The sequence below is a fragment of the Schistosoma haematobium genome, chromosome 2 (genome assembly GCF_000699445.3).
Source record: "Schistosoma haematobium chromosome 2, whole genome shotgun sequence".
Lineage (NCBI taxonomy): Eukaryota > Metazoa > Platyhelminthes > Trematoda > Strigeidida > Schistosomatidae > Schistosoma > Schistosoma haematobium.
Window position 1 is genome coordinate 26,794,191 of NC_067197.1, and position 72,089 is coordinate 26,866,279.

Genomic DNA, 72,089 nt, shown 5'->3' on the forward strand with positions numbered 1-72,089 from the left:
GCAAATAATGCACGACGAGGAATTCTCTGGGACGACATTCTTAGAACATGTCCAAGCCACCGAAGTCGGTGTTTCAAGATGGTGACATCGATTGAACTATCATCTCTGTGCCCGAACACGCGATGCCGAACCTCTGCATTACTGACATGGTGTTGCCACTGGATGTCAGCAATCCTTCAGAGACAACGATGAACAAACACAGAGAGTCGTCTAACATACTCAACTCGGAGAGGCCAGGTTTCACAAGCATAGAGCATAACTGCTCTCACCGACGCGTTGTAGATCCGACAATGTGCGGCCAGACCAGCGACACAGAGGCTTGAAAGAAGGCCCAGATTGGCATAAGCCGCTCTGGCTTTCACTATTCGTGCATTGATCTCATTACTCACGCCACAACCAGCGCAAATACAGCCACCCAGATACACGAACTTCTCGACTACTTCTGTCTGCTCGCTGTTCAGGGTGAGTGCAGGATCAAGGTCTTGCCAGTCTTGTAAAATTACTTTGCACTTAGAAGGTGCAAAGCACATATCATACCTACGGACACTAATTTCCAACTGATTAAGTGCGGATTGCATGGCTTGAGCATTATCGCACAGTAAGACAATATCATCCGCATACTCAATGTTGAGAAGTCTTTCTCCAGGCAACAGATCCACACCACCATTACTTACATTCATCAGAGCTGTTTCCAGAATGTCATCGATGGCAAAGTTGAAGAGGAATGGTGAGATTGGGCAACCCTGCCTAACCCCACTGCTTGAAAGGAACAATGGAGAGAGGTGGTTGTATGCCCTCACTCTTCTGAGGTGTTTGTATGTAGGGTTTCCAAGATGTTATTAAACTTCTCAGGCACATCCTCCTTCAATAGACAATCACAGTGAGCAGTCCTGTTCAACGACTCGTAGGCGGACCTAATGGAATGAAATACTACGATTGTTGACCTGTTTAAGTGTGACAGTGTACTAACATTTGGCGGAGGATGAAGACATGGTCAATACTTCCTCGACCAGGACGAAAACCAGTCTACTCCTCACAAGTCAATTTTTTTTGGGTTTTGAACAATCTCCGAAGTATGACGAAAGCCAACAGTTTGGATGCATTCGGAAGTAGACTTATCTCCCAATAGTTGTTACAAAAACAACGTGAAGCCTTTTTAAAGATAGAGACAATTATCGACGCATTCCTCGATGTTGGAACACTAACTGCTAAACCTTTGTAAACAACGTCGTCAATTCCTTATTCAAAAAGTCACCACCATCTTTAAAAAGAGCCGCAGGTAAGCCATCTGGGCCAGGTGATTTGTAACGCTTCAAGAGTTGGAGTTCCTTGCGGACTTCCTCCTCGTTTGGTGGATCAGTCGTCACCGGCCATGGAGGGCAGGACAGTCTGACCGATGTTGCCGGAGCAGCAGGCCAGTTGAACTGCTCTTCGAAAAATTCTGCCCATCGTCCAAGACATCGATGGATGTTAGTGATTGGCATCCCATCATCCTCGCAGATTGTTTCACTCACACCAGACTTCTTGCTGCCAGTGGCTCGGATGAGCTGGAAGAGCTTCTGGTAGTTACCAGATGCAGCTGCTGCTTCCAGCTCATTAGCACGCATCGACCACCAGGCTTCTTGGTCCTTACGCAAGCTTTGCACAATTTCCTTACGTAACATCCTTCGTTTATGGTCAAACTCACGGTCACCCGGAGTAGACCGACGGGCTTCAATGAGTTGTAAGGAACCTGAAGAAACCCAGTGCTTATAAGCAGGACGTTTCGCAAACCCACAACTGACTGTACTCGCCATTTTCATGGTGTCATGCAATTGCAACCAATGCCCATCTATACTTTTCGGTGGAATGGTAGCTGGCCTAGAAACTAGCTCGGTTCGATACTTATTAGCAACAGAAGTTGCAACCAACTTGCTGACATCAATCCGTTGGTGGCGGTCACTTCGTTGGCCACTGAAAAGTAAGGCAAGATTGGCGCAGACCAAGGCATGGTCAGAGTCCAGATAGGTACTCCAAAAGGAGCGGCAGTCTTGTACACAACCACGCCAGCGGTAGCTGATCGCGATGTGATCAATCTGAGTCCAGGCTTGAGATGCAGAGGGAGGACGCCAGGTGGCACATCGGTGATGACTGTGCCGAAAGTTAATGCTAACCAGAAACAGGTTGTGGTCTGTGCACAGTTGCAGTAGACGGTCCCCGTTATCTGACCTGCGACGAACGAGTCCCCATCGGCCACCTAAACGACTCTCTTCTGCGCCTAGACGCCCGACCTGAGCATTCAAGTCTCCGGCTAGTACTACAATATCTGTCGAACGCACTTTCTGGAGAAGAACAGATAACTGGTGGTAAAACTCATCCTTGATTGCATCCGGGCTGCAATCTGTCGGGGCATAGGCGGAGATGACGAAAAGACATCGTTTCTCACGCCGATTTCTTCTCACTTTGATGGAACTTTCTAATCTAACAGCACATCACCGATTGTTAATGGGGATCCAATCGATTAGTGCTGCCTCAGCTCTAGCGCTTAGTGCGACACCAACGCCAGCAAGACCAGACGAAGATGCCACAGGGTCCCCGGATAAGTGCATGTAAAACAAGCTTTTTGAAGTGACAGATGGAGATCGAATTTGTAGTACTACACCAGGGTCTTGAATACGGGTCTCGGATAGACAGCAGACATCGATATGAAGACTTTCCAAAGACATAGCCAGCCCTATCTGTTGTCCGACCTGCATAAGCGTGCGAACGTTGAAGGCAGCCAGTTTGAATGGCGCACGTGGTTTCAGAAAAACTGCTTCAGTACTCATATTCGGTGGTAACATACAATTTTCAACCGGACAGTGACTCAAGAACGTTTAGATAGAGTCGAATTTCCACCAGAGACGAGCTGCTATATAAACCGAAAAAATAAGTATAGACAGAGTAGGAATAAAAGGGGGTGAATAATGATGTAGTAAATAATAACAATAATAATGATGATAATAATAGTAATGATAATAATTTGAATCATTTGACTGTTTTTCGAAGCGAGAAAGGTAGTTTCCACAGATATAGAGAGTTCATCATTTGTGTGTGGGCTGTGATACTGTCCGGGTGCCCAAACCGAAGCAGGTGGTTATCTTGGGGGGCCACACCCCGAGCCTTTGACCTAAAGGTCTAACCCATAAGGCAGTGGAGCATCGTAAGGAGATGCAGTCCCATGGTATCCGGTGACCAACGATTGGTTCATACGCCATTTGTTCCCGCAGGATCCTGGAGCCCATGTGCTCCATTGGTTTGGAATTTGGTTAAAGCGCCAGACATTCGCTTTTTTCGTCCTCTCATTTTCGTAAACAACACCCCCGCCACGAGAAGGCAATGAGTAGGACTTCCCTGGCAGAGGCTGCATACGCGTGGCCATGTGAGAGTATTTCGAGAGGGAGGGCGGACCCACCCCGCTCTCAGCCGTACCAGGGCATTTGGGGGAGGTCATCTGAAAGTAATGATCTCAAAGTAATGACAACTTACGTGATGATGCATGGTCTCAACGTCAAGCGACCATCGGGATTTTTACAGTCGACAATATCTGTCAGAATAAGATCATCCTTGTAAATAAACAGTGGCTTGTTCAGCAGCCATTCACTAGGTTTGACAAATACTTACTTTCTTCCATGGTCTTGAACGACGACGAACTGTTTGAAAGGATGCTACAAATCAATGCGAGGGTGTTAAGAAATTTTAAAACACAACATGAAAAGACTCTGTAATATTCGTAGTTTCATTCGCCGGCGAAACTATGATATATGGACAAACCAATCAAATTTACGATGACTGGTCATGGATTTCGACACAAAATTCATTTATTTATTTGGCTAAAGGGCGTTTTGGCATTTTGATTGATGTTATTACGAAATGAAAACCCTAAACCAAACTCCTTACCATAACCATCAGTCGCAAATCATAATGCGTACTCACACAGGCTCATAAAACGCATTTAGCCCTGGTTAGTAAGTGAACATTCCTAAGGTTGCTTTAGTGCCGCTTAAGGCTCGTCCATAAGTCATAGTTTTACTCATCAGCTCAATTGCAGACTGGAATTAAACTCAATTCCGGTTCGTAATTTTGGCAGTTTACTTATCGACTATTCAGAATGAGGCGGGACTTATCAGTTACACCATCTTTTGTAATTAATGGATTTCCTCTGTTTTTGTATAGATGCATAATTTTTATTTTGCTACGTGAAATTCTTCAACTTATGTACTAATCTAGGTGTTTGTGCTAATTTTTTTATTCCGTTTCTTTTTCTCGATTTTTGCTGCTACTGAAGTCAGTGTGTCCGTTTAGGCAAACTCGCTTGTTTTAAGATAAAATATTGGTCCGTTTTGTTTTGAGTATTGTATTGTAGATTTTGGAAGCCAGGGTCAGTTTTTTATAATAAAGAAAAATGTTGCTCCCTCGTGGGGTTCTCTAACTGTTCATTCCTAACTGTCATTTATGATGTTGTCGAGAGCACTGAAAGAAAACAATCCGTGGTTTGTTATTTTCTTCAGTATTGTGGATAACCCTACTCCATCGCTCTATTTCAGAAAGTTTTTTATTGAAAATATGCCATAAAACGTTATTGGGTGAGTTGTACACATTATGTTGAGCATGAATGAAAGCGTAACATTGGAAAGCCAGAAATTCACTACTAGAATGTAGTATGTGTCTGTTGTTTTGGCCATAAAAAAAGCCAGAGGGCCGTGGTCTGGAAGTAAAAGGATAAATGACTGTCATTGGGCTCACTTTCTTAAAAATCAAAATTGACTGGTTGCGAAGCCGTGTTTCGTATGCGCTATGATCCCAACCGGTACATTATAGCTTCACCTAAGATGATCCATAGCCATTCTTGCGATGAAAAACACCTGTCAGGTGGTGCATGGTTCAGGAGATCAAACAATGAAGAGTTTCAAGCTATTCTGCCCACGATAAAAAATGGGAGTGATCCTAAGCAGACTATCAAGTATGTCAAACACAATTTTGGAAAGATTATAATAGTTCAATGTGTGAATAATTTGAAGTATAAAATCGGTAAACGTACGTAAGGAAAACCAATCATTGATAATCCAATATATGTAAATAGGTGTCTACATTAAGGTGGAAAACTTCCAGAACTATTTATTTCGGGGATCTATTTACCTATACAAATGGTTAATTTTGTCCATAGCTCTTTCAGTGGATAGCTTTGATAGGGGACTTTACTTACATATATTCACTCATAGATCATTATCTCCCCCTTGGAACAGCTGTGTCCAATGCATGTTTCATAAATTACCAAGGCTGTCATTACCACGTGTAGGTAAGCGCTTCTTATCTCTCTTATTATCAACCCCTTTCCCCTCTTATTCTCTTTATTCCGTCATCTTACACATTACTAACTAACTCTTGTATTTATTCACTAGTCAATCGTCTTCTCTTAGCGCTCGAGTTGTCATTTTATTATTTTTACATTCCAACCCATCAGCATCCTGCCTGATGATGTGATACCTGTTGGTATCCAGAATCCCTGGTGACTAAGACAAATAAATTCACCTAACTACAAGATATACAGATTCACGAATAACTACCAGACTGACTAGAACTAGTGTTGTAAAGTGGCCTGTGGGCATAACTAAATGCAAGGAACTGCACTGAAATAACGAGAAATGATTTCAAACAAGCCAATCGGCTTGGACAAGCCCATGAAAAAGATATTTGATTTAAATGAGAACAAAAGGCAGAGGGAAGTAATAGGTTTTGAATGGCTGTAGCAGTAGATAAAACTTAGTTGAAATATTTTTAGTGATCTCATAAGGTTTTCTAAATGCCATAGGTAATCGGAGTTTGACGTCTCTGTACGTAACACCTTTATAACCGAAGTATGCTAACCCAGTCAAATAAAAAATCAAAGATGGAGTAGTTCGAAGGTATGTTTGGAAGGTTATCGATATATCAAGAAGCGTCTTGTCTAAGCTGGCCAACAAGTGAAAGTGAAGGTGTACTAACTTATCATCTGGTGCGAATTCATGACCAAGAGAATCCCAAGTTAGGTGTGTACAGTTAAATTAATATGGTCAGCATTAATGTCGAAGACTTCCAGAACTATTTATTTCGGAGATCTATTTACCGCTACATGTACATAATAAGGCTGTCCTAAAGTGATTCGAGTAGTGTTATGTAACCATTCATTCGTTTGGTCCATCATGTTCGGACAAAACACCATGACGTCAAGAAACTACTCAAATGCTTTGAAACAAGTGAATAACAGAAGAAAACAAGAAGTAAGAATTGAGACGATAGAAATTTATTCATATGTTTGTCATCCTCACAAACCGCAAGTTAGGTGAAGATTGATCACAGACGTCTTTATGGTAATATCGCCCTTTAGCTTTCATAGTTGTAACCTGAAATAAAATTTAGAGTATCTCATGATTTGCGGAATTTCAGCTCTCGAAATGATTTCATTTTGCATAAACACCAAAACCAGAGAAAAAACACAGAACAAGGTAGGCCGGCCGCCATTGCTTACAAAGATGGGAAAAGTAATAACTCTAGCTTCATTCTGATTGGTCGCTAAGTAGACGACCGAAATTACGAACTGAAGTTTAGTTTATTAAAGTCTTCACTGTTTTAAACTATCCTTGTTTGGAATCAAAAACTTAAAATGACCTAAAAACGCCTTTTGAAATTGTCGTTCACGTGCATATCCCTATTTTTGTAATATATCAATATAATCTCAAAGGTTATTGTTTTACCATGAAGATATTTTATATTAGCCAGAACTCGACGACGCAAATTTTCGAACGTTCAAGGTCGTATCTCGTAACAATTAGATAGAAGCAGCTTGTGATTTGCAAACTACTGAATAATAGATTGTCTGCATCTGCACTTTGAGTTTGATAACCGCAATTAGACGGGCGCTCATTAGGCGAAGAGTCTGTACCCACCTAGTTATACACTCTAACGCAAATCAAGGCATCTGATCGAGTTCCACCTAATGATGTCCAATGTACCGATCTCGGTAGGAAGTGGATACTCTTCTTTGGTTAGCTTTCAGTCGAGTGAAATTATTTGTAGACTGGATTTATCTTTCTTTTTAACATAATTGTGGGCACTGGCGTTTTGACACTTCCAGCCGCGTTTCAGGAAGCAGGATGGTTGATCTCTGTATGTGTTGTAGTTATTCTGTGCTTTTTGAGGTAAGTTGCATACTTTCTATTCTCTCAGCTTTTTAACTTTCACATTTGTCATTGAAGCGTTATCTATAACCAATGCATTACTCAAATCTAAATATCTACGTGTTCGCAAGTTTTTATCGCGTTTAAAAGCTTACTTTACTTTAGGAGGGTGAAGAGCATGAAGATAATAAAAGTCTAGTTGGTAGAATGTCTGGTGGTACGTCATCAGCTCTTTTATATGTTCTTTTCCAAAGGTACAACTAGAATTGTCCCAAGTGACTTCGAAATTACGGAGAAATACGAGCTTGTTAGGGTTTTCTCTTCTTGTAATACTTCTTTTCAGGGTCAAATGTCGCTCTTTTATTTTGGAAAAGTGGGGAACGTTTTGATGTACATCAACATTTGTGCGTATTTATATGGTGACCTGACCATTTACTCTTCAGCAGTTCCAAAGTCGTTACGCAATGTTATCTGGTTAGTCAGAATTTTATAATATTCACCTTACAGTCATTCAAATTTGCCGCATCTTTTTCTTATCATTTTTGAGTTAGCTATCTATTCTTGTATTTTTCACTTGGCCAAATTTTGTCTGAAACTAGTTTATAAGAGTTTGCGTTTTCGAATAAATTGTTTATTCTGAGTTACTTGAACATTTCCTTAGTTTTATTTTCTTTGTAAAGCAATTATTATCCTTGACGAGTGCCCCTGCGGCTTGTGAACCTACATTAAGATTAACTTTACATAAGCTTTCAACTAACCTGTTTCTTGGTAGCATTACCTTTCAGCTTTCTGTTACTTTAGCAACTGACCTTCACAAAAGCATGATTATATCAAATTGTCTAGCATTCTCACTACCCTATTCATTTTAGGTTGACAACATCATGGGCTGACTCACACTATTAACGTTGTATACACATTCTTTATCAACACCCTTTACCCGAAAGATGGTGTTATCAAATATTCCTAACCTTTTCAATGGTTAAGAATTACAGGATTTATCTATCGTCAACAGCTAAATTGTTTATTGATTGGTATAAAAAATTTCAACTCTGGCATTCGTATGAAAAATAATACTTCGGAGTGTGCTCGAAAATACTAAATAGATGAATGTGTATATGGCAACAATAAATTGATTTATTTGTGATAAAAAAGTGTTTGTTCTTTGCCTTGAAAGAGACTAATAATTTTTTAACATATTTTAGTTCTTTTAATAACTCACGGGATTCTTTGTCGGATTCAAATCTTTGTTGGGAATCGTCATCTCTCACTCGCTTAGACGTGTATAGGATATTAGTTGTAAGTTATTATTTTGGTCGGTAATATTTGTCATATAATACTCATTGTTATCGGTTGTATACGATATGTCAGTTCATATTATAATTAATACAATCCCGATCACATCGTTTACAATGTCTTATTGAAAAATATCAATTTACTAGCATATGCTCTTAACTTTCTTCGTCATTACTCATTTTACGTCATAGTTGCATAGGGTTTTATAGTGAATTTGTCAATCAAACAAGTGTATTATACGAAGGTGGTGTTAGAAAAATAATTATTCTTTGGCCTAAATTATTATTTTGTAAAGTCCTACTTTTATTTATTTTAACATAAACATTGGTACAAGGGGGCACCAGATACGTATGCGCCACACAATAACAATGAAGTTGTGAAAAGATGGATAGTGTAAAGTGCGTATGATAAAAAAAATCGAACAGAGATTAGTGTATGAGAGTGAGATGGTAATAATGAAAAAAACAATTAAGTTGGCAAAAATATTAACAGAAAGAATTCTTTCAGATAAAGAAGTTACGTTCACTTTTCTGAATAAAGTAAAAGAAAGTTACAACAGGACCGCCACTGATTTATATTCTAAATCATGTCTGATAAGGTCTCTAGCCATTGTGTTGTACCATCTCTGGGACCCTAACCAGAGAGTCATGAAGGACCAATAGAAGTCAGTCCTGTACAGCTTTCTTTCATACCACGACTCCACTTTATCCAACCAGTCCCAGCTTCGGTAAATCATGCGCGTTGTGGAATCCTTTGAGATGACATTCGCAGGGCATGTTAAAGCCACCGAAGTCGATGTTTCAAGATGGTGACACCAACTGAATTAGCGTCTCTGTAGCCAAGTTTACTAAATTATTTTACTTTAATTATCTATGTAGTAGAGCATGAATTATGTAGAGAAATTTTTGTAGCTTAATTTGAACAATACACCGGACAGGAATTCCTTTGAAAATATTTTTCGTCACCTAAAATCAAACGACAGAATTATTAAAAACCAAAGACCATTGGTCAACTGTTTTGTGTTGGTTTGGGACTTATCGAAAGGGCTCACTTGCGGCCTTAAGAAAGATCACCATCGTTCTCCAGTCTGTCATAATCACTTGATGAAACTTGACTGAAGTTTTCAGAAAACTACTTGGAAAAATGTTTCATTAAATTTCTTGACTTTTTGAAACGAACTATCTTTAAGTCTATGCACAATAAATGCATAGCAGTTTCAAATTAGCTGTATAGTCAGTTTGTGAAGCAATCTTCATAAGGAATCAAAGGTTATGATCAAAAAAGGGTAATGAATGAAAAGGTTCAATTTGAAACCATGATTATTGTAAATAGTTTGCGCATTTTATGTTACTCAGTTATTCCTGGGAGTTCTCAACCTTAAGGAAAAACAGGGTAATTATAGAAATTCTATTTTTCGTGCAGCAAATGGATTTGGTAAAAGAGTAAAACTATCTTTTTAAGTAGATAACTACTCACAACATTTACATAGTATTACAGAAAAAGGATACGTTTCTAAGTTACGAAATTCATCTGTGAATCCGTTTACATCGTTAACTAAAATATTGAGGAGGGATGGTAAGTTTAAAACATAATAATGGGTATCTGTTGTCTAGCTCCTTTTTCAGTAGTAAATTTATTTAACAAATAGTTATTATTCAATCTCGTTTTCTCACCCATATATTCGGCCAGAAAGTTATTTTTGTATCTATTTCCGTTAACTTGTTTACTTCTAGTATTTGGCATATAATTAGTATCTTAAAAGCAAATAAGGTTAGTACAAATACTGAAACGTATCTTCCTTGTATGAACATTATATGGTAATTGGTTGTTTAACGGTTTAAATGGCTCCTTTTCTCGCTTTTATAGTAAAATGTTCGTGAAAAGCCTAGTAAAGAGCAACAATTCTTTCAATCTGTTTTTTACTTCATTTAACCGGGTCGTAGCGTAAATACTCTTGTTTTCATTGAAAGAGCGTTGGCGAATAAATGTGTACCAGATTAATGAACTATCATGTCTCCTGTTAAATTCCTATTTTTACTCAGTCTTAATCTGTTTTATTTCCGTTTTCCTCTGGATGAACCTATGTTCGCTCGGTTGCTGACATTTGCAATTTAATCGTTATACCTTCTACATTCCTTAATCTGTGCTAAAAAATGTTTCTCAGCAGGCTGATTACCGAAATGCATGACTTTTATTGAGTTGCTACTCAAGAAATAGGTGGGGAAAGGAAAATAATTAACTAGTCAAAAGAAGATACAGTGAAATCAGTTGCGTCATTTGATGTATGTTGTTTGTGATTTGTGGTTACTGATTTCTAGCACTCAAAAATGTTTATTAATAAATTTTAAATCTTGTGTTACACCACTCAAAGCAACGGTCAATGAATTTATAGTTATAGATTGATCACCGTTAGTCTGTTTAACAGGGTGGTCGAATGTTGAGCTGAACGTTTAACATATTGAACTAATTAATAACACGAAGTTCAGAGAAGGGATATTTTTTCAACGAATTTATTATCAAAGCTGTACAATCGTATATACATATAGAGATTTTTTTGGTAAAGTACTAGTTCCATGAGGAAATGTGAACACAAATAACCAAGATGACGTAATAGAAAGATTGTAATACTAGATTGCGTAATATGAATAATAACAATAGACTTAGTAAGTTAGTAACAAATTATAACGTGAATGTAGTAAGATAACTAAAATGTTTTTGTTACAATAATTAAAGGTCACAGAGGTGTAAATAAATAAATAAAGTGATATGATGGGTACTTATGAATAAAATAATGAGAATATGAGACATAAGTAAAGGGAAAATGCAATAATAACAATAATTAAGGCCAAGGTAACGATAACGTGCTTCTGTTGTGCGCATAGTTCTGGCTTGAGCTCATGGATGATAAGACCTTCGGCTATTTCTAGGAGTTGGATACGAAGAAATCTAGGTAGATTTGAGAGAATCGTATATACAACCTTAAAATCAAATTGTGGATCCGTAAAATGATTACAGTCGATTAGGTGTTCATGTGTAGACCATATTGCCATCAGTCATCGTTGTCGCTCATTTTTGAATTGGGTGACGAGAAAACCAAAAGTAGGAATAGCCAGTTGACCAACTTCTATGGCTGGGTTCCTTCGAGCAGAAAGAGAAATCTCATTCACTCTTTATGTCATCGAATACATTGGATATGTAATACGAAATGCATTGACGAGGAACTCGATTTTTCCAGGAAAACTCTAACGGAAAATGGCTGTCCAGACCGATTCGTAGATAAGAATATAAAAAGAATTCTGGTTGTTCCGTTCTAAAGAAAAACCTCTATACGAGTTTGGAAAGGTGACCGAACTTCTGATGTAATCAAAAATCGTTTAACGACAGTGATTAAAAGAACATTCAATGCGGCAAAACTGCGAATAACTTTCAGTAGCAGGAACTTATTTCCTATATCCATAAAGGATAAGCTTCCTTCTCTGGTCACTTCATTGTGCATCTACTAGTCCATCTGCTCTTGTGGAGCAAGGTACATTAGCCGTAGCCAGCGATCGCTTTCAAGTCACATACATGAACATTTCCCAGTTTGGTTCTACAAGGGCGAGAGGAAAACAGTTAGGAGTTCTATACATGAACACCTAATCGACTGTAATCATTTTATAAATATAGCCTTTTGAACTTGAGCTAGAGTTGAGGGACCTACTTCAATGTTCCATTCAGGCTGTCTGGGGATGGAGGGTAGTTGTAGAGTAGCTAGAGCCCAGCTGAACCGTTCTCTAAAATGTTCCGCCCATCGTTCTAAACGTCTGAACTGGGAGCAGATAAGTGTCGTCTTTTTCCGAGATAGTCTTACTTACAATTGACTTATTAATTCCAGTTTCTTTCGTTAGTCTGAAGAGCTGTCTTGTGTTACCTACAGCCGCCGCCTTCTCCATCTGTTTTGCTTTCGTTGCCCACCACTGCTCACAGTCATTCCTTAAACTTCTGCTTACTCTAGATCGGATTTGTTTTCGCTCTTCATCGCGTTCAGAGCCTGATGGGAAGTTTACGAGAACCCATCAGTGCAATAAACTTAGGAGAAATTCATCGGTGTATTGTAATCCTTTGGTCTAAATCACTAACAAATGTCACCACCGTTTCCACAGCTATTTGTATATCATCCCAAGCAACATATGGGTGAGGCTCATTTTCAGAACTACCTAAGTGTGACCTCAGTTGTTCCTGAAACCTACTTTTGGTTTTCTCGTCACCCAATTCAAAAATGAGCGACAACGATGACTGATGGCAATATGGTCTACACATGAACACTTAATCGACTGTAATCATTTTACGGATCCACAATTTGATTTTAAGGTTGTATATACGATTCTCTCAAATCTACCTAGATTTCTTCGTATCCAACTCCTAGAAATAGCCGAAGGTCTTATCATCCATGAGCTCAAGCCAGAACTATGCGCACAACAGAAGCACGTTATCGTTACCTTGGCCTTAATTATTGTTATTATTGCATTTTCCCTTTACTTATGTCTCATATTCTCATTATTTTATTCATAAGTACCCATCATATCACTTTATTTATTTATTTACACCTCTGTGACCTTTAATTATTGTAACAAAAACATTTTAGTTATCTTACTACATTCACGTTATAATTTGTTACTAACTTACTAAGTCTATTGTTATTATTCATATTACGCAATCTAGTATTACAATCTTTCTATTACGTCATCTTGGTTATTTGTGTTCACATTTCCTCATGGAACTAGTACTTTACCAAAAAAATCTCTATATGTATATACGATTGTACAGCTTTGATAATAAATTCGTTGAAAAAAGATCCCTTCTCTGAACTTTATTTTTTTATTTTTAAATGGGAATTATCTGTCAGTTAATCGCTTGTTATGAGTCTCCTAGCCATCTTAGTCGGCACATCTTTACAACTGCATTTATAGATCTGATTTCTCCGCCGAAGAGTTTACACACCAACCCAAATTACCTCACGCGTAAGGACATTGTTACGATTATATGGATGGTCAAATGCTTGTAATTCGCACGGCTCTTGCGCTTTAAATTGCTGTTTCACAACCATATAAATCATCAAATGTTTCCTGAATTACGGTGTATTCATGTTAAACAGTGTTCCGAATATATCCTAGTTTCAAGCCAAACAATTATTGGATAAGTTACGTTATCCTACGATAAATATAATAGCATGTTTACATAATGTTAGGGCAACTGTCCCCAATTTGTCGTACTTATTTTTCTCATAGGTTTGTTTTGGTGCATGTGTTTGCCCATTCTTGTTCTTCAATGTAATCCGTTCTCGATGGCTTCAACTACTGACCGTTTGTCTACGATGGATTGGTTTTATTTTGATGTTGAGTTTTTCAATTGAAAGAGCTATTATTCTGCACAAAAACTTTACAGTTGCAACGTTTCACCATAATGTTAGTATGTATTGGAATCCTTCAATCTATTCATTACTTATAAAATCTGAACCAGTTCCAAAACCGCCAGCCTTTCAACCTCAAAATATACCAAGTTTATTCGGAGTTTGTGTGTACGTATTTATGTGTCATCATTCTATACCTGGTATTGTAACTCCTGTTAGAGATAAGAGTAAAATACTATGTAGAATATTTATACCTGTCTTCATTACAGTTCTATCGTTTAACCTCTTATTATCTACTACAGCTATAATCGCATTTAATCATATTGAAGATATTTACACATTGAATTTTCTACCGAACAATGAATTTATCGACATATCACAAATTCCTTATACATTAGCTTTGATAATAGGTTATTTTTTATGTTTATTTCCTGTGTTTGCGTTGACTTCATCTTTTCCAATAGTTGGAACTAGTTTACTTGGGAACATTTTTTCTTTATGTAACTTCTTCTCTGCATTCGGAAGTGATAGAGCTCAAAACATTTTGAAGTACACATTACCATTTGTCGTACTACTGCCACCATTAGGGATTGCATTAATAACTAATAATGTTGGATATTTAACTGGTTTTACCGGGGCAATTTTTGGTTCAGGTATACAGTATATAATACCAGCGCTGTTAGTATTTAAAGCACGTCGATACTTTACACACTGTGTTCCTCTGAAAGAATCTTATCTTGAAACAACAACAGATCTACAGCAAAGTGATGATACGACATCGGCAACTGTTGGTGAACAAATGATACAACCAAATTCCAGCAATAATAATACGGAGAATGAGAATATCATGTATGGTTCAACAAATGACATAACAACACCACATTCTGTTTCAATTATAGGAAAATGTTCCAACCATCATTTATTGTCTATTTCTATGCATGCATCACCATTTCAGAACTTTTTCTGGATAATAATAGCTTTAATTTGGGCTTTATTTTGTACTATCATTGTCCTCATTGACAAAATACACCATCTTTGAACGCAACGTTTCTTAGGATTTCATTTTTTCTGAAAAATCTAAACATGTTTTATCCCTCTTTATCAGGACCTCTTTGTTGATTATGGTTACTTCTACTGAATCACAATAGTGATTTTATATTTTTAATCAACACTAAGCTGATTAAACTATATATATATTACACACGTAACCATGTGTTCCAATGTTGTCTAGTCGTAATATTTTTATTTCTTAACTATTATTAATTCGACCGCATACGATTAGTTGATTGACCACTTATAAGTAATTTCAATTCAAACAACGTGAAAGTTGATACCATTGTAGAGAAAATTTTAAAAAATGTATACTTTCTATATGACGTGAGAGTAACTGATTTCTCAACGAATGTATATCAGATAGAACTAGCCAGGATGAAAATTTCTTCACTGAAAGTACATACTTCTTTATCGAACACATACTATTCTTCTTAGCAAACCTACCAGTTTATGAATTCCCAAATCCGAATAAATGATTATGAATAAACAAACCTACTTATAACACAGTTTCACACTAATATGTGAGCGGAGATATAGTAAAACCAATGAGACAAGCATGTGATCATAACCTGGATTCAACCGTAAATTAAATAAAAAGTACTAGTTGGAAAAAACATATGTTCATGAATATTTACATAAAACAGAAAACCGCAAAAATTAAGTGAGGACAGATGCACGACAAAAAATTATACACCATACAAAAATAAGTGAAAGGTGATATGTACACTGAATGTGTAGGTTTGGGTTTACAATTATGTGATAAGAAATACTAAGGATTCATTAACCCTTAAAGTACAAAAAAATTTCAGTTACGCCTCTAGCGAACTTACTAATTACATTGTTTTTGCTGAAAAGATGAATCTACGACACAGTGGTCATGACTGAAGACATGTTCTGTCGACTTTCGAGCAACACTAAAGAGTTCCACTGTTTAAACTTAGTGTTGTATTCAGCTGTCATATGAATAGAGTGTACAATACTAGTTTGTTTCATCTCAATAAAAAGTAAGTTTAATCACGTTATTCTAATAACCCACTAATTACCAGACGACTTAAGCAGATATTTTTAAACCAGTGCGGAATCCGAGATCACTCCAATTAATTACGTTGATTTCTGAGGTACTATTAAACAACTTACTCTTTTCAAAAATTTCATTCAATTTAACAAATCCATTTTATGTAAGTGTACTTTTGTGGTATATATGAAGAATAGGAGAAATTTATTGAAATTTATGCTGAGAATTTCATACTGTACTAAATATATGGTAATGAACAAAATGGTGATTATACTTATTTAAAAATGGCAATTTAATATACAGAAGTGAACATTGTAGCTGTCTTCTGAGTAGGATTTAAAACCTATCTATATTATATTACTGACATTCAGACGGCTGGTCATCGAGTTAGTCTGGTGCAAGTTTACCAGATGTAGAGTATGTACCTTTTCATGAGATACACCTTTTTGGTGTTTTAAAGGTAACATCTGTGTTTACGAGGATTTTAAGGCTAATACTGACAGCCATAAGTAGTGTTGTAGATGCACTGTGCAGATACAAAGTATGTTTGGTTTGAATTGTTTGAACTTCTTACCTAATTAACCAGTGTAGGATATAACTTGTGTAATGAAATATTGATATATTGTTCCATTCCTTAACAACGTGAATAAATAACTCAAGCTTTTTGTTGAGAATATTTCGACGATAGTGAAGGAGACGTTTGAACATGAAGGTTTGGTAACCGTTCAGCTAAAGTGACAAAAAGCCGAAGTTTTATATAAACTAGGGGCAAGAATGTCTGAAATATCTTATCTTAAACGTTAAAAACATAGGCTTTCGAGATAACCAATTAATAATCTTAACTGGAAGATATTTTGAAGGGTCCTAAAAAGCTGTCTACCCACATATCCTACTATGACGTAACCAAGGTTAGTTAGCAGATTAAAAATCTATGAAACGGGACTGTGCATAGAAGTGTGCGCGTGTTGTTACTCAGAATGAAAATAAAAACAAGTACCGAGGTGCCTAACTGAATACGGTACTACTGAAATTCTTCACCTTAGCTACAAACTTTCTGTATCTTCCTGAAGTGTAAAGTGGGTAGACTACTGTCTATTAATTTCATACTACAAAATGAACAATCACCATTGTAATTTAGAACAACATATATAAGCAAACAATATTGTTTTCGATTAGATTCTCATCAGGCTTTACTCTAATATACAGGGTGTGAAGAAAAATAAGCGGAAAGTATGGAAAATAATAATAAATAAACTCATTTATTAAGGCCAAGGGAGATATGAGGGTGTGACAAGTTTCTTATGAACACAAAGATTTTTTTCTCAGATATACGTTTCACGGTCCAATTATCTGAACACCTCTTATTAAGAATGTTATTAGTGTCTATGCTTTTCTAATCATTGACCCATTTCCGATTACTCAGTCAGTTAGTCAACGACGTAGAACTTCGTACGTACGTACATCAGTTCGAGTTGCCACACCATATTAGCACAGAGATACAATTGTCGATTCAAATCCCGTAGTGATAGAGGTAGTAAAAGTATAAGCAGTAATCAGAAACATTAGGGTTTGAAGATGTTATTCAAGTAGTATAATCCAGTGAAATAAATTTATAAAAAAGGGACATGAAGAATTCAGATTAGAATTTGGGAGAACACAAAGAGTGGATGCACTTGCGCCATTACAAACGATTTCGAACCATGTCATTCAACGTCTCTAACCATCGGTTGTTATCATCTCGCGGATCCCAACCAGGTAGTCTACACCTACCAACATGGCTCAGTCCACTTGTCAGTGACTTCATGGATTAGTGCCATGTTTTGGTCTGGTCGCTCTTAGCTTTCTTCCAACCTACTTCTACACCAGAAAACATCGCACGTCGGGGCAGTCGTTGGTTGGGCATACGTAACACATGTCCCAGGCATCTCAACTGATGAAGTTTCACTACTTCATCAATGGATTTGCCATCCTTACCTAGTGCCCGTTTCCTAACAACTGCATTACTTACTTGGTGGTCCCAGGATATACGGGCAATGTTTCGAAGACACCTATGGTCAAATACTAGTAACCTACGAATATCCTCTACTCTTAGCGGTCATGTTTCACAGCCATAAAGTGAGACTGAACAAACTACTGCGCAGTAAACCCGTTCTTTTGTTGGTAGAGAGATATCTCACATACGCTATGAATGACGCGAGTTGGCAAAAGCTAGTCGAGCCTTCTGTGTCCGTGCTGAGATTTCGTCACACACCAGACCACAAGGGCTGATGAGACTTTCAAGATAAGTAGGGTGGTCGACACGCTCAACTACTTCACTCCTTCAGGTGTCGATGCAACTGAATCCTGAAGCAACATTATGCATTTCGAGGGGGAGGATCGCATCCCGAACATGTTTGCATTGTTGCTTGCGGTGGTCAGAAGACTCTGCATTTTGTCAGCTTCTTCACCAAATAAAACTATGTCATCGGCATATTCTAAGTCAACAAGTGAATCTCCTGGTAAAAGTTCAACCCTTGGAAATTTAGATGAGGTAAGTGTTATGTCAGATTTCACTACGAGACTGTAATTTCGTGTTCGAATACACTCGGTTGTACCCACTGGTGTTCTCGTTCACTACAGTACTAAATATTGTGGAATTGAACGGCATCGTCGTTACATGCAAGGTTATTTATAGAGTTATAACTTTGTGTCACCATCTACTGTTAAATGAGTTCACTTGTGCAGAGCAAATAAAGAATAGTTAGATAGTGAAACCGCACAAATATCGACCATATATATCTATATAAATCATATAAACAGAATATATACAAAGATCGTTTAGCCAAAACAAAGGTCATTTGTTACTGAAGATATAAGTTTACATTTCGAATTTTCTTCTATACATTTAGGAGCATCATTAACATACAAATATACTGTACTGCCATCAGGTACAGTAAGAGCACATGCAGAAAATAAACTCATAGTTAATTTATGTGGCCAGTCATATATATACAAAAAAACTTTATATTTATGAATTTTATTAAAAAACGAGGTAATGAAGCTTTGAAGTGCTGAGCTTAGATTTCGACTTTCGTATAACTGATTTAAAAGAGACGAAGTAATCATTGGATTTTCTGACAGATTCAAAGTATGAAGGTAAGGAAGAGTATCAGGTATCATACTTAACAATGCTGTTGTTACAGGCACTTGGATGTTATGTGACATAAAAACTGAAGATAAGTCCAACTCCTCGAGGTGCGGACAAGTCTGCTTAAGAAAGGCTGACATCTTTTCAAAACGCATGTTCAGTGGACAGGATGCTGGAGGACCAAGAAATAAACGATAACACTTCGATACATTTAGATATTTCAGAGTTTTTGAAGCATTTAAACCAATCAGTGCCGATAAGTGTACGTCATATAGCCAGCTACTATCAGATAACTTGAGATACTTTAACGAAAATCTTGGAACACTGGGCAGAGATTCAGGATCAACTAACCTAAAAACAGAACAACTCCGAAATTATTCACTATAAAAGTAGCACCCAGGTTTGTTTTCAGATATAAATTTGGTGTCTCTGGGGTAATATCCTAGATTTAGTTTTACATACTTAATTACACGGCAAAAAATAAGGTGAGTATAGATGGAGATCAGTTTAAAATGCTAATTATAACAGATCGGTAACTATCGGACTGATTCGATGGTGTGGGTACTTCACTTACAAGGATTTTACTGCTGAATGGCCATGACACATATGGTTTATTTTAAATTTTGTTCAGACAACTCAGTTTAGTCTTTTTGAGTTGTTCTACATAAAAGCAAAGATCAAGCTGATCAGCTAGCGTTTTGCATAGTCAAGCACGAACCGGGATGTTAGTAATTGGATACAAGCATGCGTGAAATATCGAAAAGTCAGAATTCATCATCATACTAGTTTCGCAGTAGGTTCTTTCTAGATTCAAACACATACACATCAACATTGTGGGACCAATGCTGGTTACAAATGGTTCTAACCATACTTTTTCCCGCATCGATAGGTTCACACGATGACCTGTAGCGGTGTTGATAAAGGACACATCACCCAAGACGGTAGCCTGAACGCTAATTGAGAGTTGGACTTCTCAACGGAGTGTCAGCAAATATTATTGGAATATCGCCTTCCCCAGCAGCTCACAGAACTTCTTGAAATTAAACATGTCCGCACGGCATTCTACCATCCGATAGGTAATGGTATGATAGAACGGCTACACATTTAGCTAAGAGCCTCTCTTACGGCTGCGATTGACAACAATAACCGGACCAGTAAGCTTCCTCTAGTCATCTTGGGCTTAAGAGCAAAAATTAAATGAGATATCGGATGTTGTCCAGCGGAATTGGTTTATGGAACTATTCTATTTCTACCCGGAGGATTTTTCCACTTTAAGTAAGTTTCCTGACTGATATAACCATACATGCGCAAAGCCTAAAGAAGTGGTTCAAAAATAGCGCTTCCGAAGCAACGTCAACGATGGGTATACATACCAGAACAACTGGGTAACGGGATCCACGGGACTCACATGTTAATTTGTATACTTTGATATTCTCTGTATCATAGTTATAATGTCTGATTTAACATTTTCTTGTGAACACAGACACTATTGCATCTTTGTTTGCATGGGGGAGTTATTATGGCACTTCACTTACAATTGAGTCTGTAGGCGTTTAATTTCGTCAAGCCCTTCACTTAATTTATTTAACAGATAGTGTCATTAGAACAGTGACAATTTGTCAATATCTTTTATTATTACCATTTCTGTACGAGCATGTGTTACAAACTAGACATATATTCTTCTTGATAGCTGAATGTTAGTCAAATAAATAAAAATCTACAGAAATCCAAGAACACTTTGTGTAACCAATAATTTGAAGATTACATTACTCATGATAAAAATACTAAACAAATCAACTCACCTGTTTTTAGCAACAGTCTCAATTAATTCAAGTTTTTCAAGATAATCAGAAAATAATCTGATAAAATTTTGAAAGTTATGAATACTTCCACCCCGAATCAATACATGAGTCAAAACACCACAAATTTTAAACACTGGTGCCAATCCTGCTTCAATGTTTTTGGATCTCGGATTAACTTTGGGGCAATTCAGTCATGACAAAAAGATACCTACACTCAATTTTAACGCTACAAGTTTGTCGTCCAACCAGTTTCTGTTTTGAAAAATGACGCAAATCTTTCGGTTCTACCTCATAATTGCGGAAGTCTAAGTGTTTCCACAAGTATGAACTTCGAGATAATACGTGTAACTTTTTGTTAACTCTGAAAATACGTTGGAATGTAAAACTTACCTTGAAATACATTTTATCAGGTCAATTTGTGGTAAATAAGTAAAAACTCGAAGGATTAATTCATCAGGGAGATCATAAAAAGTGGCTGGAGATAGAATGCTGAAAACAAAACGCAATATAATGACGATTTACTAGTAGTAATGCATTAAAAAATTGCCCACTAGAAGTGATACAGTAAAAGTATCCACATAATTCAAGTGATATCCGCTCATAATAAAAAAAGGTTGATTTCATACAACAGTATGTATTAGATCCTTGAGCCACTATACTTAAATGATGTCGCTGACTTCAAAAGATGTGATAAATCTATTGTAAACACATTTAAAACAAATTAATGGGATATTTCACTCGTATTATAAAGCACGAATCGACCTAGTCGAGGCATTGTTGTACTTACATTCATAGGGTAGTATAGTAGTTATTATTAATGTACCCAGCAAAGACTCATTTTAATCCTTATAAGGATTAAAATTAGCGATGACTATCCAGACAAACCAAAAAGGGGAAATAAACGGGTAAACGCTTTGGTGGCGAAAGGGGAAAACGCGCCAGAATGTCGCCTTTTTCGCCTGTCCGGGGGAAATAATGCGGATTTTCCCCTTTTTCGCCGTTTTGTCGACAAATTACCGACTTATCGCCTAAATATCCGCCGAATTGTTGCATTTTCGCCCAAATAACCGCAGAACTTTCGAATTTTCACCTAAATAACCGCCGAATTGTTGCATTTCCGCCTAAATATCCGCCGAATTGTTGCATTTCCGCCTAAATATCCGCCGAATTGTTGCATTTTCACCTAAATATCCGCCGAATTGCCTACTTTTCGCCTAAATACACACATAACCCCCTATTTTCCATCCGTTGACAGAACTCCAAAGGTCTCCTATGTTCGCCTTTATTTCCAACAACAGACCAAAATATTTCTGCAATGCAGTGGAAAAGCGGTACATTTTCGAAAAATTTTATTTAAAAGGAAAAGCGTATTATTGTACAACACTAGAGCCGAAGCTTAAGCATCGATTGTTTTGCATATCCAATGCAATTGCTAATTCATTTTTATTTGAAATTATCTGCAAAAGAAGGAACAGGTGATGTTTTATTTATAAGGAATGTGCATTTAACCAAAAGTTAACTGACACTCAAACACACATTCTCAACACTTCAACAGTTTCCCATGTAAGTAAAAGAGTAAGCTGTTTGAAAAAATAACGTTTATTGAAATCTAGGTAAAACATCAAAACAATTGCACGGACTATTCCCTTAGGCCACGTTCGTTCGGCTATTGAGAATTGAGGTAGTCGTCCTGTGAATTCTGATTTTTAAAAAAAAGTCACAACCATATCTCAATGACATGCTTTGGCACAGCCAAATACTTGAAGCTGAACTTACGGTTACGTTCGTTAGTATTGTTGACTGTAACTATAGAGCCGTAGGGAGGTTATCACTTTAAATTAGTACATACCTGGTCTTGTTTTCTTCTATTACGCTTTATCATCATGTCTCGGATATCGTGAAAGTAACCTTGTGTCGCGATGTCATAGAGCTTACCAAGGTCTTTTTCGTTGACAGAGGATGACAGAAAGCGATGAGTTAAGGCACCTGAAGTTTAAGTAATAGATATAGGTTACTTCGTATGCAGCCGTAAAACGTGCATTTCTGTAGTGCTCGTTTTGAAGAGGTGCCAAGTAACGTGAATTCACTGGCAACCTCCGGTGTCAACAGATGCGACAGAACAAAACGCATCGACGTTTTTGGATCGTCACTTGATAACCTAGTGACCATTGCCATCTGCAATAGTAACAAATTATTAAATTCATGTTAATGACTTACAAATCTGTCCCTGGTTTCTTTCTGCGACAAACCAGTATCCAGCATCTGTAGTTCCTCTTCAGATGACAAAGGGAACTGCTGACTCAACAGTCCGCAATCAAATTGATGCGGTCTTTCGCGCTCATTAGACTTTGAAAGCAATTGCTTTACATTAATACTCAAATCCGAAATGGCTGTTGACATATTCTGCAACGTTTGATTGAAGTCATTCATGGTTGACGAAATGTTTTGCACCATTGCATGCAACCTATCTAACCTGAAAAAGTCCACTTGATGATGCAGGTGACTTACTGGTCTGCTGAAGCACCATGGACACGCTTTGATGCCGATGTAGACGGGAATGTCTCTAATTGCGTCGAACTAATTTTTGAACATGTAAGTAGTCATGAAACTTACTTAGCAATAGGCGAAACTAATTTGTCAAACAACCTGAATTTGGAGTATTGAACATGACTATTGCCAGCCTGCATTTCAGCAACAACCATGTCTACTGAATTGTAAAGATATTCTTGTTTACGCTTCATGGCAGCTCTAGGAAATGTTAGTAAGATTATTGTACATACCTCTTGTGCTTCTCAGTGTTATGTGGCAGAGTGTTTTCATCCGTTGAAGTGTTTTCCCGGTGAGATTGCAGTATTTGTATGGGAAGTAACAGATCATTAGCAGACTGCAGAGAATCTATAGTGAATTATACTTTCTGTGTATGTAACTTACCTAATTCGTGAATAACTTTACATTTCATAAGTGACCAATTTTCATTCGGTTGGTCGCACTTCTGAAGGTGTATATCGACCAGCTCGTTCGGAAAAGCGCAAAGTTCCTTGCCTACTATCCACTCCTTGAATGCTATCATCAGTTGTTTTTTGCTGAGGACGTCAACAATGACGTACTTCTTGTTAGCGGGCTGAAAATAACATAAGACCTAATTAAATTATTTGTCGTCATTTATTAAACACTAGTGAAACAAAATGCATTTACAGCCAAGTATGCAGCAATGGGATTAGAACTAGATAATTCCTACAATTTATGGCCATACATTTACAATCTATGTCCTTAACCGAGATCCATGTGTGTTCATGGCTAACTACGGAGCACCTAAAGATTCCAATATCAGTAGATGGGAAAGGATCTTCAAAGTAATTGCGTGGGTCAGTGAAAGTCCTAAATTTTAGTAGTCCATCCTCCTTTATATCAGTGACTAAACCTGGCAGTGGGGTTTACTACTACTACATTATCAGGCTGACATGAAGTTATTTCACTGTTGTTAAACATAATTACTTGTTTAGTGCAGACATCATTAGCGCCTATTGGGGTAGTATTTGTTAAACCACTAATTTGAAGCCTATCGCTTAAGGACATTCTCTCAGCATAACGCTGTGCTGCTTGCTTAGCTACTGCAAACCCACTACGCACGGAATCCTTAACTTGTCTCATATAAGACTCGAATGGAAAGGCTGAAAAACTGTCTAAAGGTCCATGTGCACGAACGTCGTCATGGTGGTGCTGTAACGAATGCACATTGTAAACTAAGTTTTCACACCCATAACACCATTCGTATTCATTCAGGAAGTTTAGTAAATCTATTTTGGCGGTTTCTACAACACTTTTATGTAATTTTGGATGTGCAAGCAGATACATGGATAACGCTAAACGCCGGAAATTAAGATAAAAAGGTTGTGGCAATGTTTTTTCAAGAATCACCGGGCCTAAATACAGAAGCAACAACCTACATTCAGAAGCTTTCCATGCCGATACAAAGTCTAGTGTACGGCATTTACGGGGAAAGTCAGAAGGAGTACTTGCCACACAACCAGATATTAAATTATTTATGTCCCGAATTGCACATGAGTTAAAGTTCCGCAGTCTTCGGCGTGCTAAATCTATCCATAAATTAGCTAGTTTCTTGGTAACACCAAGGTACACCATGTGCATAGGATCTAGAGGAAAAGTTATAATCATATTAATAGAAAGCGTTTCCATTATAGAATGTCCTTGATGGTGAATAGATTGAGTCTGACGACGGAAGGTGTCGTCTGTTCTTACAGTATATACCCCATTTGGAAAGGTCGTCTTACCCTCCAGTCGTCTCCCAAGAACAGTACACCTATCGCAACCTGCCTTACCGTCATGATTCGCCGTGTACCTAACAGAGGAACGAGCAGATGCGTCACATATAACAGCCGCCAACCGAATAGCTATGCATTTATTAAACTTGACACTAAAAAGACCAACGTCAGTCATTTCTTTTATTTCAGAAATTGTGTCCGCAGAAAATTCGTTGAATTCTGCCGGTTTACTATTCCCTCCGTAGATCCCTATCATGAACACGTCACTAAACCTAGGGGCAATGATCCGTCCTAGTATAGGCCATAACTGTTGATTGGAGCTTCTAGACATAGAAAGTCCATCTATATTGACATATAAATTTAAAGAGTCAGAATCAAATGTACACAACCAAAGCTCAACGTATCTTAGCAGATTGGTTTTCAATCCTAGATGGTAGTAAACCCCACTGCCAGGTTTAGTCACTGATATAAAGGAGGATGGACTACTAAAATTTAGGACTTTCACTGACCCACGCAATTACTTTGAAGATCCTTTCCCATCTACTGATATTGGAATCTTTAGGTGCTCCGTAGTTAGCCATGAACACACATGGATCTCGGTTAAGGACATAGATTGTAAATGTATGGCCATAAATTGTAGGAATTATCTAGTTCTAATCCCATTGCTGCATACTTGGCTGTAAATGCATTTTGTTTCACTAGTGTTTAATAAATGACGACAAATAATTTAATTAGGTCTTATGTTATTTTCAGCCCGCTAACAAGAAGTACGTCATTGTTGACGTCCTCAGCAAAAAACAACTGATGATAGCATTCAAGGAGTGGATAGTAGGCAAGGAACTTTGCGCTTTTCCGAACGAGCTGGTCGATATACACCTTCAGAAGTGCGACCAACCGAATGAAAATTGGTCACTTATGAAATGTAAAGTTATTCACGAATTAGGTAAGTTACATACACAGAAAGTATAATTCACTATAGATTCTCTGCAGTCTGCTAATGATCTGTTACTTCCCATACAAATACTGCAATCTCACCGGGAAAACACTTCAACGGATGAAAACACTCTGCCACATAACACTGAGAAGCACAAGAGGTATGTACAATAATCTTACTAACATTTCCTAGAGCTGCCATGAAGCGTAAACAAGAATATCTTTACAATTCAGTAGACATGGTTGTTGCTGAAATGCAGGCTGGCAATAGTCATGTTCAATACCCCAAATTCAGGTTGTTTGACAAATTAGTTTCGCCTATTGCTAAGTAAGTTTCATGACTACTTACATGTTCAAAAATTAGTTCGACGCAATTAGAGACATTCCCGTCTACATCGGCATCAAAGCGTGTCCATGGTGCTTCAGCAGACCAGTAAGTCACCTGCATCATCAAGTGGACTTTTTCAGGTTAGATAGGTTGCATGCAATGGTGCAAAACATTTCGTCAACCATGAATGACTTCAATCAAACGTTGCAGAATATGTCAACAGCCATTTCGGATTTGAGTATTAATGTAAAGCAATTGCTTTCAAAGTCTAATGAGCGCGAAAGACCGCATCAATTTGATTGCGGACTGTTGAGTCAGCAGTTCCCTTTGTCATCTGAAGAGGAACTACAGATGCTGGATACTGGTTTGTCGCAGAAAGAAACCAGGGACAGATTTGTAAGTCATTAACATGAATTTAATAATTTGTTACTATTGCAGATGGCAATGGTCACTAGGTTATCAAGTGACGATCCAAAAACGTCGATGCGTTTTGTTCTGTCGCATCTGTTGACACCGGAGGTTGCCAGTGAATTCACGTTACTTGGCACCTCTTCAAAACGAGCACTACAGAAATGCACGTTTTACGGCTGCATACGAAGTAACCTATATCTATTACTTAAACTTCAGGTGCCTTAACTCATCGCTTTCTGTCATCCTCTGTCAACGAAAAAGACCTTGGTAAGCTCTATGACATCGCGACACAAGGTTACTTTCACGATATCCGAGACATGATGATAAAGCGTAATAGAAGAAAACAAGACCAGGTATGTACTAATTTAAAGTGATAACCTCCCTACGGCTCTATAGTTACAGTCAACAATACTAACGAACGTAACCGTAAGTTCAGCTTCAAGTATTTGGCTGTGCCAAAGCATGTCATTGAGATATGGTTGTGACTTTTTTTTTAAAATCAGAATTCACAGGACGACTACCTCAATTCTCAATAGCCGAACGAACGTGGCCTAAGGGAATAGTCCGTGCAATTGTTTTGATGTTTTACCTAGATTTCAATAAACGTTATTTTTTCAAACAGCTTGCTCTTTTACTTACATGGGAAACTGTTGAAGTGTTGAGAATGTGTGTTTGAGTGTCAGTTAACTTTTGGTTAAATGCACATTCCTTATAAATAAAACATCACCTGTTCCTTCTTTTGCAGATAATTTCAAATAAAAATGAATTAGCAATTGCATTGGATATGCAAAACAATCGATGCTTAAGCTTCGGCTCTAGTGTTGTACAATAATACGCTTTTCCTTTTAAATAAAATTTTTCGAAAATGTACCGCTTTTCCACTGCATTGCAGAAATATTTTGGTCTGTTGTTGGAAATAAAGGCGAACATAGGAGACCTTTGGAGTTCTGTCAACGGATGGAAAATAGGGGGTTATGTGTGTATTTAGGCGAAAAGTAGGCAATTCGGCGGATATTTAGGTGAAAATGCGAAAATTCAGCGGTTATGAAGGTGGAAATGCGACAATTCGGCGGTTATTTAGGTGAAAATTCGAAAATTCTGCGGTTATTTAGGCGAAAATGCGACAATATGGCGGATATTTAGGCGATAAGTCGGTAATTTGTCGACAAAACGGCGAAAAAGGGGAAAATCCGCATTATTTTCCCCGGACAGGCGAAAAAGGCGACATTCTGGCGCGTTTTCCCCTTTCGCCACCAAAGCATTTACCCCTTTATTTCCCGTTTTTGGTTTGTCTGGAATATCCTGGTTTATTTAAAAATAAAGGCGAAAAATACGTTAACACAGATTAGAGCACTTTAGTGAAAAGCATCTGGGAGGTTTAAAACTAGGTGAAGTCCAATGGAACTATGCATACTCTGTATTCATCAAAATGACTGTATAAACCGTGACCCTTAAGGTAGAAATATGAGTTGAAAAGTAGGTTCCAATGTTCAATTTGTTAGTCACCCGAAAGTTTCATTACCTATTAACACACTAGAATGGTTGTTTCGTGTTTTAAGAGGACGAACATCCTGTCACTGTATATTTTTTACTTATGTGAAGAATAAACGAGTCTGAGTGTCTTGAACAACTGTCGTCCGTTGAGGAATTTTATAAAAATATGAGCTTGGAAATCATTCAAAATGTAGCGGTATTAATTTATCTTGTTATCCACTTGCTAAGAACAAAGCACGTTGGTACTGATTATCATATTCTTTATACCTACCTTTGTTGATTATATAAGTAATGAACTTAAAGACGCCACAGATACTCACGATTTGACAACGCTTTTATCCGTGACACCTATATGGACAAAAGGCCTCGGCCCAGTCAAAACATCAATCAGAAATGAAGGCGTTGACGGGTGAATTTCGAAAACGCTTATATGCCCATGAGCGTTTGATCAAACTGGATAATTGTTTTGTGATACGTAGCACGCCTATTCACTCCTGATCTCGAGAGGAGGCGTGACTGAGCACCTTCAGCCAGGTGTGTCCAGTGATACTGTAGAACTTCGGCCTACTACGATATTATTACTGCTCTAATAATAGACCTAATCCTTAAATGGTAGATTTGTCATGATGTAACTGCCTAATATATAAGATCTTACGTGGGTGTCACATCATTATCTACACTGACTCATCGTATCATAACAATTACCAAAATGTGATGAAGAACACATTCAGACTGAAGAAAGAACAATTTATTTAATGTGAGTAAAAGATATAAGGTAACATTCGACAGGCACCACGACTGCAAGGTGGAGCCATGCCATCCGATCTACTCGATTTAATCCAATCCATTGTTCCCACCTTCCTCATCGTTGGTTTTTTTCTCCTTTTTTGAGGATTGTGTGGTTAGGGTCCAATGCCACCACAAAACTAATGAGGTCAGTGTCACTGTGAAAGGCCTGCAGAGCCATTTCTTCAGGATTTACTTAGCACTACGGCCCACTCTCTAAATGTGGTAATGATTACCCTAGGATATGGCAAGCCAGGTGTTCAACCTTCATAAGCAAACACTATAATGATAGCTTGCTATGTCCAGCCGCATCCTGTTGAATTACTTTGCTATAAAGTGCCATGCAGTTTCGATTCGTCATCGGCATTTAATCCTTTCTAGTCGTCCAGGAAAAGAAAAAGATAAAAATTTGAGTGCAGGTAGAAAAAACCCGCACTTGCAAAAAGAAGGAAAAAAAAAGCAAAAACCGGGCATATATGAGTATAAATACCATGCGGCTACCGGTAAGTTGTCTCAGAAATATGATTTCAATAATCCTTTATACAAGAGCAATTATACACATGTATAATCATATTAGGAAAAAAAGTATTTTCATCTGTTTTCTATCTGATGCAATAATAAAAACAGAAAATGCAAACAAGTGGCTACAGAACAGAAAAATAAAAAAAAAACTTCTAAAACCTCTTCTATGCAGTACTCATTTTAGTGTTCTGGAAAATTAATCGCACCTGAAAAGCGTTTTTTCGGATAACAGCCTAAATTTCTTCTGGTTATTAATCATCGGGGATTGCATCTGTGCCTTGAGGAATGGGATATTCGATTGTTTGGTGAAAAGGCAACATAGATTGAGTTTCAGCGATAATTAGGTGTATTTGAATTATAGTTCAAACTAGGAATCCCAGAGATAACTCATTTAGATCAATAAGTACTAGATAAGCACGAACGAATATATTGTATTTAGAATTCGAAATCAAGCATTCAACAAGTACAAAAGAATCGTTAGTTCATACAAGCACCATAGTTCCTTTCTAAGTAAGTACCCTTAAGACTTCCCATTCTGGGGTTATCGTTAGTATTGTTTTTACCTACGATACAGGACTTATGTCTGCAGTGACGGACTTCGAAGTGTCCTTTCGAACGCAGTTTTCAGTAGCTGGGGTAATGAATCTCAACGTACAAGAAGGGGGGTTCGAACGAAGATAGTATTTGATCGCGGGGAACTGTAGACAAGTTTAACTTAACACTTAGCATTCAAAAGTCCACCCCTGTAGATATTTAAACCTGCATTCGTTAAGGAAAACGAAGGTTCCGCGAAGTCTCCTGTATGTCTAAATTTCACTACGTAGATGAGTCGCACTGCTGTATGCCAAACGTCAGCCATCTATGCATCATGAATACCGAGTATTGCGATTCTGTTATGATTCGTTTGCAGATGAGAGTGAAGTTCTCAACTGTCTGTGAGATTGCAATACTAACCCATTTTCGTGTGCATGGTAGGTGGTCGTTCGGAATCCTGTGATTCCTGATAATGTGGTAAGACAACGGAAAAGTCCAGATTCGAACTGGCGTCCACGATCTGTAGTCGCAGACGAGGGGCAGTCAAATATTGCTACCTATCGTTCGACGAAGGTGCGAATCACTGTTTCAGTAATGGTGTCTTCAATGGGTGCTGCTTCTTACAACTGTGAAATGGTCTTTACATGTTAAGAGGTAAGACTATCTAATGGATTCTGGTTAAGGTCCTACCGAATCAAGAACAACATGGTCGAAATGAGGGTCAGCAGTTGCAAAAGATCCTAAGGAACTGATTACATCAGATTTCTGTCAGCTTAAACAGACGTGTGTCTACTACCGGACATCTTTATTCATATCATGCCACCAAAGGCATCCATCTATGAGCCTCATAGTCGCTCGGACACCTAGATTGGAGAATTCGTGCAATGTATTAAGGATGTTGCGTTCATGATGTTTCGGCATGACTAGATGATCCCTACCTGTAGATTTCTCACGTAATACAGTTTCTCCACATGTTTTTATCTGTTGGATCTGTAGTTTCAGGGTTATTGAGGACAACTTATGTTGAAACTCGGTGTCTTCCGTTTGAATCTGAGCGAGTTTAAGGAAGTCGATTCTTTGGAAACTGTTCAAGAAAATTATACGAGACAGGGACTCTGCCACTAAATTGTATACCCCAGAAATATATTGTATATCTGGAGTAAACTGCGGGATGTAGTTTAGTTGTCGTGACGCTTGTGAGGAGTATTTGTCTAAGGACGAGCTTGGAGAAAATGTGAGAGGTTTGTAGTTGTTACAAAGAGTGAATTTTCGGTGGATCTCAACAAAAAAGCTTATTCAATATATAGCAATACGCATAGGTACCAATAATACAACAGTTATCACTACGATCCCAAGCGCCTGTTTATGAGTAAAGCAAAAGGTAAGAAGTTACAGTTACAATATAAATCGTGTATTACATAACAATATGATAACAGTTTTTATGAAATGTATGTCACTTTTAAGTTGCTCTTTGAGATGACAATTACAAAAGAGTTCACTTAAATAACAAAGGTTTCTCTATATATGGTGGCACCGATGGCATAGTGAGAAAGATTAAATCCGATAGTACTATTTAATAATAATCCAGAACAAATCTTCAACATAGTGTCGGAAAGCCTAAAAGGATGCTATATTATAATCTTCAACTAAAGGCCGTGGCCAATAAAGCAGAAGGACAGACAGCGGAGATAGCGTTTATTACTCAGCAACCATGGCAATGCGTGTATATATGTAGTGGCATTGGGCCCTAACACGAGACATTATGGGGAATAGACATTCAACATTTAACACGGAGAAAAACCCAACGACGAAGAGGGCGGGAAGAATGAATTGGATTAGTTCGAGTTGATCGGGTGGCATGGCTCGGTCTTGCAGGCGTGGTCCCTCTTGAATGTTATCTTATATCTTTTATTCATACTAAATATAATGTTCTATCTGTAGCCTAAGCTTGTACTCCATCATGTATTGGTGATTATTATGATACGATGAGTCAGTGTAGATAATGATGTGACACCCACGTAAGATCTTATATATTAGGCAGTTACATCATGACAAATCTACCATTTAAGGATTAGGTCTATTATTAGAGCAGTACTAATATTATAGTAGACCATAATTCTACATATGTACCCAAACTATTATGTACTTTTCTTTACTATTGATACAGAGAAGCAATAGACAATGAACTTAAATGTGGTAACATGTAAAGCGTGACAAATAGGAAACTGTGTTCTTCATTTTGTCGTTACGAAAATCACTGAATATGCATGTCTCGGCTTTTCACAGTGTTGAAAATTCTGTATAACACAATACACTCCGGTAGTTCCCTAACAAATGTGCTATATCTCGATCCAGTGTCTTGCAACCATCTCGAGAAGAATGGTAAAGGTTGCCATCCGTTGATTAAAAATTATTGTAAGCTTCCTCTGATTACAGAGTTGGATGTGTCTACTGCCATACTAATATGTGCTTTGCTGTCCTGGTGTGAGAGCTTAGTTGGTTCTGTGATAAGTTTCTTAAATATGGAGTATGTTTTATTTGCATTGTTGTTCAAATTGATGATTTTCGCATTTCCACGAGGTTGGTCGGTTAAGAGTCTTATGGTGGATTATGATGATAAGGAGTATTTAAATTGTAGCACGAACTAAGAATCCCAGAAATAACGCAGTTGGATCAAGAAGTACTAGATAAACACAAACGAATGTACCGAATTTGGAATTCGAAATCAAGCAAAGGAATAATCAGCTCATTCAAAAACCACGTCCGCCACAGCTTAAATTGGAGTCTAGGTGTCTGTAATCAATTGTACGTCTTCTTCTCAAGTTCATCCTGTGTCTGTCGAAAAGTGTACTGGACAAGGACTCTGTATTATCTAGAATGTGCTCATTAGTATTAGAATTAACAACCGAAATTGGAACAGACTCACCTGGTTCCTGGAATTGTATTTGATCAACATGTCGATTGTGTGTACTTAAGTCACTGACATATAGAATTCGCACCATAGATTTCCCGAAATTCTTCAGCACAATCCCCGTGGATGGTCGAAGATCATTCCCACGATGTTATGTAACTTCTGCAGACACCAAAAATCTCATATTCGACCGAAGAATTCTTCCTTTCAATAGCTTCGCTGGAGTCTTCTTCGTCACCGAATGTCTGGCATTTCTATATTGCAATAGAAAGGTATCTACTCCCCTCTCCAGCTCATTAAATTTTGAGGGGGCTATAGAATCAATAGCAGTTTCCAATGTCCTGATAAAGTTTTCTGCTTGACCATTAAAACAAGGATTTCTGAAAGCAGTAAACAGATGTTTGCACCCTATACCATTCAACCAGGTCTATCTTGTAATGATATAAACAAAAGCGCGAACTTTGAAAGTGATAACATTTTTTCACGTAGTTTAGGAATTCTTCGGCTTGCTCTTTTGTAGGGTGTATTATACTGTGATTATCATCCTATCCTGTACATCGCGTACATCTTACCCTGAAAAATAAGGAAAAAAACTTATTTTTATTCGACGGACAATTACCAGTTCATATTGCACCTATTGCGGACTTAAGTCGTAAATAGGTCTGTAATTTATTATATACTCATAGTCTCTAATCCTAGTATTAACCAGGTTAATACTTAATAACAACTAATACTCAGATATTATATTTAATTTAACGAGCACTGTGCTCACTTATTTTCATATCATGTCCAATAACTCCAGTAAAAGAGAAATTTCACCAACTTCTAAGCCAAATAAAAGGTCCAAATCTGTAACCCCGACAACTGACGACTCAGTGCTTGACAATGTCGAACCTTTAACTACTGAAAAATATGCGTATTGTACACAAATGTCTCTATCATCACCAGATTCTCCATGTCGCAGCCCCTCTGTCTCTACGTGCAGTATGCCAACGGTAAGACTGGTTGACATACAAGACACTATACCTACGTGCATCGAAAAGTCAGCACAGTCTACTAAACAGTATGTGCTACCAAGGCCTAAATCTAAAATTTCAAAAACTAAAGAGTCCAATGGTCCACCTCATACACACCAAAATACTGACATCCGACAGCTACAAAGCTCTCTATCCGAAATTAACGGCAAACTTGAGCAATTAGCACACCTCAATCATATATGGGGCCTTGACACAGACAGAAATCTTGAACAACTCACTAAAGCTGAGTGCATTTTGGAGTTTGTGGCTGAAGAAGTGACGAAGAGAGTGATGTCCTCTTTCAATGCAGTTGTGTATAACCTCCCCGACCGCACACACCCATCCAAGTTAAGGGATATTTGCCTTAGAGCACGCGGTATGCCGAACGTTAACTGAAAAAGTCATCCGCCTTAGAAAAATTCAGACAGATCGACTTGCCCCCTTTTGTTTATGTTTGGCTGTTGTAACGATGCTAAGCAGTTTATTGATTTGAGCAAAAATATTAGCTCACTAATTCCATACAAGAATATGAAAGTCACTCCAGATCTTGCTCCCTGTCAACGTCGTGTAAGAAGACGTGAAGCGATAGAATTGAATGGGAGTGTTACAGTTAATAATCAGCCAGAGACAGTTTGCAACACAGCAAATAGTTCAAAACACACGAACAATAAGCATGACACCACTCCACATACGGCTGATTACTCTGTTGATCTAGATGAGTCTACAGATCAGAAACCTTTGGATAAGATACGGACCCCAACTGACACCAAAAACCATAACGACATGACTAATCCCAGCTGTTCGTTCAGTAATGTACTAAAATGTGAGTCGTGTAACAGCACACATCCAACTAAACCTATACACTTGAAAATTTGTCCTCCTAAAGATATTCCACAAGTAGACTTGAATGAACCTAAGTTCATCTCACAGAGACAACGAAAGACTCCAGCCCTGAAAATAAAGGGTGGGAAGACAAAACTCACGATACGGAAGAGGGAAACATGTAAGATTGAACCCAACTGCTCTATAGGTATCCCAAGAACAGTGAACAGGTTCTCCCCCCTGCTATCGTATAACTTGCCTTCAACACCTCTAGGTTGCAAAATGGGGGGGCTTCAGCGTAACAAGCCTTCTCGCACGCAGACTAACGAAAACTACCAGAGAACTGGTCACCCAAGTCACCTCCTGAAGCCTAAAACCATAAATAAGAATGGTCATAATAGGTTTCTCACTCCACACCCTACCTACATTCCCCAGGATCGCAACTGTAATTACTCTCAGAAAGAAAACTTTTCACACCCTTTAGTACCGACCCATCACATAACAACGGCTCCCATGTATGATAACAGTCGCAACTCCTCCCAGTTACGCGTAGCAGACCACTCTCACGCTAACGTAAATAGCCATAACAGGGGCTACTAGTCTAACCATCAAGACTATTTTGTAAATAACCATACACTTCACAGTAGGCCTGTACAAGATTTTTTTGGAATAAGACCCCTAATGACACCTCTGTTGAAGCATATAGCCCGGGTTATTTCAAACCACATGCAAACCATAAATTTGTTTCCTCCGTACAGTTTCCATCAGAGAGTACTCCCACCCTTTCCTCCTGGGTAAACTCCTCAATCAACTTCACTAGCTCATTTGATACATCTCTCACTAAGTCTAGCTATCAAAATACCGAGCTAATGAAGAACATTCAATCCCTCACTTCAAACTCATCTCACACCCGCGAGGGTTACGAAGACTTTATCCGAGATACCCTCACCCATTTTAACTTAGTAGGCCACTTGCTTATTATATGTCTTATCAACGCTCGATCGATCTGCAACAAAAGGACGGATTTAGCCGTGCTTGTATCCATATATCAACCATCACTTATTATGATATCTGAAGCATGGACCAACAGTAATATTTCCGACCGAAGTATATCTCTTGATAACTATATCTTATATAGAAGCGACAGATTGAATGAACGAGGCGGAGGATGCCTTATTTACGCTCACTTTAGCCTAAACTCACTACTATGTGATACGCCTGAACTAAACAAACTGAAGGATTCGGTGTGGATTGTATTAAAGCCGTCGAATTCCGTTACCTTACTGCTTGGCTGTGTTTATCGTCAACCTAACGCATCAACAGATAAAATAGCAGTATTATCGGAGGTATTCACACTAGCATCATCCCTCTCATTCACAGGCAAGCTCATTTGTGATGACTTCAATATGCCCGAAATTTCTTGGCTGCCAGTCAAAGCGCCGAGACGTTATGAATCATTTATTGAATGTCTAGAGCTTGGACAATGGACTCAGTATGTCGGATCTACAACGCGTCGGTGAGAGCAGTTTTGCTCTATGCTTGTGAAACCTGGCCTCTCCGAGTTGAGTATGTTAGACGACTCTCTGTGTTCGATCATCGTTATCTCCGAAGGATTGCTGACATCCAGTGGCAACACCATGCTAGTATTGCAGAGGTTCCGAATCGTGTGTTCGGGCACAGAGATGATAATGCAATCGATGTCACCATCTTGAAACACCGACTTCGGTGGCTTGAACATGTTCTACGAATGTCGTCCCAGAGAATTCCTCGTCGTGCATTATTTGCCGACTCTGGGACTGGTTGGAAGAAGCGGAAAGGTGGTCAGTGTATGACATGGTGTCGTGGTATGAAAGAAAGCTGCAAAGGGCTGGCTTCTGTTGGTCCTTCACGACTCCCTGGTTGGGGTCCGAGAGATTGTGCAACACAGTGGCTAGAGACGTTATCAGATATGTCTCAGAATAGAAGCCAGTGGCGATCCTGCTGTAACCTTCTTTTACTTTCTTCATAAAATGTGGTTGTATCTTCCTTAACTGAAAGATTTCTTCTGGTTGTACTTTTCCATTTCCCCCATTATTATTATCATTGTTATTATTATTATTTTACACTACCTTACACCAGTATCGTCGTTATTGTTCTTCCATTTTTCTTTTACACTTCTTACCTTTTTCTTTTTCCTTCTCTTTAAATTCTCATTGTTTTGTGTGGTGCACATATATTTGGTGCCCCCCTTGTACGAATATTTATGTGTTCAAATAAATAAATAGATCATAAACTTGATAAACTTCAACGTCTTCAAGATAACTAACAATCTTATTCATAACGTCCTGACATATGGCTGGAGAATAACCTAGACCAAGTGGAATGAAATTGTATTTGAACAGACCAAAAGGAGTGTTAATTGTCGTCGAAATAGATGAAGATTGATCTAAAGGGATTTGAACATAAGCATCTTTTAGGTCAACTTTCGAAAATACTTTAGAACCATAAAGTCGATTTAGAATATCTTCAGCATCTACCGTCGTGCACGTTTGCTTCAACACACGGGAATTCAATGCTAATCTATAGTCACCACATATTCTAGGAGTCTTGCCGTCCGACTTCAGTGGCGTAACAATAGGAGTACCCTATGCTGAAGACTGAATCGGTTCAATTATACGTTTCGTACACAAATCGTTCAATGTCTTATGTACTGCTTCTCGAAGACCATACGGAATTATTGGTCTTTTAAGAAAGACTGTGTCACCCTGTACTTGAAGTTTTACAGGCTGAATTTTGATACCTCCACTGCACTTAGCACACGTAGCTATCAAATATCTATGTAAAGCATCAGAATTTTCTTTAGAACCTAGGAAAGACAACTCCAGTTTGAGCCCTCTCAAATTCTTTAAAAGCAGTTTGACAGTCCTGTTTCGCCAACTGAAAATTCACAAGGTATGTATGAAGAATTATCATCTCTTATAATCACTTCACAACATCCTCGTATGGGCAGTCTGTGTCCAGTAATCCCCAATACTGATACTCCAGTGGGTCGTACCACAACGTTAGGATCTAAAGATTTCAAGTTTTTGAATGAAATTGGGGTGCGGTGTCGAGATACGTTTGACTACTATCACCACCACAGGAAGACTATGTGCCAGTTAACCGATAAGATCCTCCGTAGGCCAAATATCAGAAGACAGTCGATGGCTGTAGTCGAGATGCATTTATTTGCGATCTCGTGGTATCGAAAGAATATCAAGATCGTGCCAGTTTACAAGTGTGGTTACTGAGTGCAACCGAATTCGTGCAAGGTCACAATCAACGGAAGAATGTATGTGTTTCGGTACAGTTAAACAAACAAGTACGGTAAAACAATTCCTGGTACAATCGGTTTTATTAATAGTTGTTTCCATTATACCAATCGCGTTCTCTTGATAAAAGTAAGTCACTACAAAATAATGGACTCTCTACTGCCTGTGTCCACAATAAAGTCATGAAATGAACCAAGCAATGTATATGATCGCTTTTGAATATGAGCGTTACATTTCGAAATGGTAGACAAAGATAAATGATCATTAGAAACAGCCAAATTATTGGGATCTAAATTATAAGATCTAGTACTACTTGAAGCAAAATAAACAGTAGCTTTGCATGCTGACTGAAAGTGTCCTATCATACCACATTTAAAACATTTAGGTTTACGAAATGCACATGAATTAAGAGAATGAAAGTTGCCACAGGATAAACATTTACCAAACTTGATCTCACCTTTGTGATTTGCTTTGTAACTCCTTGTTGAAACACCTTTCATATTGACACGAGAATAAGAACCACAAGTTTGATTGACCCTGAGATTATATTTCATCACGACGACTAAGCAAAGTATTAGAAATCTTCATCAACTGGATATCAAGTTTATTCACTGCTTCGCAGTGGATATGCCAAAGTTTTTAATAAGCTGTATGCTTCTCTTCCGATGAATGCCAGGATATGAGCTACAATTTTATCACCTTTAAAATCTTTCTTGGTCATGCTCCAGATTTCAAACCTTTCTAAATAATCCTCAAAAGCTTCAGAAGTTGAATTGATATCTACCTGTTCCATCACAGTCTCTATCGCGACGCCAATATGATAATTAGTAGTTGAATTATAGTACGAACTAAGAATCCCAGAAATAACTCAATTGGATCAAGAAGTACTAGATAAGCACAAACGAATGTACCGTATTTAGAATTCGAAATCAAGCATTCAACAAGTACAAAAGAATCATCAGTTCATTCAAACACCACGTGGACGTACAATTCGGTCAAATGCAAAGAGTAGTTAACAGTGCCTTTCAGACAGACTTACTATAGCTTTGTATACAGTAAGTGTCTCAACCTCGTTGTACTGGCGTAAATGAGATATCGAGTATCCAGACTTCTGAAGTTACGTTCTCAATTAATGCAACAGTTTTTCAGATAACAAATGGGGTTACCATGATTCTATCTTGATAAAAGTAATCAGACCTCGTACATTTTTTCAGAAGATTTAGCAAGTAACTGAATATAGAATTCGTGAATATTCTTCAATATTTCAGATCTCGTTTGAGTGATGATTCGATCTATCTCAAAAGAACTATATATTACAGGCCACAACATTTTTTGTGTATTTTCGTTAAGAATCGTGCTCGATGGGTTTCATAACCACCCCATGCATACGCTTTAGGTGAATAATAAACGAATTGTAGATGGACAACTATTAGCCTTACTTTTCAGCATATTTTTGTAAAATTTTCTTCTTCAGTTTGCTTATTTAAATTTAAGAGCAGTAAAGTTTTCGAATAATTATTTACATCTATACTTATACTCTCTAAAAATATAATTGAGTGAATAAAACAAAAAGCTTCTTTTAGTAATTTGCGGACTAGAAATACAATTTACTGTACTACAATTTTGACCAAAAATAAAGAAACATAATAATAAGATTTTCATATTTTCATTTTTCAGTTTCTTCTCGCTAATTTCAATTCCATTAGTCAGATTTAAAAACAAACAAACAATTTTATGGGATTACATGAATGTCACTATGCCGAATCATCATGATTATGTTTATTAAATTAAAATTTTATGTTTTCTCAGAGAGATGATATATTCACTTAAAAGAAAAGCTAGAAATGAAGTAAACTTAATTACCATTTTCTCTGGTTACCATTAAAAACGATCTTAAATAAAATTAGTGAATAAAAACATAGGAATCAACAACAAAAACTTAAATGTTGTAGGGCCAGCGAAATGTCACTAAGCCCTAGCCAAATCATCCGGCAGTTGGGTCATTGAATATCGAGCAAATCATCGATCCTCGTCAAGGTCAGGGACAACCAACGCGCATCGGTTAATCGTATGCCACGGACTGGCCCATGCGACAGTAGTTTCACTTTCGCTTGTATCTACTTTAACTAATATATTTCTGTAATAACGTCCTCTGTGTCGTACAGTCTTCAAAGCATCTATGGTACCCTGATACGTCAATGAGGTAGTCTACGTAAGGTGCTGACCACGAGGTGTAACTTCGACGTTAGCTAGTTTGTCACACCGTTCACGTCTAACTCGAGTAGGCCTCCAATCATTTTCGACATAGATCATCTACGTTGGTGATCTACAATGTAACTGAATATTATAGTTCACGAACGCTTTTCTGTTTTCTAAGATAGTTGACCGTGAAAATAATGACACATTATACAGATCAGTGTTTATTATGCAATATAGGAGGCAAAACAAACTGTACAGTGTCGTAAGTTATACAGTCTTACATTAAGGCCTTCTATTAACGCTCTTGTAATTAACTTCTAAATGAAATTTAAAGCTTTATTGATGTGATTGATATAATACTGGGATTTTTTACTGAGTCTACTGTAAAAATGATCATTCTTTGGTGTAATACGAAAATATCCCGATATACTACTAATCATATATTGATTCTTTTTATAGTTACATAGCTGTTTTTTAAGTCAATAAAAAATTATACTGAACAGTCTGCTGATCCAAATGAATTAAAAATTATAAATAACTGGCAAAGTCTTAATGTAACATCTAATTTCTTTATTTTGTGAACATGCGTCTTGAGAATAAATCTGTTTAAAAAAATTTCTCTGGTGCAATTTTTAATTTCGACCTCATATATATGTCATTCAGTACGAAGATATGAGTACCATTTTGATAAGCTTTATAACATTTCATCAATCGGAAATCGTTTTGACATTTTGTACATTACCACTTGCTTTGGAGCATTGGTGAACATACAAAAACGTCGAGCGGGCTTCATCAGTTTAAAGATAACTTTATTTTGTTAAGGAAAATCCTTCGTTTCAGATTGGCTCATCAAGGCTGATCGTTTTGTTAGGCAGGCAAAGGTGTTTACATTTTTTTAAGACCACACTGCCAACATATTCACAATTAATTAAGACAGACAAGTCATAACAGGATGCTTCCAATCAAGACGGTGCAAAAGAAGCTGGAAAACTCCTTGGAATGAGGTTCACAATCTTACGATAACTATCATTACGTCGAAGTAGTCACTTTAAATATAGTAAATGTGATGAGAGGCATCTTCAGATTTTCCCTCATTGTGCTCAGATGTTCTTGTAATCATGAAACATCCTAAGGTAAACAATCAAATTCACTTTCAAAACGCATGATCGACTAGCTAACTATTTGAATGGTGTAGATTGTGACAAATATAACGAAAACATTGGAGAATAAATTAGAAATAATCAATATTTGAACTTCCAGTTTGACTTTCTGAGATGTTATTTTTCAACGTATTTATAGGTTTTATTGTGTTACTTACAAGTAGTATAATTGTACACACAAAATTAATTCATGAGACTATATGGATTTACAAATTATCACATAATCTTTATTTAGATTACTAGTGATTTCCAATATGATCTGTTTCATTTTACAATGCGTCGAAAACTAGAGACGGTCTTAAAATTGATGTATTTGCCTTTAATTTCATATTCGTATGCATAGGTACCGCAACATCTAATCGACTACGGATCTACGTTTTCCTATACAATGTTAAATATACGGCAACAAAATAAACGTTTTCTACAAGTTCATAATCATTATCTGGTTTGTACATAGAATCTGGTTTTTTGAGAGACTTTGTGTTAGTCGGAGTTTCTAAGAAAGAGGTCAATACCTCAACCAATAAACCTTATTCAATCTTTCGTCACTCATTTACTAAGTATTCAGTTATGAGGCATACAGTTGATATGAGAATTTGTGATACTAACCAGCTGTTTAGGCAGAAATAGATCAAGTAAGGATCGGAATTATGATCAACTGTCTGAGAGCCAAATGTTCTAAACATTAAGTTAGGCGTCAATCCGACTTCGCTTCGCATAAAATTTGTGAGTAAATGAGGTTAAACCAAATTACATTACAATCAGAACTAAATATAAATACCTAAAACAGCCACTTTTCTGAAAGTTTGTAAACATGGAGTTTACAACCCAAAAATGTATAGCTTTTGTTTGCATTTTAAATTTACATTATTTACCATTATTGTTGGAGATAAATTAAACTTTTATTATTACAAGTGAGTAAATAATAAACGTTTTCTTTATTTTTCGTTCTGGATACGAGTATTATTTACTTTTTACATATAAAAATTGACATATATGCAGAATTCATTGACTTTCAAACATAGGCTATTATACTAATGAAAGTTATCAGTTTAGTTAAGTTAAACGATTTGTTTGGAGGTATTAACTACATTGACTCCGATTGATAGATGAAGTAATCCACCTATCCTTGAGTATTTCTTAGGCCTATTCATAATATATAGATAACGACTGAGTTCATAATGACAGAAGGCCGGTAGGTCGAATGCTTGGGATATATATTTTACACAAGCCTACTGAACAAATGAATTGAATCAGTCACGCAAGAGTTAGGCAAATAAAGAATGTTCACAGGATATTCGTAATCGTTCCTGATGCACACAAAGGAACAGAAACATACTATTACTAAAATCCCCAAAATTCACTTGGAAATACATAAAACTGAGCTACTTTAAACTCGAAATTGGCAATATTGGTATGAAAACATTATTATTCTTTAATATTTAATCACTTTATCAATCTAGTCGGTTTTTGGTTGAGTTTGACATGTAGTTCGTTAAACCAATCAGTTTATTTTCAAATGAAATCATATTTCTGCTCAAATTTAATCAGATATTATTCAACACCATATGTTTATTATGTTCTCTGATACCAAATGCTTTGTACAAATTATCATTTAAGACAAAAGTCAATTACTTTTAGTAAACTAACATTCTAACAAAGATAAAGTGTTATTTGCAGATAAAAATCATGATACTTATATGACAGATCAACCAGAGACATGAATGACGCACAAAGTAATTTGTTCGGAATGAGTTAAATAATCCTATCTCAATAATCATTCTGTCTTATATAACACAGGAATTTTTGTCACTTAAAAAAATATCGTGGTTAGAAAGTCATGCAAATTGTTGTAAACACATCCTTATTATTTAGGTGCCGAATAGATTCATAACAAGTGATTAAAATCTATATATACAATAATACCAAATAAATATAGTAAATTAAAATCTTATGTCTATTACTTTTATAATAAACTCTCAGAAAATATGCACCAGAATCCAGACATTAAAAATTTCATTACTCATGACAATCGCTTAGCATTTGTACGGAATTATTATGGTTTCATAAAGCACACATTATGCCGAGAGTGGTTGTAATGAAAGGTAATAAAATGTCTATTTATTATAACTATAATAAATAAACAGATTACTTATTTGAAGAGAATTTGTTGGATAAAAATAGTTTTTTTAGGTAAGTTTAAAAGTTTACGGCATTTGTAAACATTCTGAAAAAAATAATACAATTTTCTAATTGTTTTATTTTATAAGTAAAAAAAGAATTCAAGAACATTATCCGGCGTGGCTAAAAAGAGGAGGCAACGATTCAATAAGAAGTTCTACAATCGAACACCTTGTGAACACGGGTCATTCAATCAAGACAGACTCTGCGTTGAAAGTCATCTACGAGGTAAGTAGAAGTCTTCCTAAGACAATTAGACTGCATCTTCTCTGCATTGCCGAAGCAATAGCCATACATCTGGAAAAACCAGAATTGTGTGTGCAAAAGAGACTGGTACAACCTCTTCTTCTACTATGGTCTTAATGTATTAAAATTTTTCCCTCTTTTTCATACTGTTGTTCCTTTACAGGCATCTGCTTCACCTTCCATCTTCCACTTAAGTCTTCTACCCCCAACTGGTTTGTTTTTATTTCCACGATCATTCCGATTACATTTCATCTGTGTTTCAACATTTTATTTTATCATACTGAGCCATCCTTTCCCAATGATAATTTCCCTATCTTTTGATGAATACTTAGGCCAATAACAATCAAACGATTATTAAACTTTCCTTGTTTTAAAATTTTTTTTATTATTTTTTAAATTTTTTTTTTAATACCTTAATTTATTTAACCTCACTGTCACCATGTATAACAGAAGTTTATTATCAGTATCATTATCATCCTGTAAAAATAAGTACATATATATATATATATATATATATATATATATATATTTGCGATTGTACAGCTTTGAAAATGAGTTCGCCGAAAAGAGAACTCTTCGCTGAACTAATCTTTCTTATTTAATGTCTTAATGGATGTATTCCGTTTATTAAGAAAAAAAAAGCAACAACAACACTATTTAATTTGCTGATGATTATTAATTGAATAATAGTGATACAATTTATCGTAAATAATAACAAACGAAAATGGATAGAAAGATGTAGTTATTTAATATGAAGGATGTGAATGTCAAAATAGTCTAAAATTTACTGATTGTTTTTCATCTATTAGATATCTCAGAAAATGATTCATCCAATGAAAAAAATATATTTAAGATTATACCTGGTTAGAGTATTTATCTTTCATTTTATAGGTAAAATAATAAAAGCTGAGTTATTTTATATTAGATAAGTATTGTATTGTACTTGGATATGTGTATCATAGGATTTCTATCTATTTATCTGAATGTGTCATACGGCTTAAATTATTTCCAACGTCTAATATGTTCTTTGTAATCAACACTTTTGACAAAAGTTTTCGTTCACTTAGTGGATAGGTGTTTGGTATTAGTGTATAGATTTTGTTAAAGATATCATTTTAACCGGCTGGAAGTACTCATTGTACCGTTATCCGATACATCGAATTGAAAAAACACGATTTTAGTTGAATTTAGGACTTGAAATGAAATATTCAATGGATGTTACAATTTAATATTCAGTACTTACTCAATAAATTAACCGGAATATGACCGAACACTAAAGAATTGAAGATGACAAGAAACATCACTTGTGGCGTCTGATATGTATAACATGTGAACGGAATTATAGTGATGCTTTTAAATAAGGCGTTTTTCAACTGAAGTCAACGATACTTTTTCAATCCCGATATTCTATATGTTGTTTTACAATTTTGGAATCTTATAAATAATTGAAACAAGTTGTTAGCATATATACTAAGAGATTCAGACTAATCTTGCACAACCTGACACTTAAAGATCCTGAGATTAATCCAGTGTGAATTCGTGAGTTCAAACTGGGAACAACAAAAAGTCCATTCAATCCTTGGTGACATTTATAGTTTCTGCAGCTAATATCACCCAATGATGAAGGTATTGTCAAAACTAATCTGTGTTGACGTTTATGAAAGGCGAGTAGCTGTTGAAGAATGAGACTCACTATTGTAAAAAGTATCCCATAAAATAAATACATGATCGAGACTTGAAGTTCGGCTTGATGAAAAGTGTAAATGTCATCGGAAGTCATCTCTAGGAATATCGTCATAATATGTAATGAATGAACCCATCTTTCCCGACGTTCCATGAATATCACTTAAGTTATCTATAAACCCTACTCAAATCGACTCTGGATTAATATCTCTATCCATTCTGCTCTCAAAACACTTTATCATCCTCAGTTGGACATTTCATTTCCTAATTGTCAAACCTAGTAGTAATTTTTTTCAAATTAAAAAGTAAAAAAGTTTATATATTGTGATCTTGGAAAGAACAGTACAGAATAAAGTTAACGTATCAAATTATATAAATTCCGTTGTTATTTTGTTAAAATTTGTCAAGAAAATCAATCATCTAACTACCAGAAAAGAATGATATTAGTCTTTGGATATCAACTAACACACAACAATCAGAAAATACTTTCAATGAATAGATGTGTCTTTTATTAGTTATATTTACTATCATGTATAAACTTGGATACTTGGAACAAGGAAGTTATCGTAAACTAATCAGAATTAATTTAATCAGTGTCTCATTATTAATGTTTTATCGAGTAATGTTTATTTTTAAAAAAAACTACTGTATACATTGAAGTGAGATTTCTATCTTTATATCATTATAAAATTCACTAACTCGGAAATATAGTGATTTAATTTTGACCTTTAGTGATTCACTTACGTAAATAATTGATTTAAATCTAAACTTGATATAACCTTGATGAATGCTTCCTTATATCTCTCTTTCTCCATCACTTAGTTTAGTTAACCTTCTATTCTGTTTTAATGAATGTTACTAGTATAAAATAATAACCCATAATAACGATTAAATAGAAGTATGATATAGAAGTTTGTGTTATTATGAGTTTTCTTTTTGTTGTTGTTAAGATGAAATGCATGTAATTTTCTATGCAATATTTATGATAGCTTACAGTTTTCTTTTTAATGATTATTCATCTGGTTGTTTTTCAGTGGCAATATTGAAAGGTGAAGAATACTGACTTCTTCCAAAATACAGGGTTAATTATATTTTCTTACCTGTAATAAATAATTGCATATAAACTAAATAGAGGGATAGAGAAGAAAATCATCTTTTCTGCACCTAAGCAAATATAAATACAAAGATTATATGGTTAATATGCTAGTTTAATTTTACATAACTGACTATAAAGTAAACTCTTTGAACTGAAAGTTATATGTTACACTTTGTTCATAGTCTTCAAATTCTTGATAAGGTTATTAATGATAGAAATGATATTTCATTTGAAATCATTCTTATATATGGAAATAAGCAAATAAATTCACATTTTAGGTATATGGAAGCAATGTCGATAAAATGTATTTATTTTCAGGAATTTCTCATTTACAAATAAAATGTAGTTGTTCGGAAAAAAAGACTATTTACAAGTAAATTTTAAGGATAGTTGACGTCATGAAATCACAAAATGGTCACATGTTAATTGTATTCGAAGATGGGATCTTTCGTCATAATTAACCATGTCGTGAATGTGACTGCATGTCTTGATTTAGTTGAAGTTCAGAAGTAGAGATAATTAAATTTTCACTCAGTGGTTCTGTAGTTGATATAAGCATGTGACGATAACTGTTTCAAATCATACACATATCTTCAAAAACCATTTTAGTTAATAAATTTAAAAAACAAACAACTGTGACTTAAATTGAGGTTTGTATCTGAAATTATCCGATCGAAGTAACAGGATACGGTCTAGTTAATGTAAGTGTCGAAGTAAGTTTAAAAAAATACTGAAATGAATAAAATAACTTATCAAACACTACATAGTTAGACTAGTATCACTTTGAGAAAACATATCAATTAGCTAATGATTAGGTTAGCTTGCTGGTGACAGGAGGTAATTAATCGTTATTCCATCAATTAAGTGAACTAATTGTATAAATCTAGGCACCTTGGGTATCATGGCTAGTATATCATCATCCAGTTGTTTATTGCAATAGTAGGTAAGAGTGCATCGATTATTAGATGAAACTGGTCAATTTTAATAGGTTAGTTGAAAGTATGTCCAACATATTGTTATAATAGTTAACTAGGTTCTTAAGATATATCAGAATATGTGATATGGAAGATTATTGACTATCTAATTTTTATAACCATTACAATGATCATTTCAGTCAGTTTCAATATGAATAAAATTCAGAGTGGCTTTAGAGTCAACATTAACTTGTTTAACATCGTTATTATAGTAAACTTCATGCTTGATTTCATTATATATAGATTAGGATATTCAAGCTTCATGTGGTTTTGCACAAAATAAACTAAAATGTATATATGTATATATATATATATATGGTATTAATCATTATTACACTGAATATTGTAGGTAAATTAGACTGTAAGCTATGGTAATTAATCTAACATTACACTGAACTGTAGTTACTAATAAAATATAATAAATAAACTAACTATCAAACTACATACTCTTGATTACAGTCTCAGATAGATGCTGTATCTGAAGTTAGAGAATTATAATGGTCAGTATTAAACCCAAGAGTAAAGTTTGATGAATATCTAGATTTTATAACACCTTTCCCTGCATTCCTTTTAATCCAATCAGCAATTCATATGATTTCTAACGAAATCATTTATCATCTGTAGTTATATGATGTGAAAGGATAATTTCATGACTTACCTACTTATGTCTGTTACCCTTCATGCAAAATAGGCCACTGACCAGGAATCTTCAACCTACTATGACCTGAGCTCTCGCTTTCAGTTGTTGCGAAGTACTATTCATTTTTTATGTCTGCCTCTTTTCCTTTTGTCTTCAGGATTCCAGGTTAGGGCCTGCCCCACGATGCAGCTTTGTGATTTTTACAACGTGCATCCTATCCACCTCCAGAATCTTTCCCTAATTTCCTCTTAAAACAAAAGCTGATTTGTTAATTGCCACAGAAGTTTGTTGCTGATGTTTCCTGGACAATCGATCTGAAGTATTACAGCCTGAAACCCTTCTAGGATTACTGACAGTCACAAGACCAGATAAAGGAAACCCCATTCCATAGGAAAGAAGCTTGCTAAAAACGCTAACCAGATAATTTGATAGGTTTTATATTTCTAAATCTCTTGAATATTTCAGTGCAGAGGTCATCTAGTTCCTTAGTAAACAAAAATACCAAGTATCATTGAAATATATTTAAATAAAGTACCGATTATCTCCAAATACATGTTGCAATTAGCATGTACATTTGGTTCGATTGATTTATTAACACCTAGTTACGAGATGATCTTAGAAATATTTACTTATCAGACTGACTGACTATTTACTACTATATTTCAAAATTATATTCTAACTTCACGTTTGTATCAATTAAGTTAATTTTATGAAAGTTAAATATAAAAAATATAAAGAAGGCAAGTTAGATAGGGTTTAATCGCCTGACAGTAGAAATGTACTCAAACAAAAATCAACTGGTATCTTTGTATTAAAGAAAGGTTTACTTGTAAATATCCAGTTTGAAAAGAAATAATTCAACTTCATAATTCTTAAAAAGGGGAGTCAAGGTTTTATAAGTAAAAACGAATATACTTTATTATTATTAAGCTTGACAGTCTCAAGGTTAGAGATAAACAATATTTTCTTTTTCATTAGTTTTCTTTACTAGTCGATTAAAACAAACTAACAACGATGAGATTTCAACAGATAAGTGTTGATCCAATTACTTGGAAAATGTGTTGGTTTACGGATTATGGAAGATATTGGATTAATTAAGACAGATTTCTCGCTTTTCTAGTAAAAAAACATTCGATGAATAATCTTTTTTCGAAACTTGATACCAGAAAACTCTTATTCTACTTACCGCTTACTAGTGACGACTGATTTCCTACTGTTAAACTTGATATATGGTCGGAAACATCATTTTGTAGGATGGATAAAATTTTCAAAGAACATCAGTATACTTTCTAGTTTTAGTATTTTAATTTGATTGAAACTTCGAAGTATATTTGTCTGATATAGCAAGGGGCTGCTAGACCAAAGTCATGTTTAAGAAGCAAAACTGTTTAGAACGTACTTAGTTACGTTTCTAAATGAACAAGTTATTTTATGTATGATATCATTTAAATAGCTATCGTTTAAAACGTTTTTGTTAGTTACTAACGTTTATTTATCTCTAACCCTCTTATTATGAGAAGATGCATCAGTTGTCAAGGTTATTCAAGTATTATTTGATGGATTTATAGTTTGATATTTAATTTGATAGTGACTCATCTGATGAGAGTTCATTACATATATTCTTGAACTTTTAGCTATCAGAAGTACTTAACAATTAAAAAGTCAATACAATATTATCCAGAAAACACATTTCACATATTTTAATATAAAAATAACATAACATATAATAATATAATGTAATGATGTGATAGAACCAAGTATATGTTTTCATAATTGTATTATATCCAATTTGAAGTAGTGCTACGTTATTTTAGCACCAAATATGACAACATTTTCTAAAATTTTAATTTATTATGTGATAACAAATACCCCATAATTTAAAACCTCTTCAAATTTAATTTAACACGGTTGGCGTTGCATGACCTTATTCAAACAATATCTGTCAAACAACTGCTAAAAATAGTTTTTGTCGAGTAATTGATAAACTGTCATGATGAAAACAGATAACAGTTACCTGTTGATGATATATTCAGAAAAGATCGGTAGTAGAATTTGTAAGCCCAAAGGTCTCATAGTTCATACAGTAGCATACTTGGTTAGTGTTAGGGTTCAATAATCGTAACACTGCTTATTTAAGCTCATTCACTGTTTTAATTTTACAACAACAAATATTTAAAGAAACTGCATGTAGAAGCCTGATAAAAATTTTATTTTGGCTTTTACTTTTTCAATCTCTTATATTTATTAAGATAGAAAGCAAAACAGCGAATGATTAAAAAAATTATATTTTGATCTATTTCAGATATTATCTTCATGACTCTGAATGCAAGAACATAGCAAATGTCATCTACTTGATATTTACAAAATAGAGAAATGACTCTGAGAAAGATTATATTTCAAAAATGGCTTGTTAAAACATAAAGACCAAATGTACAGATTTAAAGCCTTATTTCAGCCGTATTCTCTGAACTTCCAATGCACGTTTCGACTGTAGACGGTGGTAACATAATATTATTATGCTCGTATGTAATACCTGACCACCAAATCGGTAAATTCGCCTTGACCAACTGAAGCATCGAAAATTGTTTAACAACACAAAATAGTCTTACATTCGAACGAACTAATTCAAATCGAAAGCCATCATAAACTGAAGAATTAATTAATGGATCACATAATCTTAATTTCCATGTTTGGAATACTTTCGTGTTTGAATTAAACTCATTTTTAATGATTTGATTTCTACCTGATTGTTTCAATGTATTATTCCCACTTCTTTCTGTTGAGGATGTTTTCGCGAATTTCAAAAGGTTAGTATCATTTTGACATATTTTGTATCTATAATTCTGATTAATATTTCTATTCCTAGGATTATTAACTTTATCATCACATTGATGATGATAGCATTGTAGGTGAAATAGTTCATTTGGTGGATTAAAGTAGATACTGAGAAATGATTCAGCTGACATATTGTATTGTAAATAGATCCTAAGTCGATTCAATATCATACCTCTGGTGTGATAAGTGTGTTGTTTAGTAAGACGTAAATATTTACTTACTGGGCCAAACAGCTTTTGAAATACATATTCACTTGATTTTTCTAACTGATTCTCTGATGAGGAATCTAAAATTTGAATAAAAGGAGTCGTGAATGAAAAGATGTTTCATCATTATAACAAAGAAGAAATTGTAATATACACATATAGCGTATTAGTGCAATTCAGTTACTAAGTATGGGTTCATTTATTTGGTTTTCAGCCACACAGCTAATAATACAATACGGAATTCCATAATAAAGTAAGCGAAACGCAGTTCAAACAAGTGGGATGCTGGTTGAAAGTGCCAAAACACTCCTACGTTAAAATCAATCAAAGTATGCCAACTATTTAATGTGATATATATATATATATATATATATATATATATATATATATATATATATATTTCATTTCAGCTAAGTGAATCAACCTTTTGGTAAATCGTTTGTGTTTTACAAACGTAAAAAATCTGGGTAATCTAAACAAATACACTTAGTGGGCTTAGTGAAATTGCTCATTATCGATTTTTGAGTTGAATATATTATTAAGAGGCATTTAGTTATTTATGTCTAACAAAAATATAGTGTATGGAATATCTCACCAGTAAGAACGCTCAAATATGGCTTTTGTCAACTGGAACCTATGCACACCCATAGCATGTCCAACGTTAGGTTGAACGTGACTTTTGACGGCTGCTAAAACATGCAGGCTTACTACAATGAGATGCATTGGTTCGTGGGTTTTTAGTGGTTCTGACTGTTTCTATTGATCATATAAGTCTTAAGGATAAATGTAAAATTTCACACCGAGATTACAAGATTTAAATAAAAAACAAGTTAGTTTTTTTTGTGATTAGGAGAAGTGATTTAATTAAAATAAACAAAGCACTTAATCATTGAGTTAATTTATCTTTAACATTTAAGTCATCTTTTCATCTCCTTGAAATTTTGTTGAACTTTTTTTGTTCAATTTATCTGATGTATTAATTACCTACATTCATTTTCAAGACAGAAGAGACTGAACGTTTTCAAAGGGAGTTTAATTATTTTAAAAGGTTTCCAAAGATTGATGAACAGCTATGGGATGTGTATAATGATAAATAGTTGGATAACCTTTTTGATATAGTTTTACAACCCAAAGAAATTATTTTAACAATCATCAGACGTGACCTATAATAAAGGACGGGGTTTACAAAAGTATGCACTTTTAATCTCAATGGAAAAGAAACGCAAGAAAAGGAAGTTATCTGGTGGTTTCGGTAAGTTACTCAAATTATTTTCAGAGAGAGCAAAATGGACGTCCATTGTCGATATATGATATTCATCACATTTTGTGCATGAATTAGAGAGCGGGAATACGGACTCTCATGTTTTGATTTAACAATTCATTTGTATCGTAGAAGTCTTTACCTTTAAACTTCGATTATGTTATATTGTTTGATTTTAGCACGAATGAAATATAGAGATAATAAATCCATTAGCTGGGAGTTTAATCATTAAAAAATTGTTAGGCTAAATTAATTTAAGTGATTAAGATTATTGAGAAAAAAGTCTCCTTCCAACTAATAAATTGATTCAGTTCACTATTCTTATTTTTTCAATGTATATCATTCACTGTGAAATTAGTATTTGGCACTGATGGGGAAAACTATAGTGAAAGTGTAATTGAACAATGGAAACATTCTACTAGGTTCATTTACACTGAAGATGACTACTTGTCAACCAAACATACTTGAATGAACCTAATATATTTGTTGATCATAAAGCTTCAACGAAATAGTGCTCACTGTGAATAGCTTCAGGATTTTTTTGCTTTGATGTTGTTTGCTTGAAAGGACTGATTTTATTTGTGCATGTATAAAGTTCATGTTAATTGTAAATAAATATAATTCGTCCAGAGTTCTTAAGTTCTCCATATTCTCATAACTAAACACAATCACACTAAAATTACTTAATTAACTGCTTTACACTTTTAGGTATTTCGGAAGGTGTTACAACTCTGAAGCTCTGATTGATAATTCAACTGTTCATAGAATGTCACAGCTATTTCATAATTCCATGTATTTCTATGAATAAAGTGTACGACGTATGTATCTATGTCAAATGTTGCTTTAATTAATCAATGATCTCAACACTGTTTCCATTTTTTCTAACTTGCTATTATTCTTTTCCTGTGTTTCACAATTTTTTTAGCTATTGTTATCATTACACCCATGTTTCTCGTTCCTTGTTAATATCTGTCAAAAGAAAAATTAGTTCTCTTGATTCTGAATAATAAACTGTTTTTAAGTTTTAGTTTTTTCTATAGCATTTAGATCATTACACAAAATTATTATGATATTTGATATTATCTGACAATTTATGATGTGATTTCCATATATTTTTATCAGATTACGACGCCTACTAAATAACAATAAATACTATTTTAAGCAGAGATGAACAGTGGCTAGTAGTAGAATCGAAGATGAAAGTTTCGTCCCATTTCGGACTTATTAGATGGATTGACCTGCAATATCAAGGCAATTCTTTTACGATGGACATATGTCGAAAGAATCTAAGTACTTGCAGTACTAAACAACAATGGGAAGATCCAAACAACTTTGCTGAAATGCTTTATTTATTCTTTAATTGGACAATGGTAGTTTGTCACTGATTTAGTTGTTCTATTTTAGTTTGTTTCCATATAATTAAAATCTTATACTTTCGCATTAATTGAAGCATAGATCATTGGTGTAAACGTTTCTAATTTGAGAGTAGTTAAAGCTTGCGTTACATCAGAAGCTATATTTTTGTCAGAATACAATCTGTAAAACCAAATTGAAAACAGATGAGACGTTAAGTTTACTTTCCTATTAGTACATATCGATTATTCAAACACATTTTTTATCTCCTGAAACCATTCGTAAAAACTACGTTGTCCTAGTTAAATTTCAAGTAAGTATAGAAATTGTCATCAGAGAGATCAGAATGGAACTTTTAAAAATGTTATTTCACATTGTCTTTACACTTGAAGTCTGAACACATGTTTCAGTACAACACATCTTAAATAATGATGTGATTGCGTGTAGAAATCGTTATTCTAAACCTCCAAATAATCCATCCACAACTAATTGATAAAACTTTCAGTTTGAGGTGAAATATAAACTATCTGAATGCTTAAATGTATTTTTGTATTGGTTGTTTGTATCTTCTCACTAATGTTTACGACTGCAATAGTTCAGTTTCTTATTGGTATATGTCCATCTTGTGCGGATTGCTTCGATATCGCCTCAAATCAAAGCATTATAAGCAGAGTGACTTTTTGAACTCAATAACTAAGTCGATAACGCGATGGCATTCGAGGAGAACGTCACTGGGTTTGAGCCTTAGAATGAACATCAACTCTGGGATGCAGGTACATCCATCTGATGTATCCCAAATAGGACAAAACTCGTGTCCTGGATTTCATTGCTAGCCACTATCCATCTCTACTTATCTGCATGTTTGTTGATTTGTAGCAGTTATTACCAAAACATCAAGTAATTTCCATTAATATATCATCAAAACACCAATAGGTTACAATAAATTATAATATCATCTTAAAAATGGGACTTACCAACTGAATTCAATGCAAAATCTGATTTGGTATACACAGCATTGAATAAATTATTGATCAATGTAGTTAGTCGTATCTGACATTTTCGTTTATATTTTAGGTAACTAATCTCACTTTTTAGTCTTTTAGCAGCCTGAACATTTAATTCATAAATATCAGGCATTTTAAAAAAATCAAATGTTTCACAAGATTTTCGTGAATTTTCCTCTGCATATTCATTATCAACGATTGATTCAGCACCATTCAAATCTGTTTTACTAATGGAATTATCTGTAAGACCAGAAATAGCAGTAGCAGAAACAGTACTATTTCTGTTATATCGAAAACGTAACGGATTATTATTATGTAATGCTTTAATAAATTGTGTAGGATGAGAGTAAGTTTTAGCTTGTGTCGAACTTGTTAGTTTCGGTTTGAGTATTTTCATTTCTTCATATTCACTTTTTGCCATATTTCGTAATTTTTTACAACTACTAGTACTGTTAATTGTATTTCGAATACAGTCAGAATATATGGATTGATTACATCTGGAATTTCGTTTCTGACGTACAATTAATGGATCATAAGGCTGTAAGGCAATAAATTAAAGTATCCAAATTCAATATAAGAGTGACAAATTTTTATTAACAAATATTTCAATTTATCTGAAACAAGCTTGGCATTATGGTTGGGTGAAATTGTCGTGAAACCGAGAAAGTACGTTTAGCAAACATTGGTATACCTCAATGGAAGGTATCACTAGTTTTGAATAAATCATAGTACTTTTAGGTTAAAATTAGGGATTCAATACTGGGTTAAGATGCATTGTTAAAAAGCTAGGCAAGAAGTGAGTGACTCAGTAGAACAAAAACAGTCACTAACTGGTTTTGAGGCCGACTGAAACTTCATAAATTACTAATATCAACAAAAATAATTAATAAGTTATTGAATCATATAGCTAAGCAATCAGAATTCAAACTTCACCAACAGGGCTTGTTGTTTGACACTGAATATTAAGTCGCATCATGCCTAAAACGAGTGCCTTGAATAAAAGATATTCCTTTTATTTACAATTATTTATGACTACTTGATAACTAAAAAGGTATCCGTTTTTGGATATTAAATAAGTCTTGTTAATGAAAAATTAGTGTAAGCTATAATGTGTCTTATGAAACAATTACAGGTGTAGTTTAAAAACTATCTGAAAATTTAGGGTATACCGAAAACGTACCCACTGAATTAACTATTGAATTCGAAGCTTTTTAGTAGCAGTACATGAACAAAAATCTGAGGAAAAGAAACGGTAAAGTCATTACACTAGATGTAAGGGAATAAAACACTTATGGTGTGGTGACACAATTAGGACTTGGCTTAATTCTTTCAAAACTATAGTTTACAGAATAATAAATTAGTAAGACAACAAATAATAATTTGTAATCTACTACTTTAGAAGAAAGTAAATAAAAATATTTGTGAATCTCATTTAGTAATAAGTAAGAATTGGCTTAACTGCCTAATCCCGCAGTCGAATGACTGAAACTATTCATTGAAGTCATCTAGACGCTATTTAACTGATGAAACATAACATCTACTATAAAATGTGTAACTTTGTGATATAAACTAGAGTTCTTTAACTTTTCCAAATATTTTTTTGAAAACAAAATATGCAGTCCTTTGGCTAGGAAGTAATTATTTTAATAAAAGTATAGTTGACAGAGATGACTATTTCGTTATCTGTATTTCTGTAATTAAAAAGTTCAGTCAGGGAAGTTGCTTCTTAATTGGTTCAAAAGTTAAACAAAATAGTGACAAAAGGCTTTTGACTTTGAGATATTGAATATGACGTCTGAAATCTAGCACGTACTTACTATCAGGTGACTCGTGAAAATAGATTTATTAGCACGATATTTCGTCATTATTACTTTCCTGATCAGTTACTAATCATTATTTTAATAAACCACTGTTTATAAAATTAAAATACTGAAGCTACTCAGTTTAAATCTTCCAAATTAAATCCCGTGAACTCTTTTATTTTTGTTTAAAGTTTGTATAGTATATATCTGGAAAAAATGCGTACTTATTATTAATCAGAAGTTACACTCAAGTTCATTTAACTGTTAAACAGTAGTGAATCGAGTCCTCATTACGTAAATGTTATATATGTAAATAAACAAGATGAAACTCAATTTCGAAATTTTGCTAAGACCGTTTTTCAATCTAACCAGAGAATGTTGGTTTTTACAATGAATTTTCTACAAGCCTATAGGTGTTTTGACTGATATAATTTCGTTCTATTTTATTATTAATTTTACCAACTCTTAAGTAACAATTAACATTTTCACAAATTAAAATTATAAATTTGTCTGACTAATTAGAAATTTTCAGGTCCTTAAAATATTTATTTTAAATAAGAAAAGATAAATATATTTATATAGAGCAAGAACAAACATTGATGCAATGTTTGTTCTTGCTCTATTTAAATTCATAAAGGGAACCAATTGCATGAAATATATTTATGTCAGTGAGGAAAAATATCCTTAATGAAATCTTCATATAACATATAAAAACGGATTACCTTGGCAACGTAACTGCACGAAATTTAAAAAGAAAATTGTCTAAATATATACTTGAACATAACAACAAAAGGTTCATAAGTAATTATATCAAATATTGAAATGATCAATTACTGAATTAAAATATTATATGTAAATAATATATAACTAAAAATTCAGATTTGTAAAATGATGTCTTGGTATTATTTCAGGCATTTGAATTGAAGTATCTATCTGGTTATTTTACTCAGAGCAAAAAAGTAGAACTGTAGTAATTCAATCTAAAAGTGTTCAGTTTATGGTATACAATGAAATTAATATGTAAATTGCAGTAATTCCATTAAATTTAATCAATCATACAATGACTCAAATCTATATATTTGATAATGATAAGTAATATAAAACACATTAGTATTTATAAACAATTATAGTTTAGAACAAAACTATTAACAAAATAAGAAAAATGTCTGTAATTTCTGTGGTAATCTAATTTTTTTAATTATCTCTAGATGGGAAATTCAAAACAAAACGGTACAATTTATCAACATTTTCGTTGGTTACTCATCATTTCCTAAGAAAAAACCAATAAATATAGCTTTGTACATTTCACTAATTCAGCTTTTGAATTATAAAAGTGGAATTATAAGAAAATAACCTTTCTAATGTACGCAGCACTTAGATGAATTAAGTTTTATTTCTTTGTCTGAGTCACAGTTATTTAGAATAATCTAATTGATTTGTGTTTTTTCATAATATCGGGTTTCCTCTGCTTAATTTATAAATTATCTTACTCAATTTAAGCGATTCAAGTTACAGTATATCAATGTTAGATGAATTAATTTTTGATAAAAAATATAATACCGATGGGATGTAGAATAGCTGCAAACCTATTACTATTTTCATTGAATCTCATACAAATCACTGAGGAATAGTCTATTTTAACATTACATAGTATGTATTTATGAATATATTCATGGTTATTCAGAAGGCAGATAATGGTACTGAACAATGATTATTTTGTTTTACCCCACAACTTTCCTGTAAAGCTTCTTCAAGTTGAATAAAATAACGAACTTTGATTTACATTTTCATTAGATAATAATCCAAAATCGGTATAATATTTTCTACTTCTTTAGAAGTCTTAATCCATCATATGTACGAATTTATAGTTTTGATATGAATCACAGAAATTTGACTAATTTGGTCAGAAATAGGTTGTCTGAGAAAAATGAATATCTTGGGCTCTATTTTATGTTTGTTTATAAACTGTTAGAGTGAAGTTGCAATTATTCCACAGATGATTTTCATTAGCGATAAGAAAGCCATTGAAATAATTAAACGTAGCAGGCTCTACTTTTCATTACGTTGTTGAAACTAATCAAGGATAAACCTTGCTCACTTGTCTGAATTCATTCGTTTGGAGTAGATGCGTATTTAAGGTAATGTTAAACTAATGTGAAACTAACGAACTGCAATTTTTTGAACATAAATCCAAGAGGTTTGAGTTTGAATATCCATCGACATAGAGATTTTGTGCGGGGTAGAGAGTCCATACCAATTAAACTTATATTAATGTATTTACTATTCAAGTAATAGTAACTAGGATAAAGCATAAAAATGACGCGAATAGCACTCAGCATCGAATTTCATTTTAATATAATCTAGCTTAGTCATATACTGACTACATTTTACGGTTAAATAAAAACTTGAATAATAACGACCACTTAGAATTCTTCTTAATTCGTTTAGCTATTCTACTATAAATAACTTGATTATATTGCATTAGTAATATTTTCCAGATCTTATCAAACTTAACAGTGAATATGAAAATAAAGTGAACGTCATACGAAATAGTAATAAGTAACTACATACAAAGAGAGAAATAAAAGGTTGACTAGACAAATATTTTAGACGCTTTGTTAATTGATTAGTAATCAATAAAGTTTCTAGTTGTTATTGTCACTAATTTAACTAGGTGAAATAACGTCATCAACTGGTTTGTGGAAATTTATACTATTTTACTTGACTCTTTTACACCGCTTCCACAAACGAAAACTCAGCTATTGGTGACCACACCTGATTTCTGACACTGAAAAATATTATTTAAGTTGTTCTAAACTTAAAATCTTAGAAAATAAACCTTGTATACTATTTTATAATTTGACGTTCCTTTGAGTAAAGTTTAAAATTATCTCAGGACACACCCTGTAATCTATTTTCGTTGAACGAAAAATAATTGTCATTGTACTAATATATAAATATAAATATTTTCTATTCATCACCGATTATGGCCTCATTATTCTGTTATGATGCACTAGGTATGTATTATTAACTGCATGGACAAAATATACTACTATGTATGTGTACTTTTTCATGGTCCCTATCAGTACGTCAAAACGTTATGCTGATTTACAGTTAACTCAGATTCATAAAACTAATCGATTTGGAATGAAAAAGTATTACATATTTCATGACAACGTTTCTCAACCATCAGATAGATAGACATTGAGATAAATGATAGAGAACACAATGAACGAAAAGTTGTAGACAAATGTGTATATTTATTTATTCATTTTCAGCATTCTCATAAACTCATTATTGATTTCCTGGATTATTTGTTCCTCGTTTGGATATTTTTAACCAGAATACTAAATGAAAAATAAAAGGAAGTCGGTTTATTGGTAAAATTTAAGTGAGTAGAATCCATTAGAACATCTGAAAATAATATATATGATTTCTTAGGGTTCATTATCTCGTTATACGTCAAAACCGAGAAAATGTTTATCATGTAAACAAACATTTACGTTTTAATGAGCCTTAAACGACATATGAATTATTTCATGATTGAAATTATTTGTATTCTGAACAACTCATTTAAAATTTAAATCACTTGTGAGTACCTTAGAAAATCGTCAAAAGTGTTGCATAAAGTCTATTATAAAGAAAACTGAATGCTCAGAGTACATGTAATGACTATCTTGAATATACTGGAAACGAGGATCAGTAAGAAAATGGAAAATTATTTGTTGCTGTTACCTATTTTTATTAATAAAGCTGTAAGAAGCTCTTGAAATACGACCAGTTATTGCGTTTAAAATTGGTATTATATGAAGTGAATTGAAATAGTTTAATTCCATCCATATGTCTACAGCCATTGCTTGTGTGTATATTAAGGCATTCGTGAAATCGTATGCCTGAGGTATTTCATGTTTTCACAAATAACATTTATGCATCGTATTGTCGTAAATTATAAGTCCATAGATTTCGTTAGGAAAAGTGCAACAAGAATCAGAACTTAGATTTCTCTATCCCGAGTAAACTTTCTCGTTTTTGTACCAACCCCTTTTGCTGTGTTCAATGATAATTCTCAAATGACTTCAAGTAAACTTGAAGACAAAAAAAAATAATCTTAACCTCTATTAGAGCAGAACTCAAAACCTCTTTCTAGTTCAGTATTCAGTACGATAAGAGAGAACATAGTAGGCTGGCTTCTATGTATCGTATATTTTAAGCACTTATAGACTTTTGTTCATGGAATATCAGACCTCAACAAAGCTCAGATTAGGGATCGTACTTTCTACACAGTTAAGCTATATTTAACAGGGACAAAGTAAAATGTGGATAATTAGTTGTCAAAATTTAAGGAATACAAAAACATACAGCAATAGTTAGAAGCTTTGACGGAAGATCTTAACACAGAAATACAGTAGTCCAGTTATCTTAATAGTATACAATTAAACCATACGTAATAATAATCCGTAAAATCGTTCCAAAAAATCAACCTTCACTAGTCACTCCGTTTCAATGAATGTGTAGAACAAGTTATCAGAAAGCAAAAATATGTATAATAATTTCTGATGAATGAGTTAATTCATCTTTTTATTCAAGATTATGAAACGAAAGGGTTGATGAAGAACAGATCATATATGTATATATAAGGGAACAGTGTGCTGTAATTGTATTTGTTACTTTTAAGCAAAGTCATTTAAAAATCAAATTTCTAGTTCAAAACAAATCCGAACATTTTAAACAACGGGGTTAAATGAACTGAACTTTATCTAAGACATATTTTTTCTATTATTCTGTATATATTTGTAGTGAATTTATACAGGAATTGTACTGAATTTATAATAAGGTAATGAAACATTTACAGCTCAATATTTTTTGTTATATGTACTATTTAAAAAAGTAATATTATCCGAACTTTGTAATGTTTTAGGAAATATCAACGTTTCTGTTTACAATTCAACGAATAATTTGATATATATATGTAAAGTACAAAGTTCATGTTTAGTTTTTTTTCTTCTTTCAAACAAGGCAATATGTCAGATATAAAATATTGAAACTAACAATTATATATTTCAGTATTTTTTTGTAGCTTCGAATAAAATTCAATTTTGTTTTAATTTTTTATTTTCATTTCTCTATCCTTTTTTCAAACAGGAATATTAAGAAAGAGGTTATTGATCAATATACTTTATATTTTTAGAAAAAAATAGTGAAACCTTATGAACACTGTAATGTGACAAGTTATACAGAAGTTGAAAGAATTTTCTGATAAGTAAGTCATATCACTGACATTAAACTGATGATATTTACTTCCTTGTATATTATTAATAACAATAATTGATCTCTGCCTTGAATTTATGTGCAGAAGAGTTTTGGTAGATATCATTAGAACTTACCATTAAATGCTAAGAATTAAAAGGATGTAAATGTTTCATAGCTATCTTATCACAATTCGTGACTTTACTTCGACGTAAGTATGATAATTTTGAAAAAGAATTCAGCTAGTCGTAGTTTTTTAACCAGTAAGTCTATAAGTTTGATTCCGGTCATTGACACTAGTAAAAGGAAAAATATCTATAAAATACTAAATGGTGTTTCGAGGCACTAAAACAATGTAGCATCATTGTTTGACTCGCAGAGTGAAGCTAAATAAACGGGAGATCCTTAGGTTAGATTCACTTTGTGTTTTTATTTTCTGTCATAGTTATCATTTACGCCTAAATTATTATTAACAGGTGACAGTAGTATTCATGAGTAACAATTTCAAGAGGGATTTTTAAAAGCCAAACAAAAAAGTGTCATAACTACATGATGATTAATATTTTATAAAATTCAGTTACATAGCTTCTAAAATATCAGTGTTTGTATGGCACTGATTAGTAACTTTAAATCTAGGGGTTCACTAAAAATATAATAAATTACTGACAACACAAATGTTTTACTTAATAAACGCTTCTTTTCATCTCTTAACATTGAAAAAAGTCAGGAGATATCTCTGTGAAAATGACAAAAATGGACATTTTTTAAATAACCGGACAGTAAATAAGTTTAAGTGATAAACACTTCAGAAACCAGTTAATATGTTATTCAAAGTGGTCTTCAGTTTAAGCATTAGGCGTGCGTTTTTCTTTAAACATAATTCAGACATACTCAAATTAGTATGTCATACCTTATGCTAGGGATGTTGATAGATAAAAGAAACAATGACAACCACCCAACTTTTTAAAGTGTTGAGCGAATTTCAAAGTAAATATGAATTTACTTGTAGCGCTCTGTATATATATTTACTTAAATAAAAATGCTAACCTTTTTCATTCAATATGACTTTTATAACAGCCAGAGTATTTCTAGTTTGTTTCAATAACTGTACCTAATAATTACAACTGGTGCGACCGAAGTGCTCATCAAAACAGAAGTATTTTGGACTCTTCTTGTCAATGTTTTCTTGTGATTTTCCGAAATCAGTTGAGAAATTCGAAACCATTAAAACCCTTCTCAAATTTAGAATAACGTTTACTGTATATTTTACTTTCATTATTTATGTACTTCTTTGATGAACTGATTTGTTCCATTCGGTTTACTCTTTGGTCGTCTGCACCGAAAACAAATATTAAGATAATATAGTAATTATAGTTGGATAGTTGTTAGGAAACGGCTCTTGTTTGGGCCCCTTCAGCTGGATATACTTACATCTCGGTGATGGTGTTTACTCCTAGAAATAAACCTGGTCACTTTCGCTTCAAACTCGAATGTATTATTCACCTACCTACTAAGTCTGGACAGACAGAAGTGATAAATGTTATTCAGTTGTGGACGTTTGAATCTTCTCATTTTCTGTGTTACATTCTGTGAATGACACTGAACGAGACTGATCAACTGGATTAAAGTTATAATCATTTGTATTGTTTACTTTCACATCTGTAGGAGAAGTGTTTGTCTGAATATTAATAGCTGTAGTAACAAATCCAGAAATTACATAATGCAGCGAAGTTACTGATTTGAACAAGCGCTGAAATAGCGCCTTAACTGTTTATTTTTGCAGGCGTATGTCCATCTGTGAGTTGTCTGTGTCACATTTGAGGATATTAATATATTATTACATTGTATAGCTGGAAAACTATATTTCTAATAGCGTTTTAACAGGCTATTCATTGATGAAGCTTCATCGTCATATAAACTAAAATAATCGATTCAAACTATATGGATAGGTTGTTTAGCAAGATAATGACAGCTTCACTGTATAGAGGGTTTGTGGAGATTGTTGAATTCCACGGTGCATATGACGAGTTGATCTCAGCTAACCATGCATTGAAAACTAGGGAACACTGGATAGCTAACTCATTCAGTATAGGACTTTTCAACGGTACGAACCCACAATCTCACCGGGAATATAACCCGAGACCTTCATGTCTCTAAGAGAGCGATTAGACTTTAGACCACCGAATTGACACCCAATAATTTGAGTACTCAGAAAGAACTGGTTTTGTGATATAATTCGTTAATTCTAGTCAGAAACCATGAGCAGTGGAGGCTCACTGTGTGGAATGTAAGGCGATTACCCACAAACAATATTTTAAGGCGGTTGCTCAATATCTTGAGAGAATTGAATTTATGCAGAAAACTAAGATCACTTGGCATCACTAACTTTAAAAGCTCCACTTTACAATCAGCTTTTAGATCACTAGTATTGAATAGTTTTGAATATGACACAACTAACAGTAGTACAAACGAAAGGAGTAAATATGATTGAAACATGTAAGGCATACTTCCATATAAACTATATTATATTGAAGTAAGATATGTTATTTGGTAGTGGATTAGACTAAAAATATCATTTTATGTTTAACCTACATAGAAGTCTTAATTTTAGGAAATACTATGCACTCATTAACATTCATTTTTTTGTTTCTAAAAACCTTGACATTATCATCAAGCACAAACGTTCTTTCATTCGAACTTCTTTGAAGTAAATTATCATTTTGCGTTTAAGATTTCTAAAAAAACAACCTTCTTTATAATCTCAGTTTCAACTTGATTTAAAACAAAATAGTTGGTGAAAGATTGCTGCATTTTAACTTATCTTGATAATTTATGTTCATTTTTAGTGAAAAAAGTGATTGGACTAAATTCCAGTCCACCGTTTACGTGTACATATTTGCTTAGTATTCTCTCTCTTTTTTGAAGCGTTTCCTCGACATTTTTGTTGTATGACACCTTTTTTCACTATTCAATTCTTCTGTATATTTTGCAAATGAAAGTTATGCAAATATAATATGTGTAGTTTCAGAATAATTACTAAATTATTTATTTGATATATTCAATTCATAAATTTATGTAATGACTAAATACATTACAATTCGTTATATATTGTAAGACTTTTACTTAGTCTTTGGGTTTAGAACAGTAAGTAAACTACAAGCTCTGTTGTCACAAGATATTTGCAATGTATTCTGTCAGCAATATATACATTAATGACTCATAAAAATGTTCTAAACCAAAGTGGTTATTCATTCATCATCATCCTGTAATAATCGGCGTCAAGGTGTAAGGTATTCTTTTTTTAACGTAATCTCATATAAAACTCAGTGAGGTTTATGAATACACCTCCGGACAACTGTCGATAATAACAATCATGAAACATTATTAAGAATTACTTGGTTTCACTAAATTACTTACTTTTACTTACTTACGCCTGTTACTCCCAATGGTGCATGGGCCGTCGACCAGCATTCTCCAACCCACTCTGTCCTGGGCCTTCCTTTCTAGTTCCATCCAATTCTTGTTCATTTTACTCATGTCTATCTCCATTTTCCGGCGTAATATGTTCTTTGGTCTTCCTCTGTTCCTTTGGTCTTGAGGATTCCATGTGAGGGCTTGTCTTGTGACGCAGTTGGACGCTTTCCTCAATGTGTGTCCTATCCACTTCTAGCGTTTCTTCCTGATTTCTTCCTCCGCTGAGATTTGGTTTGTTCTCTCCCACAGTAGGTTGTTGCTAATAGTGTCTGGCCAATGGATCCGAAGTATTTCGCGTAGACAACTGTTAATAAACACCTGTATCTTCTGGATGATGGCTTTCGTAGTTCTCCAGGTTTCTGCTCCATACAGTAGAACTGTCTTGACATTTGTATTGAAAACCCTGACTTTGGTGTTGGTTGACAGTTGTGTTGAGTTCCAGATGTTCCTCAGTTGTAAATATGCTGCTCTTGCTTTGCCGATCCGCGCCTTCACATCTGCATCAGACCCACCCTGCTCATCAATGATGCTGCCCAAATGGTTTAACTAAATGTTAATAGAATATTACTTAGTTCCACTGACCTCCAGTAAATAAGATTAATTGTAAAATATTTATGAACCATATGACGATCAACGTAAATATACACAGATTTAAAATCAAACATACGTAAATATTCATACTATGTGTCTGTTAAAGATGAACTACTCATCTTATGTTGTTTTCGATAACAGATAACTGGCTTCTAGTTAAATATTTTTCAATACTGGTATGTGTTAAAATCTTCCCCATTTCTTGACTAAGCAGTCAACAATGAACCCAATCAAAGACTGATTGTGTTCTTAGTGAAAACGTTTGAATTGTATCCATTTTCGTTCTTAGAGACAGTTAAGCATCATTTTATATGGATTGCTGTGGACAAAATTTCAAACGGAACAACGATTATAACTAAATATGAATGGAGAGTAAGTATTAATATATATGTAGTTGGTTGAACAGAGACTGATTTTCAGTGGACTCAGTGAAATCTATCATCTCACCATTCTAACATTCAAGCAACATAATGGTCATCAATTCAGATACCAAAACGTTTACGAAGCTAAGTTAAAACTCTTAAACTGTGCACCATAGGGATTATAAATATATGGCTTAATTTCAGAAACAATCAAACCTATCCTAGTTTTATTAATCTTACAATAAATAAAAGTCTTATGCAAGTAAAATAATTTATGGGCCTGGTAACATGTTTAAAATCAAACTCAAAAGAAGTCTATTGGAGATAAGTATTATAAAAGACATCTTTTTTGGTCCACTCCATGTCATTTTTCAAATCCAACAGCACCAGCGCCAGTAAATGCCAACTTACCAAACAGGAAAAATACTGGAGCAAACATTAGGTAAAAAACCCCTAACAGCCACCAAACACACTTTTTTAGTCTCTGTTTTTTGGAAAGAATAAATACTGTTTTCTCGCCTGAAGATCTAGCTTAGTGTTTAGTCGAAGTACGATGAAATAAGTATATTCAATATCACTAAAATGAATCATTGATCATACTCATTTTATAAAATGCCCTGATATCGTCATTCTGTGCGTTGATATATGAGCAATTCAAATCACACTTACTTAACTGGCTACAAGTGTTCATAACTCTATCATGTATTTCTGAGCATTGAAGTGTGAAGACATCTTAAAATTGGTAGAAGTCTGTTTCCTCATTCATCTTGTGTGATTAGTTGTCCATGTATCTGGATAATCGTATAAACATCAATCAATTAATTATGTGAAAGATTACGAGAGAGCTAGAGGGGTTTATGTTATGACCGTAGTTTCACTAAAAAAGGTTTGAACCATACTATGTTCTATCACTTCTATATCGAAAAACACTTTCTTACTCTAGAACTGCTTTTATGAAGTGGAAGAGCAACCAATTTGTGAAAAGAAAATTTATATTTGCTCTAGTGCCGTTAAGTTAACATCAACTGGCAGATCATGATTATATTTGATCTATTGTAAAACTTATCTTATTAAGTTGCTTGAAAGTTTACAAAACATCCTAAAATCAAAGTTGTTGATAAATTCGCGGAAGTTTTATTTTAGTTACTACATTAATAGGAAGATCCATTACAAAAACAGGTCAAAGAAATCTTATTTTGTTTTTATTTGAATTTGACACTTTACTATAATTGCGTTGTTATCTTCATTTACTTTCTGCACAAAAAGAAAAGGCTATACAGTTTCAGAGTAGTTACTTTTTATAGTCAAATTTACTGAACAACTCTAAATACACAACAAAATTGTTGAAATTTCGAATAAACGAAAACAGACAAATCAGTATAAGAACCTCTGATTTTTGATTAGTCAAAAATATTTCAATGACCAGCTTTATAAATTAAAAACAGTTGTTCATGGAACAGGAATAACTAATCTCAATTTTATTATTATGAATTATATTCATTTTGCATGGGAGAATCGTTTTTTTTGTCATACATAAACGGCTATTTCAACGGAAATTAATAGTCAATTTTGGTGTAAATGTAACAAAGTAAAAAAAATGGCTAACATGGTTTTAGATTTTAATAATGTCTGTGTATGTATGAAAATAGTATTTACACCTGTTCAATTCTATATCTGGTAACATGTAAGTGTCTGTATAGATGTTTTTGCAATGTGTGTGCGTATGTTTACCATCCATAAATATTTCAACATACGAAGAAATGATGGTAAAGTGAACCGACTATCTTTGATATTTTTTTCCACTAGACACGAAATACGATAGAGTATAAAGTAAATCAAACAAACGTTTATTTTTAATAGAAACAAGGAGTGAAAAAAATTCAGTAGTTTGGTTTTATTTCAATAGCAAAAATACAGCGATGAGATTACGCTATAAAATCATCATAAATAATAATAGTTTCATCATAACTACATCCATTTGAACGTATTTTAGTTATTTCGTAGAACGATTGAAACAATAAGGTTTGAAAGTAATACTATTAATTGTAAGTAACCTGTTTCTGTTTCTGCTACAGAAATTGTTTGGTTTATATATTGGTTATGCTTTAAACAATAAAATCAAACAGAATATATTAGTTGCTAAACAGCATGTTTATATTGAACAATTGTCTAGCTCTTAGGGTTTATGTTAAAAGATCAGGTTTGGTCATACTGATTGTAATTTGTTCTTTTGAGAAAAAAAAGTGAAGTATAAACAAAATCACCGATACACATAACATTGTATTCAAATAAATAATTTAACATAAAACACCTGTTTTTCTTTTATAAAGAGAAAATTTAATCCGATTATTATTATCTACAAATGTTTCTGAGAAATCATATAAAAATTTACACATTCTATCTAATGTATACAGCTTTACCAAGAAATAAAACACAAATAAATAATCCTTTTTTTTCTATGAACAATATATATTTCTACTTTACTTGATAAACAAGTTAGTACAAAACTCAGACTTAGTATTGACTTTGTATTATTTAAAATATGCAAATGAAAACTAGACTTAGTGAAATTATGTGTAAAATGAGCCTCTAGATGTTTTACAACAGAATATATTAGATACCAAACACAGTTTAAGAGATCATGTTTGGAAAAACACAAAAATACTAGTATTTCAATTTTAATTTCGTAAATAATTTTTTACTCTTGAAATATATTTTGTCATTACCAATGACTGCCATTAACATATGAAAAATCAGTGAAGTCTATGGTAGGTATAATATTAAATCTAAATAAAATAGTTACTAGAAGTACCGAATCTATAACTTATCTACTACTTTCAAGCAATATGAATGGATATTATTGGTTACTCTGTATTGTTAATTTAGTATTATGTACAGAAGGTTATATTACTGTAAGATGATATCGGTCCTAGTTGAGTAACAAACAACTGATGTTTTGTATGATAACACTTTTCCTTGTAATTCAGGCGGTAATGTCATCGAAGAAGAACACATCGATCATTCGATATAAACTAAATACCCCTTTATCATCCAACCAATAAAACATGTAAATACAGGGGGATTATAATTATTAAGGAGATTTCCATTACGTATCAGTGTGAACAATGTGACTTGCTGGAAGCAAATTAATTTGACCAACAAGCTTGAAATGTAATTAAGTATCTTAAAACTCACTGACAGCCAGCAACAAATGTATTCAAGATATTGGTTATCAGTTTTAAGTACATAATTAACGGTAAGGTTACTCTTTTTAATTCTTATGCACAACCTTTTGTTTTTACAACACTTCGGGTTTTAAAAAACGATTAAGTATATTCACTTTTTATCTACCAACCCTTGTTTATTCTTCATTAGAACGATTCATATTAGATTGTCCACGATTTCTGGTCACTTACTAGTGTCCTATACTTTTGAATTTATTTCTGTCAGTGACGAAAGAAAAGACAATCGTGATAACCTGGAAGGACACAGACTCGACATGAAAAAAATTTTCGCCGTACTTCGTATGCGACTTTGTTTAAACAAATGTATAAACAAATTTTCAACAATTTTACATCCTTTTTGTGAGTAAAACATCTTGTGCCATTTCCAAAGTGATTTGAAAAGCCTTGTAAGGTAATTATCACCTATTTTTCAGTGCAATGAATTTTCTAATTCCACCAATGACAAAGTATGCCGAGATCTTGAACGTCACAAATAAAAAATAATATGACCTACTTTTTAAGTAGACGTAGATATGAAAGTCAAAATGTTGTTAACATGAATAAATTCATTATCATTGCTAAAAAAATATTTAGGACTTCTACTAACAATTCAACAAGATAGAAATAACTTGAAACCCAGTTCATCAGATCAAAATATTGGAATAAATCATCGAATTTGATAAATTTAGAATAAATATTTTTGAAATCATACCGAGCACATACTAATAATTATTGATTTCTGTGTAGACATTATTAGATTTTATCCAGACTACTGAAACTAGATTACAAATATTTTTATGAACATTTCAATATATAGCTAAAACTACCATCACAAGGTATTCGTTGTTTGTAAAATCCATCTGTTTCTATAAATAAATACATAGTAAATTTAAAACTTTAAAATTGCATAGATAAACTCTACAGTTTCTCTCTTGGTTATAGCTAGAAATAATTATATTTTAAAAATGATCGGTTAAACAGAAAGTTTGTGACCAAACTAATTTATACCTTTGATTTTGATTTTATGCTCGTAACGGACTAACTTCATCCCCAGGTTTTTAAGTAATATACTGATATCAAATTATAAGAATTAAAGTTACTTCTGTCAAACGAATCTCAAACAAAACTGACTAATATCTTATTCACTACATATTTATTGAAACTTAAAAAACAATATTACTGCAATTCTATTTATGTTTACTTAGTAAAGAAAAATAATAAATTTTGCTACTTCATCGCATGACTCGGGACTCAAGTTAAGTAGTTAAGTGTTTTTATCTTTATTAGCGAAAAATCCACAAATGTAAAATTATGTGTAAATTTGACTGATTATATATATAATGTCAGTATATTAAGAGATAGATAAATTTATTTGTCTCTGAAATGTGATATTATACAGTCCTTTCTGTTAATCAGGATATGTTTCATACATTTTCTTCTGTTCTTGCATTATCTGAACAAATAATGTATTTAAAGTAACATGAAATTATACATATTTAGGTAGAGTTTTGCATTTATACGAAGTCCTATTATCGGGCATTTGTTAAAAATTAACGAAACTAAACTGACAAATTTTGCACAAGAAGTAAGACGCACAGTAATTATTTATGTTTTGTAATTTATAAAAGATGTGGTGTTCATATGAGTCATTTTATTGACTAATTAAAAAATTCGTCTTGGAATGTAGGAAATGAATTACAATTTGATTATTCCTTAAGTTAGCCATATGTTATTCATAAAAAGTGTTTACATGTGTTTTAAAAGACATATATTTATGTGTATTTCACAATTCTATTCCTCAAAACTGGTTAATATAAGTAAGTATTAGCATAATAGAAATGAATATATGGAAGAAAAAATGTACTAAATGAAATTATTTATGTTATTCCCTAACATTATTATACGTAAATAATGTTATTTAGATGCTTGTGACTTTTAAAACGATCAGTTTTTTTCTGCTCATAATCTGTTGGGGGAACCAGGTGTAGGAATCTACACACGTAGCCGAGCTTAATCATAAAAAACTTGTGTACTCTATCATTTTATGAATAAATAATCCGCTATAGAGCGGTGGTTGGAGGAAGCCAATAGAAATCTCTAAACATAGGTTTCGGGCTATCTGGCACTCGTCAATAAGGCCTACCTGTAGTCTTGAAAGAACTGATGCTTCATAGAGAATCCGATCCCGTATTACTCAGCTTTACAATCAGAGTCGATACCGCTTAATTATTCTAAGCACGACTGACCTCCTGTTGAGTTGAGATGTATTTACAATCGACTGATCCTTGAATAGTAATCAATATCATTTATGTTAAGTTCTTATTCCTACTGACCGAATTGTGTCGATTAAGTTACTATTTGACCAAT

General features: G+C 34.2%; 4 protein-coding genes across 6 annotated transcripts in view; 1 reads left to right on the top strand and 3 right to left on the bottom strand.

Moving 5' to 3' along the window:
• Positions 1 to 6,779: 6,779 nt before the first annotated feature.
• MS3_00006598 (uncharacterized protein) lies at positions 6,780 to 15,306 on the top strand. Of its 2 annotated transcripts, none has more exons than XM_051214759.1 (8): positions 6,780 to 7,042; positions 7,075 to 7,196; positions 7,225 to 7,297; positions 7,341 to 7,392; positions 7,430 to 7,482; positions 7,519 to 7,649; positions 8,045 to 8,471; positions 13,736 to 15,306. In XM_051214759.1, exon 8 carries the CDS (start codon positions 13,841 to 13,843, stop codon positions 14,894 to 14,896), a length of 1,056 nt encoding a protein of 351 aa, XP_051067946.1. In that variant the 5' UTR covers positions 6,780 to 7,042; positions 7,075 to 7,196; positions 7,225 to 7,297; positions 7,341 to 7,392; positions 7,430 to 7,482; positions 7,519 to 7,649; positions 8,045 to 8,471; positions 13,736 to 13,840; the 3' UTR covers positions 14,897 to 15,306. The 2 variants fall into 2 exon arrangements, with proteins under 2 accessions (XP_051067946.1, XP_051067947.1); XM_051214760.1 differs by having other exon boundaries at positions 8,378 to 8,471.
• Positions 15,307 to 18,687: 3,381 nt separating this feature from the next.
• MS3_00006599 (uncharacterized protein) lies at positions 18,688 to 28,276 on the bottom strand. The gene is made up of 3 exons (XM_051214761.1): positions 28,224 to 28,276; positions 20,855 to 21,343; positions 18,688 to 19,403 (listed from the first exon to the last, which is right to left on the bottom strand). Exon 3 carries the CDS (start codon positions 19,205 to 19,207, stop codon positions 18,743 to 18,745), a length of 465 nt encoding a protein of 154 aa, XP_051067948.1. The 5' UTR covers positions 19,208 to 19,403; positions 20,855 to 21,343; positions 28,224 to 28,276; the 3' UTR covers positions 18,688 to 18,742.
• On the bottom strand, positions 22,221 to 23,976 carry MS3_00006600 (uncharacterized protein). The gene is made up of 6 exons (XM_051214762.1): positions 23,635 to 23,976; positions 23,468 to 23,602; positions 23,363 to 23,431; positions 23,072 to 23,327; positions 22,704 to 23,029; positions 22,221 to 22,660 (listed from the first exon to the last, which is right to left on the bottom strand). The coding sequence occupies exons 2-5, from the start codon at positions 23,593 to 23,595 to the stop codon at positions 22,832 to 22,834; spliced, it is 651 nt and encodes a 216-aa protein (XP_051067949.1). The 5' UTR covers positions 23,596 to 23,602; positions 23,635 to 23,976; the 3' UTR covers positions 22,221 to 22,660; positions 22,704 to 22,831.
• Positions 28,277 to 50,234: 21,958 nt separating the features above from the next.
• MS3_00006601 (uncharacterized protein) overlaps positions 50,235 to 72,089 on the bottom strand; it is a gene marked incomplete at its 3' end in the record, with an annotated part of 29,188 nt that continues 7,333 nt past the window's right edge. The window contains exons 3-4 of one of the 2 annotated variants that reach the window (XM_051214763.1): positions 54,993 to 55,560; positions 50,235 to 51,484 (exon numbers count right to left, since the gene is read on the bottom strand). In XM_051214763.1, coding sequence (XP_051067950.1) covers positions 50,802 to 51,484; positions 54,993 to 55,560 — 1,251 coding nt within the window. The remainder of the gene's footprint in view (positions 51,485 to 54,992; positions 55,561 to 72,089) is intronic. The other variant, XM_012942553.2, reaches the window with a different exon arrangement.

Coding starts and splice junctions, on each gene's coding strand:
- MS3_00006598 (XM_051214760.1), top strand. CDS start 6,995: ATGATGTCCAATGTACCGATCTCGGTAGGAAGTGGATACTCTTCTTTG. Junction 7,298..7,340: donor TCAAATCTAAATATCTACGT/GTTCGCAAGTTT, acceptor ACTTTACTTTAG/GAGGGTGAAGAGCATGAAGA. Junction 7,393..7,429: donor AGTTGGTAGAATGTCTGGTG/GTACGTCATCAG, acceptor TCTTTTCCAAAG/GTACAACTAGAATTGTCCCA.
- MS3_00006599 (XM_051214761.1), bottom strand. CDS start 19,207: ATGCGTTTTGAAAAGATGTCAGCCTTTCTTAAGCAGACTTGTCCGCAC.
- MS3_00006600 (XM_051214762.1), bottom strand. CDS start 23,595: ATGAAGCGTAAACAAGAATATCTTTACAATTCAGTAGACATGGTTGTT. Junction 23,328..23,362: donor CATGGTGCTTCAGCAGACCA/GTAAGTCACCTG, acceptor GGACTTTTTCAG/GTTAGATAGGTTGCATGCAA. Junction 23,030..23,071: donor AAGAAACCAGGGACAGATTT/GTAAGTCATTAA, acceptor TTACTATTGCAG/ATGGCAATGGTCACTAGGTT.